Source organism: Micropterus salmoides, unplaced genomic scaffold (genome assembly GCF_014851395.1).
Source record: "Micropterus salmoides isolate LMB-PRFRI ecotype aquatic unplaced genomic scaffold, ASM1485139v1 Ms_hic_scaffold_3, whole genome shotgun sequence".
NCBI classification, from domain to species: domain Eukaryota; kingdom Metazoa; phylum Chordata; class Actinopteri; order Centrarchiformes; family Centrarchidae; genus Micropterus; species Micropterus salmoides.
The window spans coordinates 7,633,755-7,701,394 of NW_024042261.1; the positions used below are offsets into that span (position 1 = coordinate 7,633,755).

Consider the following 67,640-nt stretch of genomic DNA (forward strand, 5'->3'; position numbering starts at 1 on the left):
CCCCCAAGAGTGTAACCAAAAGCCGAATGTCAAAGCTGTGATGCCCTTCAAGGCACAGATTAAGCTGTGTGTTAGGGCACTCAGGCATTAAAGTGAAAGGGCTGGGGAATGTGGGGCTGACTGACATAAGCAGACTTTGAACAGATCAAGATGAGATCCAAGCTGACCTGATCTGTCGGCTGCTCATCACTCCGATCTCTTACTGTAAACAAGCCGGCATTCTGTTGACGCCCCCCCATCTACCTCCAGGGTCATTGTTAAGACTAGAAAGGCTACATGAGAGGGGTGGTCCGTGTGTGTATGTATGTTGACACCCTCCAGGTGGTATAAGGCTCTAATGATTAAGCAGAGAGCTAGTGGTTCACACATGTCTAGCCTGTGAAGTTTCAAACCACTTATCATAACACCAAACGTCTCCAGCTCAGTTATCTCTTAGAGCTGGGGGCTATTGAACAAAGGATTAGTAAATTAAACCAATCTGCTCAAAACAAATTCAGCAACCCTTGATTTGGAGGGAGGGGTGAAAAAGTTTTGCGGAAAAGTCCCTGGTCCAGAAAACAGAGCTGTGTTGTACCAGAATAGTGACCCGAGCTTGTTCACTACTTTTTGCTGAAAATCCCAAAATGAATTGTTTCACCTTTGAAAGTGTCTGAAATCTTAATTTACTGCTCACTACAGAATGAACTATTGAGTGTTACAATGTTATGCAGAGAACAGTAATTGAGTCATTTTAGACTCGGTGCAGGTTTACCGAAAGTCTCAATCCACAGCTGTTGAGAATGTGAATATTAGGAATTAAGGGCATTCTTATTAACAGTTGGTGGCGCTAAATCTCCAGTCAAGTGCCATTAAAGAAGATGTAATTAAAAGATGGGAAAGCATGCAGAAAATGTGACGAAATAACACATTTTATTTCAGGTATTCTTGTGAGGAAGGTTTCCTCATCGCTCCACAACAATCTGATGTTTTCATCTGCCACTATTCTTCATCTCTCAAACTTCAGTGACAGTTTTACAGACACTTAATGTATGTCAATATTTATATACCATCTTTTCCACCTTCCTGTGTTTTATACACAAATTGAAAATGTGCATAAAACAGGCGGATGGAAAACACTTTGTGGCAGCTGAGCAACACATGTCCTGAAACCAACCTGCTATATGGCAGCCTAAATTAAACCCTTAACATGTATTTTGTAGCTGCAGTGCACTGTGGTCTACTGATGAAGTTAATACTGTCCCCTCTAATGCATTTAAGCCCATGTGATATGTGAAGGTTGATGAAAACCCCCTGCTATTTGATTCTGAGGGACTGTATGAAAACAGTTAGAGATGGTGCACCTTGGTAGCTGAGTGGTTCCAGTGCATGCCATTTAACTGCAACATCAATTCTGGCTGGGGACCTTTGTTGCATGACATATACGGGAAGCTTCCGGTCTGAAACATGAATCCAATGCCGAAGTCCGATAAACCTGCATGAACGGCCAGCAGGGGGCGACTCTTCGGGTTGCAAAAAGAACTCTCCATGAGAAACAATAGTAAAATGATCTGATGAAGGTCTATGTCTGAGTCGCGTCTTTCCCTGTTTAGTCTTTGCGTGTTGTCCCTGCCTCGTCTTGTCTCCTTATTAAAGTCTTGTCTTGTTATTAAAGAAAATAAAGAAAAAGAGGGGGAAAGCAGTCCAGTAAGAGAGGCACAAATATTCTACTCCTTTTTTTCCCTTCTATGTATGTGAAGGTAGCCTTATGCCTCTCTCCTTTGTTTCGTGCTTGGATTTTTGTGTTGATGTTAAGAGGACTGAAACAAAAAAAAACAAATAGATAAATAATGGGGCTACTTTTCAGCTGAATAATTACCTCAGTAAACACTTTCCTAGTGAGTTTATAGTCTCAATCACTAGTTTCAATTCTTCTTCAACACAGCATGATGTTCATTTGGTAAATTATGGTCCCATTTAGAGGAAAATAGATCATAAAGCAGTGTGCTTCCGGGGGGCGGAATTATTTATGATTACCAAGTCATTACCATGGCGACCTGTCAATCAGGCTAGAGTGACTCATACCCACAGCACTGTGTAAACTTAATCAGCGCCATTGAAAAAGCTTATTAGGAGTTGGCTGTTCACTTTCTCTGGTGAGTCTATTTACTTTTAAGCCTGTTGTTCGCTAGACAAAGTTATAAGCCCTGTTAAAATGAGTAGTTAATGTGAATTACAGATGTACCTAGTTAAGCAACATAGCTAGCTTCACACACCGCCGTTAGCTCCACCGTCTCGTCCAACTATGGTCACGTCCGCGAACTTCCTGGTTGCAAAATCTTGACATCGGCCAGACTCGAGGCTTCAAAACGGCAGTCCACAAACCAACGGGTGAGGTCACGATGACTACGTCCACTTCTTGTTTACAGTCTATGGTCATACTCCACCCTCTCTCCTCCTGTTTCATAAAGGTGAAATTGCCAAAAAATAAACAAACAAATTATTAAGGAAGTCTATTCTTTCTAAATTCCATGTTCTATACCCCAGAAATATATTTTCTGCCTTCCCTTGCAGGATAGTAAAAAAGATCAACCTGGCTTGTAAATATACCTTAAGTGTGTGCAATGAGCCATAAAAGTGTAATTTCTATGCATGCAGGAGTCCTGTGCCTGTTTGACTGCCAGTTTTGAGAAACACAGAATGCATTGAATTTCCATAGATGTGGAGGTGGAGGAAAAAGTGTCTGAAGTTAGCCAATAAAATAACTCAAGTTCAGCATTTGCTTAGCAGCTATTCAACAACAAAAATAATGACAAGAACATTCAGCACTATATACCACACATTTGACAATTGCTAATTCAGTTTGCAGAGAGGAGTTTGTAACTTCTAGGCGGGATTACTGCAATTCCTCATTACCAGGCTGCTTGAATAAGTCCCTTAAGATTCTCCAGGTGATCCAGAATGCTGCGGCACGTGTTCTGACAAGAATCAGTAAAGAGATCACATTTCTCCTCTTTTGCTTCTCTGCATTGGCTTCCTGTAAAATCCAGAAGAGAATTTAAAATCATTCTTCTTACCTACAAAGCTCTTAATGGTCAGGCACCATCTTATCTTAAAGAGCTCATAGTACCTTACTACCCCACCAGAGCACTGCGCTCCCAGAATGCAGGGTTACTTGTGGTTCCTAGAGTCTCCAAAAGTAGAATGGGAGCCAGAGCGTTCAGCTATCAAGCTCCTCTCCTGTGGAACCAGGTTCCAGTTTGGGTTCAGGAGGCAGACACCATCTCCACATTTAAGAGTTGGCGTAAGACTTTCCTCTTTGATAAAGCTTATAGTTAGGGCTGGCTCAGGTGAGTCCTGAACCATCCCTTAGTTATGCTGCTATAGGCCTAGATTGCCAGGGGACTTCCCATGATGCACTGAGGTCCTCTCTCCTCTAATTCCTCTCCCTCTCTACGCAACCTCGTCCCATTAGCGCATGTTACTAACTCAACTACTCCCCTTTCCGGTAGTCTAGTGCTTTCTTGTCCCTCTCCTCTCTCCTCCTATCACTTCCTGCAGGTTTTCTGGCTCTGGAGCTGTGGAGTCTGGATCTGTGGTTGCGAGTCACCTGCTGCCCCCGTGTTCCTGCTCGACACCCTCTGCTACAATTATTGTTACTAGTCTTATTGTTATTATTGTTATTATAATCATTAACATTACGATTATTATCATTAACACTACTATAAATATCAGTACCACTTTTCATTTAGTCTATAGTATGTATCCCAAGCAAGCCACACACATATAGTAACATTACCTTTACTGTCTGTACCTCTGTGTGTATATTGTGTAGGCTGCCTCCCTCCCCCCTCTCTCTCTCTCTCTTCCTCGCTGTCCCTCCAATCCCTTTTCCTCTCTCTCTTTCTATCTCTCGCCTTCACCCCCAACCGGTCGAGGCAGATGGCCGCCCACCCTGAGCCATGGTTCTGCTGGAGGTTTCTGCCTCTTAAAAGGAAGCTTTTCCTTGCCTCTGTCGCCTAGTGCTTGCTCTTGGTGGGAACTGTTGGGCTTCTGTAAATATCATCACAGAGTACGGTCTAGACCTGCTCTTTTATGAAAAGCGCTGTGAGATAACTGTTGCTGTGATTTGGCGCTATATAAATAAAATTGAATCGAATTGAATAGTGTGGATAAAAATGTTTATAAATATTTTGTATATAAAATAAGCTTACGTAGTGGTGTGTCTAAAGATGGACAATTCATTGCTTATTGTCATTACAAACAGTAATGGGAAGGTGGAAATTAGTTTGTTTGCATATTCACTGGGTTACTTCAGAAAGTACATATGACCATTTTAAACAGGCATCTGTGATGTTCTCACAGGTAGGGGGCACCCAGATTTGAACTGGGGACCTCATGAAGTGCAGTCAAATGCTCTACCACTGAGCTATACCCCCTCTGACAAGTTTATCCTTTGCTCATTGATAGTCTGGACAAAAATGTTTTGTATATAAAGCAAGAGAGCACATGCGTGTGTTTAAACACGTACAATTTACTGCTTAGCATCACCACTGATACAAATGTGAAAACTGGCCAGTGTGTTTGCATGTTCAATGGGTTACTTCAGCAAGTACATATGACCATTTTAGACAGGCATCTGCGATGTTAGCACAGGTAGGGGGCACCCAGAATTGAACTGGGGACCTCTTGATCTGCAGTCAAATGCTCTACCACTGAGCTATACCCCCTCTGACAACAACATATCCATTTCTCATTAATACTGGCATGACAACCCAGAGTTGAGAGCAGGAGGCAGAGTCACAGTCTAACACACTTCTCTGCTCCTCCATTAATTTGTGAAAATCCTATAGTGACGGTGTCTGTCCCCCGACCATCGAAATGATTTAAATCAAAGGTAAACAGAAGAGGAGCTGTGCATAAAAACCTCATAAAAATTAAAACCACAAGAGCAATAGTGCAAACGAATAGGAGAGTTAAATGTGGAAACTTAAACATCAGATCTCTCTCTTCTAAAGGTGTACTAGTAAATGAACTAATATCAGATTATGATATCGATTTATTTTGTCTTACTGAAACCTGGCTGGGTGATGGAGAATATGTTAGCCTAAATGAATCCACCCCTCCCAGTCATATTAATGCTCACATTCCTCGAGGCACAGGCCGAGGAGGTGGAGTTGCAGCCATCTTCGACTCTAGCCTACTAATCAGCTCTAAACCTAAATTAAATTATAACTCATTTGAAAGCCTTGTTCTTAGTCTTTCACACCCAAGTTGGAAATCACTGAAACCAATTCTTTTTGTTATAGTGTACCGAGCACCTGGTCCGTACTCTGAATTCTTATCTGAATTTGCAGAGTTTTTGTCAACTTTAGTCCTTAAAACGGACAAAGTTATTATTGTAGGGGATTTTAATATTCATGTGGACGTTGAGAATGACAGCTTCAGTACTGAGTTTATCTCTCTGTTAGATTCCATTGGCTTCTCTCAGAGTGTTCATGAACCGACTCACTGTTTTAACCACACCCTCGACCTTGTTTTGGTATACGGTGTTGAAATTGAACATTTAATAGTGTTCCCACAGAATCCCTCTTTGTCTGACCACTGTTTGATAACTTTTGAGTTTGTATTGCTGAACTACAAGCCATTGGGCAAAAATTTCTATACAAGATGTCTGTCTGATAGTGCTGTAGCTAAATTTAAGGATGCGATTCCATCAGCTCTAAATTCATTATCAAGTCACAACGTAACGGAGGACTCCTATGCTAATTTTAGTCCCTCCCAAATCGATCATCTTGTTGATAGTGCTGCAGGCTCGTTGCGAATGACACTCGACTCTGTAGCCCCTCTAAAAAAGAAAATAATAAAACAAAGACAGTTAGCTCCATGGTATAATACTGAAACTCGCTAATTAAAGCAAATATCGCGGAAACTTGAGAGGAATTGACGTTCCACCAAAGTGGAAAATTCTTGTTTAATTTGGCAAGATAGTCTTAAAACTTATAGGAAGGCCCTCCGTAATGCTAGAGCAGCGTACTACTCGTCATTAATAGAGGAAAATAGGCAGGACTGTAGCCAGGCTGACAGAGAGTCACAGCTCTATTGAGCCAAGTATTCCCATAGCTCTCAGTAGTTACGACTTCATGAGCTTCTTTAATGATAAACTATTAGAAACAAAATTCACCAAGACCTGCCCTCAACTGGCACCGACTTATCTCTAAACTCAGGAGCCTTAGAAACAGCTGTAAAACCAGATATATGTTTACACTGCTTTGCTTCCCTCAATCTTTACCAACTAACTTCAATAATTTCTTCATCTAAACTATCAACCTGCCTCTTAGACCCCATCCCGACTAGGCTGCTTAAACAAGATTTACCCTTAGTAAGCACTTCTATACTAGATATGATCAATCTATCTTTATCAACAGGCTATGTACCACAGTACTTTAAAGTAGCTGTAATTAAACCTCTTCTGAAAAAGCCCAAACTTGATCCAGATGTTTTAGCCAACTATAGACCTATATCTAACCTTCCATTTCTCTCTAAGATCCTGGAGAAAGCAGTTGCTAAACAGCTGTGTGACTTTCTACAGAGCAATAGTTTATTTGAGGATTTTCAGTCAGGATTTAGAGTTCATCATAGCACAGAGACAGCACTGCTGAAAATTACTAACGACCTCCTCATTGCATCAGACAAAGGACTTGTCTCTGTACTGGTTTTATTAGATCTTAGTGCTGCATTTGATACCATTGACCATCAGATCCTATTGCAGAGACTAGAACATTTCATTGGCATTAAAGGAACCGCTCTAAGCTGGTTTAAGTCCTATTTATCAGATCGATTTCAGTTTGTACATGTTAACAATGAGTCCTCCATGCACACCAAAGTTAGTCATGGAGTTCCTCAAGGATCTGTCCTCGGACCAATCCGGTTCACTTTATATATGCTTCCTTTAGGCAATATTATCAGGAAATATTCCATCGTTGTTATGCAGATGATACTCAGTTATATCTATCGATCAAGCCAGATGAAACTAATCAGTTAGCTATACTTCAAATGTGCCTTCAGGATATTAAAACCTGGATGACCTGTAATTTTCTAATGTTAAACTCAGATAAAACTGAAGTTATTGTTCTGGGGCCCAAGTTCCTCCGTGATGCATTATCTAAAGATATAGTTTCCATTGATGGCATTGCCCTGGCCTCCAGCACCACTGTGAGGAATCTTGGAGTTATCTTTGATCAGGACATGTCGTTTAAGTCTCACATTAAGCAAATTTCAAGGACCGCCTTTTTTCACCGACGTAATATTGCGAAAATCAGGAACATACTGTCTAAAAATGATGCAGAAAAACTAGTCCATGTATTTGTTACTTCTAGGCTGGATTACTGCAATTCCCTATTATCAGGCTGCTCGAAAAAGTCCATTAAGACTCTTCAGCTGATCCATAATGCTGCAGCATGTGTTCTGACAGGAACCAGGAAAAGAGATCACATTTCTCCTGTCTTAGCTTCTCAGCATTGGCTTCCAGTAAAATCCAGAACAGAATTTAAAATCATTCTTCTCACATACAAAGCTCTTAATGGTCAGGCACCATCTTATCTTAAAGAGCTCATAGTACCTTACTACCCCACCAGAGCACTGCGCTCCCAGAATGCAGGGTTACTTGTGGTTCCTAGAGTCTCCAAAAGTAGAATGGGAGCCAGAGCGTTCAGCCATCAAGCTCCTCTCCTGTGGAACCAGGTTCCAGTTTGGGTTCAGGAGGCAGACACCATCTCCACATTTAAGAGTAATCTTAAGACTTTCCTCTTTGATAAAGCTTATAGTTTGGTCTGGCTCAGGTGAGTCCTGAACCATCCCTTAGTTATGCTGCTATAGGCCTAGACTGCCGGGGAACTTCCCATGATGCACTGAACTCCTCTATCCTCTACTTTTTCTCCCTCTGTATGCAACCTCATCCAATTAATGCATGTTATGACTCTTGTTATACTTGTGCTTTCTCGTCCCTCTCCTCTCTCCTCCTATCACTTCCTGCAGGTGTTTCTGCCTCTGGAGCTGTGGAGTCTGGATCTGTGGTTGCGAGTCATCACTGGTCAGATTTGGCAGGGGTCCAGAGAAAACTACGGTGTCCGACATTGTTTTTGCATATGTACACACCGACTCAACATTAATCTTAGTGACCACCGATTGGCGTAACCGGGAGTCATTACCAATCTGAATAACAATCTTACTGTATTTATGTTTTTCCATATCCATTATCTTCCATATTTAGAGTAGGCTTAAGACTTTCCTCTTTGATAAAGCTTATAGTTAGAGCTGGCTCAGACCCTGACTACTATGGCCTGAACAATCTCTTTGTTATGCTACAAAAGGTCTAGACTGCCCATGATGCAGTGAGCTCCTCTCTGCTTCTCCATCTGATCTGTATGCAACCTATTATTGCATGTTACTAACTCAACTTCATCCCTCTCCTGTAGTCTTGTGCTTTCTTGTCCCTCTCCTCTCTCCTCCTATCACTTTCTGCAGGTGTTTCTGGCTTCATTCTGGCATCATTTTTGTTTTGAATTTACACTATATCAGTAACACTGAATTGAATTGAACATTGAGGGTGGGGTAGCATTTTGATTCGTTTCAGCCATCTTGGGCCAAAGTGTGCATATTAGTTTCTTCTTCTGATTACCCAGTGGCTACTGAAAATGGTGATGTATAAAACATCAGTGTATTGCAAAATTTATCAAGTCTGTGTTTAATTTTGCTTGGTGAGATACCTTAAACTCCCATCTTGGCATGTTCTACTCTGACACTTGGCATTGGGCTCTTGCTCAATATCATGACTCATTATCTGAAAGATTGTGAGGGACCAGGCAGTTAGGCATGAGGAGTTAAGAGGGAAATTCAAAGAAGGGTTTTTATTTACCAAAAAATCATTACAATAAAAGATATTTCAGGCCCATAAAAGAGGTCAAATAAACAAACGGTAACTAAAGCTCTAAACATAAGAGACTCAAAAATACAACTGACCCCCCTACACAAGAAACACAGGGGACTTATATATTGGCTGATCAGACCAGTTTTGACACACAGGGAAAGACTAACAACAACCACAAAACTACTACATAACTACAAAACACAACAAAACCTACCTAAAAACTTATTCCAAAAGAAATTAACATTTAACTCAAAATACTCAAATATAATATAAATCTAAACCCCAAAATATTTAAGGAGAGAATAAAGCCACCCCCCAGACATAGCAAGCAGTGGTAGTGTCCAATTAGGCCCCCTCTCCTATAAAGCTGCTCCTGCTCCAAGCACCAACCCTTTAAGCCAGCAGACTTCCTGGATCTCTCCTGGTGTGGCATCCAACACTGGTAAGCTCAGAAACAAAATTATAACAGAATGACAATCCAAAAGTAACTAATGGTGCTCCAAAAAGATGTATACTTCTGTATAGTCAACTAAATAAAGTATGTGAAATAAATTAAGTGTCCTGTAAGTTTATTTGTAACCAAATAAATATTTACAACAAATGTCTAATGTGTATGAAGGTATATAAACTAATCCTAAAGAACACAGCATAAACTCAGTGCATGAGGTTACTGCTCTTCATCTGGTTGTGAGGCCACGGCTGTGGCCATCACAAAGGTAAACAAGCAGCTCAACCTCATAAAATATTTTCCACTGGTGTCAGATATCCTGAAAATGCCAAGTTGAGTCAAGTTATAAAATCTGAAGCTTGATGAATTTCTCCACTTGACCCCTGGTGCCAGAACGTCTTATATCTGGGCCAAACATGTTGAGTTTTGCACAGGCTTTCCCAGTAGAGTTCTCCAATCAGTTTTTATTTGCTGGTATTGATGTTTCAACATGCCGACATGTGAAGATCTTTTTTCTTAGTGCTTTTGTAAGAACACTTTGTCTCTATAAAAGTGTTTATTCATTTACAGGCACACTCGTCGTTCACTTGGTTTTTAATCTGCAGAGATTGCCTGTGTGTGCATTAGTAATGTGCACAGCAGTGTAAGGCCAACACAGACGCTGTCCTAACTTGTCAAGAGGCAATGGGGGAAAAAAAGTCAAAAATAGAGTTCAAGAATGGACTTGAAAGTTTGAAGCTGGTGATGAAGACCATGTTACAGTGTTAAACTAAAAAACAAACATGTAAGTGGTCCTTGACCAAGCAGGATCCTCTGGGTCTGAAGTGAGGCCTTTAACCTCCACTGGTTGTGAAAAGAAGTGTGGAAAGATTGCACAGAAGTCTGAGAAAATGTCCCTACTTCTCACTTGATTTATTAACTCGGTAAAATACTTTCCTAATAAGTTTGGTCTGAATTGCTAGTTTCAAGTCTTCAACACAACATGATGTAGTAAATTATGGTCCCATTTAGAGGAAAATTGATGAAGCAGGGTATGCTTTCAGGTGTGCCTACCTTGTGATTGACAAGTTGCTGCCACGGTGATCAGGATAGAGTATAGAGGCATACAATCCCTCCCCAGCTCCGCCCTCTTGTCCAAATATAATCGCTTGCCAAAATGCCAAACTCAAGGCTTGACAAAGGTAGTTCACATCTTTTAAGTAGAAGAATGTGTGGAATAAAAGACTATATCTGGTTCTACTGCATTGATTTTGATCCCTTTTCTTTAACCGTCCAACAGTGGTGCAGGTATGTGATGCTAAATCAGTGGAGTAATCTTTTAAGGTAAAACCAAGATGTAATGGGTGCAGTAACTAAGGTTGTACCATCCTGACATTTTAAAAATGAGTTTCTGTGAAGCATGGACATGTCCGTTGAAAAATAAGACACTAAAGATGTGTGGCGGTTCTTTTTCATTATCCATATGTAAGGAAGATGACTTGTGACAAAGGTCTCAGTTTAACCAGCTCAGTCACCATAAGGCAGAGCACTAATAATACACAATGCCAGTTTGATTAGGAACAACACTCAGAGCTCCTAATCAAACACACTGTTTATGGTAAAGTTGAGCTGTTCAAAGTGTACACCTTAATGAGACTTGTTTGAAGTTTTATGATCAGATTTATTGACTCACGTACTGCTTTTGTCCTTGTTAATATTTAAGCAACAGAATCAGTGTTTTTCCATTGAATCCCCAGAATGGGTGCCAGGTAAAATAAATAGTTGGACAGGATAGATATGAAAACATTTCTCACCCTGGTGTAGCATTAAACTTTGACAGTCTCAATAAAATGTTATCAGGCCTGGAGAAAAGGTGGATAGTGAATAGTGTGAATAACATCACTCTCCATTTCGCAACAGCTGATAAGTGAGCCCTTCACCTGTGTGTTTTCACATCAGAAGGCGTTTCTTTATTGAGTAAATCAAGGGCTGCTTCAATTCATTCATGGTTTCTGCACAATACCCAAACACGCACCAGGCTTGATAACAGAAATACTGAGTTGGCAGGTCCCACACACACTGTGCAGCCGCACTGTGAAAGTGACAGGAAAGTTCTATTTACACATCAAACAGAGGGTAAGGGGAGGGTGAACACACCTGATGTGTAATAGTGCTGTGTTTATATTTGTGAAGTGGGTTCGTCAGCACCAGTGAAGTCATACTTTTCATATAAATAAATAATGTTCAGTTAATCAAAGCTCTTTTGTTTAGTTTTTATCTGTTTGGTGACCCTTTCCAACAAAGGAACAACCCTTGGCACAGCAAGGGATGGTTTTTAGGTTACTGGTTTATTTACTTACCTGGCCCAGTCAGTGATAGAAAGAAGAGCACCACCTGCATTTGTGTGGAACATCCCAGGAAAAAGCAGTCTGAACATGAAGTCCTTGACAGGTATGTACCAATATACACAGATTCATCTAAATAACACCAGTGGGAGATAATTGTTAGCCCCTTTTCTTAGTTAACCACAACATTCCTGGCATAGCACCTGCATTGCCCCGCTTATTAGATAACTGTAAAGATATCATGTGAGAACAGTTGAAAATATGTCAAAATATGAGAAAACAATAACATGCACACTCCTTTGGACCATCTCACCTATTTATTTGTGGTCTGCTATCTTGATCTGTGGTGTCTTGGACTGTTTAAGGAAACCCTTCACGTTAAGTGTTCTCTGAGAGCTGAGCAGGAAGAACAGGCCTTGGCACGACGGTACTGGCTCCAGTACCACTCCTGCTGTTTATGTTGTGCCTCCTGCAAAAGGCTGTTTTTTCTTCAAAGATGAAAATCAAAGATAAATCAAATGTGTAATAATGATAGCAGATGATCATCACGAAAACTAGAGCCAGCATTTGCACAGCAAAACTGCAAGTGAAAACAGCTAGAATGACCATGTCCATAGGTATCCCTAAATATATAGGACCCCTAAAGCTCACAGAGTAACACATCATATCAAGTTTGTTTAATCTATTCAAAAACTGAAACTGAAACTGAATTTTTTTTTTTACCTTGGTACAGAGCTCAGCGAGCTATTTCCCCGTTTCCAGTCCTTATGCTAAGTTAAGCTAACCAACTGCTGGCTGTACCTTAACATTCAACTGACAGATATGAGAGTTTTCTTCTCAGCTCATTTTAGGCAACAATGTGACAACTTTGTGAAAACAGACAGACAGATCGCTGAAACACATTTCCTGCTAAATGCCAGTTTGGCAGGTTGTTACTGCCATACTGTCTCACACACACACACACACACACACAGACACAGTTAGAGGTCTCTTGGCAAATGTTGTTGTCTGGGTTTTCCCCTCTCATCAACTACAACCAGTCAGACACTTTGTTTACATCACCAATAAATGTAAATGAAGCAAACAGTGCTTAAAGTGCAAAAGTGTTTGTCATTGATTTGATAGCACAGGAGTTAAAATATTAAAAGCCACTTAAGAAGGGAAATAATATTAATATTTAACTGACAGATATGAGAGTGACATATCAATCTTCAAAGCTCACTCTCGGCAACAAAGTGAATTAGTGTATTTCCCAAAAGGTTAAAAAAAAAAACAGATAGACAGATAGATCGACGCAAACACATTTCCTGCTAACAGCAGCACAGTTTGGTTGTTACTGACCTTCTCTCTCTCACACACACTGTATGAACCCAAAGTAAACATTTTGCTGTGATAAAATAGCAATAAACTAATCAAACTGATGCCGAAATAGCTACAACATGATGCAGAATTGTTAAATATATGAATTCATGCTTTGTCAGCGAGACAGCAGGACAACAACTTCTAAAATGTTTGTTTTCGATCAGGGCTATGCTACGCTATGCTAACTTGTTCACAGTAAAGTACAACGAACAGCTGGAATAAAGTTACAGACACATGTTTTCTGAACTCACCAGGCAGTTCAACCTCCTCGCTTTCTTTTCTCCAAGCAATGTCCTGTTTTTTCCTTTTTTATATAAATATGAAGTAGTGCCAAACGACGCTAACAACACTGGAAACTGATGTGCATGGAACCTAGCTGCTGAGAAGCTCGAGTGAAGATAAATCAACGTTGTAATCCCAAAAAAAACTAAAGCAAAAAGCTAATTTAATGACAGCAGTTTACTCCGAGCTCGAGCAAACGGCGTAGTTGTCAGAGCATAATCCAGTCCGACCACGGGTTTATTTGTCCGAAGCTGGAGCACTGCTCCCTGCTCCTCTAGCCCAAGTTTAGCAGCTCTCAGCCGGCCTGCAGATTTTCAATCGCCCGCTCTGCCTTGCCCTCTCACACAACGCTCTGAAGCTGTCAGTGACGTACAGACAATCCCGACGTTGATAGGCTATCGCAACTCAGCGTCACGCGAATTCCTTCGCGTTGCCTTCGCGCTGCGTTCGCGCTGCGTTCGCGTCGCCCGACTTTGTATATAGATTCACCGCCCCGAACGCTCGCTTCGCTTTTAGTTTGAAAGCACCATTAGAGCTCTCTTGGCAAATGTTGTTTGCTGCTGTGTTTGTCCCTCAGATCAACTACAACCAGTCAGACACTTTGTTTACATCACCCATAAATGTAAATGAAGCACACAGTGCTTAAAGTGCAAAAGTGTTTGACATTGATTTGATGGCACAGGAGTTAAAATATGAAAAGCCACTTAAGAAGGGAAATTTTTGAAACTTTGCCAATTAAGCGGAGAAAGTAAAGTGTTGGCTTAGTGAGTCACACTGTTTTTCTCCTGAGTAACTGCTATAAATTTGATCTCTATGCCAACCTGACACAGTTTTTTAATGTGTGATTCATAAGACCCAAGGGCCCTTGACTCAGAAACGCCCTATGTTCACTGCTTGGCAGTTGGTCATCATTTTGATAAATGTAACTTTGTTTGGGATGGGAATGTGTCCAACTAAAACAAAATATTAACCATCATGATGAGGCCTTCACATGGATCCTGTTTTGTCCAAAACCCCTTCATAAATGACTTATTAACACATAAACTGTAACTGAAGACTTGATGATTTATTAAAAAGTGAATTGCTGGTGTACTGCATTCTAGTGTATAGGATAGGCAAATCTAAGCCTTGGGCTTCAGCCTATTCCTTTTTCGGTTCTTCATGTTGTGAGTTATTTTGTGTGAATGGACTGGTGTAAGCATGTAAATTACATATTCACACAAATTGTTATTCTTGAACATTATAATGTAAACCAAAATAAACCATTCATTCATTTATTCTTTCCAGCGTTATCAAAAGGATAAACACAACCCAAAAATTGTTCTTATTACTAAAACTTGATCTAGAAAACACTAGTAAATACTGTATTAATGGTTAATAAAGACATTAGTTACAGCTTACACATAAATTCTGTACAAAGACTGCATTCCTAGAAAATGGTACTAAGATGCAATTCAAGTACTCTAATTGGGACAGAGTGTAAAATGTGTATTCTCAGCCTTCATAGGTGCCAGCTTTATGTGTCCCACTTCTGGTGCAATCAAAGGTGCTGCCCAGGCATGTTTCTGCAACTCCTCTGGTCCCAAAGATGGAGTACTTTAAAGGGACTCAACACGTGAAGTCTCCTAAAATCATTCTGAGGTTTGATTTAAAGATACCTCACATGCCCCCATAACACTTTCATGTTTCCTGCAACTTTGAGCAGCTAGACTGAAGGTATGATCTTATCAACCAAATCCTCCTTAAACCTCCATGTTTAGTTCCTCAATGATCTTGAGTTTCGGTTACTATCAGCCTGGAACAAGAAACCTGTTACAAACCCTGGTATGCTATCATTTGGACTGTTGTTTAAACAATTTTGAATTCCACACGAGAAAACAGAGCCAAAGCTGACTTCTCTTCCCATGTTCCCATCACATGAGCAGGTTTGGCACTTTTTCTCCCCGCTGATATGATCTGACGGATTAGTTGCAGCTCCTCTCACGATGTCAGTTTCCCCTGGGGGGAAAACCCCTGAGACTCAGAGCCAGCATGACTGGAGCAAAGTCCCTTATCCTGCAGTACAGTGTAAGACGGTTCAGTGCACTCTTGTGTTACTAATCAAATTGTCTTGGATTTCAGAAATGTTTAACTACCTTGCCTATCTGTCCATGTTTCTGCTTGAACAACAACCTAAAACATGACATGAGATCATTTTTTCATCCTTTGAATGAACATCCTTTGCTTTCCCTGGACGACATATCTGTATATCTACTGATTTACGATACTTTCTCCCTTCTTCCCTAAATATCCCTGGTGCTGCTTCATCCCTTTCCTTTCATCCCTATACTGCTGTATATTTCTAATGGTGTGTTGCACGTTAGTCTTATTCATGTCTTATTCATCAGGGTGGGAGAAGCTTTTCTGTTGGAAGCCCATTTGTGATTTATACTGATAAGACATGAAGTTTTGACATGAAGATCTTGCCTGATGCAGTTTCATATTAAAGTCAGTCGGGGGCGGAGCTAGACTGTCAACACAGTGGGGGCGGAGCTTCATCGTGGACCTGCTACAAACACATATTATCCAAGTTTACATGACCCCAGACTCACTCTGAAAGAAAGAGAAACATTTTTACTACGGAGCACAAAAAGCAAGCACTAATCACCAAATCAACAAAATCTAAACATGTCGGCTCTTTATAAAGTCCGGCTCTTATTCTGAAATGTTCCCCGTGGTAGTTGCTAGATGCACCCGTTAAGACGAGAAACAAGAGCTTTGAAGAATGTAGTAGAAGCACAAAAATGACGATTAAAAACAAGTCATTAATGTGGGACAGGCTACACGCTTCGTTGAAGAAAGAGGCTTCAAGTGGAAGTTGACGCTGTAAATAAACCGCTGCGCACACGCCTACGCCCCTCCCTCAGGATTCCCATGATGCATGAGGGTGAAGGGATTTTTGTTAAAATGAGCTAATAAGTTTGCCCTTTGTTTGAAATACAAATGTTACTTTATGATTTATGTTTATTAAAACATGTCTCCTTAGAATTTAGTGTGTTTGTTGGTAATTGCCGAAACCATGAGTGAAGGGACTGTTTCATTTGATAAGAACTGCTGAATTGACTCAGTCTTGCATTGTCATATACTGTTGCTGTTAGCTTGTGTCCACTATACACAGTTGAAGTAACTTTGCAGTCCGAGTAGTAGGTCCTGTACCAGTGGGGGGTCCTGGGTCAGCCGCCCCATGCATCCACCCAAAGCCCCGCATATGTATTCAGTTTCATGACTTTACATGTGTGCACTGGCTGTTGACACCATGGTGAAGGTTGAGCTTTTCAGATTGTTATGGTTTCTTATAGAATTCAGTTGTCACTCAGTGCCTCTGACATTCTTTTTAACACATTCTTGCAGGAATCAAACAGCACTCCCAAAAATATGCTAATATTTTAGCAGCTATCAAAACTTTCTGTTGTTAGGCAGTACAATAACTTGCGTGGCACAGACAGTTACTGACAGTCATTACATAACTTAATACTTTTTACTCTTAGATCAACTTGCTCCCACAGCTATTCGTCTGGTTTCATACAAGCATCAGCTAGTAAAAAAAGAAAAACAGTGGTGCAGGAAACATGATAATTCTCAAAGTGTTAGTTAACTGACAGCACCAATGACAGATTCTTTGAGGCAAACACCTCAAGAATATGAGGAGATGGATAGCACTTATGATAAATGTGTTCCAGGAAATATGTCTCTGATACAGTGGGTACGGAAAGTATTCAGACCCCTTTAAATTTTTCACTCTTTGTTTCATTGCTGCCATTTTCCAAAAATCAAAAAAGTTCATTTTATTTCTCAGTAATGTACACTCAGCACCCCATCTTGACAGAAAAAAACAGAAATGTAGAAATTTTTGCAAATTTATTAAAAAAGAAAAACTGAAATAGCACATGGTCATAAGTATTCAGACCCTTTGCCGTGACACTCATATTTAACTCAGGTGCTGTCTATTTCTTCTGATCATCCTTGAGATGGTTCTACACCTTCATTTGAGTCCAGCTGTGTTTGATTATACTGATTGGACTTGATTAGGAAAGCCACACACCTGTCTATATAAGACCTTACAGCTCACAGTGCATGTCAGAGCAAATGAGAATCATGAGGTCAAAGGAACTGCCTGAAGAGCTCAGAGACAGAATTGTGGCAAGGCACAGATCTGGCCAAGGTTACAAAAAAATTTCTGCTGCACTTAAGGTTTCTAAGAGCACAGTGGCCTCCATAATCCTCAAATGGAAGACGTTTGGGACGACCAGAACCCTTCCTAGAGCTGGCCGTCCGGCCAAACTGAGCTATCGGGGGAGAAGAGCCTTGGTGAGAGAGGTAAAGAAGAACCCAAAGGTCACTGTGGCTGAGCTCCAGAGATGCAGTCGGGAGATGGGAGAAAGTTGTAGTAAGTCAACCATCACTGCAGCAATCCACCAGTCGGGGCTTTATGGCAGAGTGGCCCGACGGAAGCCTCTCCTCAGTGCAAGACACATGAAAGCCCGCATGGAGTTTGCTAAAAAACACCTGAAGGACTCCAAGATGGTGATAAATAAGATCCTCTGGTCTGATGAGACCAAGATAGAACTTTTTGGCCTTAATTCTAAGCGGTATGTGTGGAGAAAACCAGGCACTGCTCATCACCTGTCCAATACAGTCTCAACAGTGAAGCATGGTGGTGGCAGCATCATGCTGTGGGGGGGTTTTTCAGCTGCAGGGACAGGACGACCGGTTGCAATCGAAGGAAAGATGAATGCGGCCAAGTACAGGGATATCCTGGACGAAAACCTTTTCCAGAGTGCTCTGGACCTCAGACTGGGCCGAAGGTTTACCTTCCAACAAGACAATGACCCTAAGCACACCGCTAAAATAACGAAGGAGTGGCTTCACAACAACTCCGTGGCTGTTCTTGAATGGTCCAGCCAGAGCCCTGACTTAAACCCAATTGAGCATCTCTGGAGAGACCTGAAAATGGCTGTCCACCAACGTTTACCATCCAACCTGACAGAACTGGAGAGGATCTGCAAGGAGGAATGGCAGAGGATACCCAAATCCAGATGTGAAAAACTTGTTGCATCTTTCCCAAAACGACTCATGGCTGTATTAGATCAAAAGGGTGCTTCTACTAAATACTGAGCAAAGGGTCTGAATACTTATGACCATGTGATATTTCAGTTTTTCTTTTTAATAAATTTGCAAAAATTTCTACATTTCTGTTTTTTTCTGTCAAGATGGGGTGCTGAGTGTACATTACTGAGAAATAAAATGAACTTTTTTGATTTTTGGAAAATGGCTGCAATGAAAAAAAGAGTGAAAAATTTAAAGGGGTCTGAATACTTTCCGTACCCACTGTATATCTCCTACAGACTGGGACAGTAACGTCTTTTTCCTGTTTTTCAGTGACAAATGTTTTTGCTGCAAAAAGGAAGCATCTGCTGACACGAGTGTATCGAGAAACACATTAATATCTTACACATTCATTTATAAACAATTTTAAAAAAGGTTCAAGGTTCAAAAAAGGTTACTTTTCCCTTTGCTACATCTCACATGCATATTTAAAAAAAACAACCACAAAACAATAATAGTAGAAGGTAAAATAACAGGTTAACTAATAACAAAGTTCATTTTAGGTCTTATTTTTCTAGTTTTGGTTATCATTCTTATTGGTTATAATAACTGTGCATTCAGACCAAACACTTGTTAGACATCTGAATTCATGCTTCTGGTCTGTCAGCAAGTCAGCAGGACAACAACTTTTAAAATGTTAGTTTTCTGAATGGAGTTCGAATCTATGCTAACTTGTTCACAGTAAGTACAACGAAAGCTGGAATAAAGTTAGACATATTTTCTGAACTCACATGCTAGTTCAACTTCCTCACTTTCTTTTCTCCAACCAACGTCCTGAGGCTGCCCACTGACGCTAACCTCAACAGTGGAAAAGTGGAACTGAAAAGCGCGAGTGAAGAGAGATCTACGTTTAATCCCAAAAATGAAAGTAAAAAGTTAATTTAGTAAAAGCAGTTAACTCTGAGCTCCTCCCGCGGGTAAACGGCGTAGTTGTCAAAGCATTTTCCATTCTGCCTGCGCTCTAAAGCCGATAGGCTGAAAATTTTCAACTCACAGGAATGCCTCCTCACCACCAACAGGAAATCGCGTCTCTCCGCTTCTTTGCATTGACTTTGTATGTAATCGCGGGGCCTCAAACTCTCGCTTCACTTTTGGTCTGAATGCACTGTACCAGTGTACTAATTATTAAATACCTGGGAACATGGCAATGAAACAAGACAAAGACAATTAGACAGGTTCTCGTAGCACTTCACTTTAACTCCCCCATTTAGCATTTAGAAGAAGCATATAAACTTTTAATAAATGTAATACACTATAATGCAGTTGTGAGTAGATAGCAGTATTACTGCTCCATAATAACCTACCCTGCTGTATATCAGTTTACAGTTTGATTTGATTAGAAACAATCTTGTTGAACATATATGAACAACGCAATCTTGAAGCAATATCAACTGAAATATTAAAGGCATCAAAACTAGATTTTGAAACATGTTCCTTATGCAAGACCAGCTCTCAGGATTCAGTTTGCTGTTGTTTATTGTGATTAAGCGTTGCATATTACTAAACATATTTGTAATTAATAAAAGTTGTTAATCTGGTATCAATCTCAGCAATTCTTTTGGTCAGAACAGTGCTATCATAATCAATAGAAATTATGGCTACAAAGAATACAGAGCTACAAAATTAAGACCCAAGTTGTTATAAACACAAATAATTCTGTAATGATGGCCCCTGAGAAACAACTACAAAACACACTGCTCTCTACGGACAGAGGAACACTCATATTTTCAGACATTAGGAAGGAATAGGGAGCTGCTGTATGAGTCTTTGTCCTCCTCTTGGTCATCATCCTTTTGATCCTCCAGAAGCTTATCCAGTAGGCTCTGAGATTCCGACTCCACCCCTGGATCTTCATCCAAAGGCTCACCTTGTGGTTCAGGGTCAAGCTGGTGGTCTGAGCTCTGCGGGTGGTCCAGTATCTGCGGCTGAGAATCGACACCCTGAGCTTCCAGCTGAGGGATCATGGTGGTCAAAGACATAGACAAGGGCATGTGGACCAGAGGTGACCCGGGCAGGGCTGCAGAGCTGGGGGCAAACTGGACCCCCGGGTTGGGCATGGTAGATATGGTAGTGAGGGGCTGGGCCCAGGGAAGGTAGGTCAACCCTGAGTCTGGGATCTCCATCTGAGGGAGGGAGCCTGGTGCTGGGGCTACAGGTATGCTCTGAAACAATAGATGTTTTTGTTACAAACTGCTTGTAGTGCTGACTCCAGTGACATCACTTGAAGCAATTAATCAGACGTCACACAGCTCTCTCTGGAGACAAAACGCTTTATACAACTTTTTTCTTCCCCAAGACTTTGATGTGTAAAATCGGTTTTTAAGTTCCTTTTAACCCTTTCATGCATGGTGTTCACATTTGTGGACAGTTATTATAACTTCATTTTGGGTTACTATATCATGTTTATGTTCTCCAAGTCATTTGAGGACAGTGTCAGTTGATTGAAAGCAACATTGTAACAGTGGTTACTCTCTTGTTTTCTAAATATTTATTGCTTGATGACCACAGCAATCCAAGATGGCCAACTGTGATGGCCATGTGCTAAATGCTTCAGACATATCTGTGAAAACGTTTATTCTAGGAGGTCAGTCAAGATAAAAAAAATAATAGTTTGTACAGTAAAGTATTATTAACAGGTGTATGTTTTATTAATTAAAATTCTGATTAAAATGTAGGTTTTATTTCTGTAACAAGCTAGCTTATCTATTCAAATTTTTCAAAGCTGAGATGAATAGTTTTATATTATAATAAAACAGACATTTAACAAATATATGAACATTAATAGCAATGCAAACGTGCATATTACAACATTAAATTGCAACTTTTGACTGCTTTACATGAAATAATAAGTATTATACTCAAATACTGTAAAGAAATCAGTTTGAACTACAACTATGTAATCTGTTACATGTTGGATGTTGACATGTTAAAACTGAGATGATCCAACATGAGGTTAGATGAGGATAACAATATGCTACTGGGTTTCCGCATACATGTAACTACAGTTATCAATGACACTGTGAGTGTTTTTCCTCTATTTGTTTCTAAAATATGTTTTTTATTGTTAATTTTCAACTATTGAGCTTAAATACATAGCATAACATGACATAAAAAACATAAAAATCCATATTTTCAGGTGTGTAATTTTACTCTACATACGAGGAATTTTTTTTAAATGGATTTGTATATTATTCCAATTTTGAGTAATAAAAAGAATATTAAGAATATCTAGATAATGTTTTTAATAATTAATAATAATTAATCACAAAATGAGCTGCAGGTGCACGTGGACCAACACACTGCAGGGTGTACATGGTTAAACTAAACAGTCTTTCTGCTCACTATTTTTGCCAAAAATATGGCCATATGTACTACCTCTTATTGTGATAAGCTAGATTTGTTGGTTGGCCACCACTGAGCAAGCTACAAATATAAGCGTCATATTTTGGTGGTAATAACCTTTTTCAGATAACTGGGGGTGATACTAAACAGGAGTATGACTTTAAGGTTAGGTTGGGATCTGCCAAGGTGGAAATTGTATGCAAACTGGCATAAAGGTCTATCTGGGAGACTTAACTCAGGGCAAGTTGCCCTGTGTGGTAAAACATTAAGCATATTTTTGTTCACACACAGAGTTGTCTCATACTCACCCCAAAGTTAGTGAGCAGCGGCGTGTGTGTATAGGTCAGCATGGTGTAGCTGGGACACAGAGTCTGCATGTACACATCAGCAGTGAGGGTGGGGGTCGCTGAGTAGGCCAGAGTCTGAGCCGAACCGCCCTGCAGGTTGTAGTCAGACGAAGGCCAGGGCGTTACAGCAGGCTGCAGGCTGCCAGCGCTGGTGGCAAGGGGTGCAGCTTTCCACCCTGCACTCTGCAGCCCTCCATCACTGACTATAGTCGACGGCTCAGCAGCATCAGAGCCAAAGATGCCTGAATTCCAAAGAGAAGGTTGAGCGTGAGACTTCAAAGACAGGCAGAGACATATGCTTTACTTACAGGAATCAATTTGGTAAATGGGTCTGGTAACGCTCAACACAGCTGTAAGGAGTGATAATGTACCTTGTGTGAATGATGACTGGTTGTTGTGTGCGACCACATCCTTAAAAAAAAAAAATTACAACAATTAAAAAAGTGGGTTGAGCAGGTCAATAATTTGTAGTGGAACCACAAACACATGTTGCTGCTGCAGAACTTGTCACACTGTGATGTTTACATATAAATATTAAGTATTTACACTTGTACTCATCGAGACCAGGTAGGAGCAGCAGCAGAGTTGAGATTATAATCTGTGTGTGTGTGTGTGTGTGTGTGTGTGTTAGGGATACAACTCAAAATGTGTTAGTGTATTCACACACAGGTATGGTGCTGAGGAGTTTGTCTTTAGAATTAGCTTCCCTAATTGGTTCATGTGTAACAAAAGTTGAATTTTGTGAGGAGGGCAAAACATTTTACACATATGAAATTTGAGATGAATGTATCTGTTTCATAATTCAAGTAGATGAAAACTTGGGCACTTTGTAAAAGCCAGGCTAAATACACAAACACAAGTTAAAGCTTGTCACTCTGTCTTCTGTTGGAACGGAGCTGGTTAGAACTGTCTAAAAGGTTGGTTATTCACTGCTATACTGCATACATTTGTGTTTCCCATTGAAAAGAACTATTCTTGAAAACATATCTGTAAGTAGACGTCGCATCTCAACAAGGAAATGCAAATGCAAATGTCATCCATACACCGAACTGCGCTGGAATGTTGCGACTAAACGGATATCGTATTCCCTGGAGGCACAACGGACACACTTGTCTTACACCAGCAGAGGTTGTTCAGAGACAGAGGGTGGAGCCCACAGAGGGTGGATTAGATTAGGAAGACTATTAACAATTCTCAGAACATTGTTTTAAGTCAATCATAATACAGAACTCAAACCACATTTACAGTGAAAGTGGAATCGGTCACTGTAATTTTGTTTCTCTTTCTTCAGTGCCGGCAGCGAAGAGATTAGTTCTTAAGGTAATTTCAGTGTAATGGATGGGGATAAAAGCTTGTTCCAAGGTTAATGTACTCTCAGATGAAACTAATACAATACTTCAGCAGTCATGAGTTATTCATATAAAGAGGGAAAGTTACAGAGTTTGTAGTGCAAACATCCCTCTTTGTGTTTGAACTGAAAACACTGTAACTTTGGTTTGCTTTGACTGAATCAGTCTAAATCTGACTCATAGGAGGTTTTGCTAAACAAATGACTGTGGATTAAGTTACCCATCATTTACACTGGAACTGCTATGGGGGACAAGGGATTACGACCATACACTCTTTTAACATACATATGGGCATGTGAGTCTTGTTGTTGAGTATTGATATCACATATCCATATTTGTTATGTCCAGTATAATGTAATCCAGGTGTTGGGAGTGACCTTTAATTGAGTCCAGCGGCTGCTTAAGATGCATTAAAATGGCTGAGCATCTTCCAGGCATATATCGGGTGAGGAAGACTGTATGATACAATCAACATTTTCAGAACAGCTTCTAATGGTGAGATTATTTTACCAATAGCTGTCTCCAAAGTAACAATAAAAACATTAACATTTTAATCTATCTTCTAATTTACATATTCTGTCCAAGGTCGCTTGTCATCCACTTGTGTTCCTTTGGAGCCATCATTCATTGGACTAAATGTAGAAAATAATTTGATTTGTTTAAATTCAGAGTAAAGAAAGATTCTCACAGTATCTGCTAAAATTCTTACTTAAGTAAAAGTACAGACGTAATATCAGCTAAATGTACTTAAAGTATCAAAAGTAAAAATACCTATTATGGTAAATTCTATTTTCAGATTTATCACTAACAAATGCGTGCAGGAGCATTTAATGCCGTAGTTTGTCAATGTAGAGCCAATTTGAGATACTTTATATACTACTTAGTAGTTGATAGTACTGCATCATGTCACACATTTGTATGTTATATGTTATGTTTGTTGTATTTTATGCATTTTTGTTGTATGTGGACCCCAGGAAGAGTTGCTCCCACTCATGTGGCAGCTGATGGCGATCCAAATAAACAAATAAACGAATAAATGAATAAAGTATGAGTACCTCAAATTTGTACTTGAGTACATTAAATGTACTTTGTTACATTCCACCACTGTTCATCGTGCACAACCACATGCATATATCTTCAAAGACATCTGTATGCACGTATGAAGAAATGAATTTGTTCCTATAAGGGTGCATTTATATAAGCAGCAGAGTCTGTAGTGAGAAAGAAGGAATGAGAAAGGCGGCAGCGCAGTGACAGTCTTGACAGCTGGTGTCAGTTTTAGGGCACTGCGTGACACGAGCAACAGTGAAGATGGCATCCTGCTCCCTGCAGTCAGCCAGCAGGGCATGTTCAGAGGCAGCAGGGCATGTGCTGTCAGTTGATTAAGAAGGCCACAGAGGTACCGAGGAGCTGGTTAGTGTTACAGCTTTGACAGCAGGTGGAGAGTTACAGCTCTGTCATTTTGACCAAAGACATTAACAAGTTTGGAAGGTTAAAGAACTCTGGGGCGGGGAGGGGGGGTTGTTATTGTTGCTGCTGGGTACATGTTCAGAAGCTGTTCCTTGAAAATAAGTTAGTGAATGAGCTATTTTTCCTGCCGCTATGCTCAGATTTAATAACATCAATAAACATAATACCAACTGTGTTATAGTAGGTGCTGACTGGGAGTGTTGCACTAACAAGGCACTGTGTCAGATACAAGACTCTCAAACCAAAGTGCTCTGTTTCAACCCAAATCCCTGGTACATCATGTCAGCATGCTGCCTCTCATGTCAGGCTCAGCGTAAGGTAGATTAGCAGCAGGGCTAATAAACCAAGGCCAATAAAATCTAAACTACCTACATGGTACCACTAGAGGTTGGTAGGAAATGTGTTTTTTAATAATTTGTCTGAACTGACCCTTTAACAGCTATACATAATAGTATTATACTTACAGTAATAGCAGTGCAATGTATTGACTGTTTTTCTAATTGTTTTCTAAATGTCAAGCTATTCCTTGTGTTGACATGGCAGAATGAAAGTGAACACAGTATTATAGTGATTAACTACCTTGGCTTGATTTAAAAACCTGGGGATTTACACCTAGAGAGGCCCCCGAGGACCCTCAGTGGTCAAAAGTACACAAAAAAAAATACATTCTTAAAGGGTTAAACCCTTTAATGATATCTGATGTGAGGGAGTTTTTTTCATGTTCTGCAGAGATGCTCTAACAATGAAAGATGAGTATTATATTATATTTTGTAACCTACTAGAAGATAACAGAACACTACAGTTAGTATCAAGTGATGCTTGATGTTTTTCTCTCTCTTTTATGGGGGCGTGTGTGTGAGTGTTTGTGTGGGCCTGTATGAATGCGTTGTGTCTATCTTTTCCTGGTCTGCTGGTGTAATAAATAGCAAGTGGGAGGGCTCTTTGGCAAGGCTGCAAGTTATTTTGCATAGGGCTGTGTGCCCAGCCCTGGAGCCATTAAGGGAATGGCTGTAACTGTCATGGAAAAACACCTGGATTATATAAGGACAAAATCCCCCTTCACTCTGGGATAGGCCCTGGGTCTTGACTGCTTACATCCTGATGGCCCCACAGGGGCCCTTTCTTTGAGCTCTTTAAAACGCTGTCTACAATGTGTTGAAAAATGTCCCCACAGAACCATTTCTTGTCTGCTGTGGTCTCCCTGCTGCAGAAAGCAGCATTGACTTCATCTACATGACAGTTCTGATGAGTGAAGAACGTCAACCTGGAGATTAATAGTGATAAATCATCAGAATGCAATAAAGAAATTGTTATTTAGAAATGCAATTTGTTATTCAGACATTGTTCGGCAGTACATCAAAGAGAGAACTGGCTATATGTGTGTGCGATGGAAACTACTCCAGGACAACACCGCTAAAAAAGTTCCTGAACTTAAGTTCATTTAAAAGCTTAGCTGTCAATGTCAGAGCCCTGACAAGAAAGGCTTGTGGTTTTGTTTTTCAGACCAACACATTTAAAAGTAACTCTGCTCCTTTGCTGTACTTTAAATTATTCTTTCATTTCACAGACTCAAACCTTGTGCATGTTTTCAGTATTTGAAAATCTCATGAAGCACACATTTGAAATGTTAGCCCGACTGCACATAATCCTGAGCAATCACTGCTCCATAGTGTAACTGCTGCTACAGTAAATCCAGGGCTTCTTATTTGTTTAATGACTAATGATTATGTGATCGGCTGGAGGAACAATAGAGGGCAGAATGTTGTTTCAGTGTTTGCAAGGCCATTATAAAGTCATATTCTTTGGAAAGGGTGGAGGGCTAACGTATGTATTCCCAGAATTAATTGCAACAACTTGTTTTGTATAAAATATGCATTATGTTGTGTCATGTGTCATGTTGTCATCACCACAGTAGAGGGCGTTGTCTTGGCACTGTGCGGCTCCAGACTTCTTTTTCTCCTTAGCAGCTCTTTGACTGGATCTCTGACTCGAACACCTTGGTACGGTCTGGACCTGGCCAGTGCTGACGGTGGCGCTAGAAAGGCCGGAAACCGAGAGACAGAGAGAGACAGAGAGAGATGGATACACATGACCTCATTTCCCTAGGCTGTCTTGAGGTCTAAGGTATAAAGTTTTATGTAGATATGTATGTGTTAGTTGGTTACAATTTAATGTCCATGGTGGTGCCCACTGTGGCTGCTGTTGAATTGTGAACCAGGGCATGCATCAGAAGTAAGAGTTTATTGTCTTTTCCAGACAATAACACCATCATCAAGATTTTCTGTACTTTCACTGACAAATAGGTGCAATGGCGGCTGAAAGGTTAGAGAAGCGAGCTTGTGACTGGAACCTGACCGGCAGAATAAAACTGTGTGGTTCCCCTCTCTACCACCTCTGAGGTGCTCTTAACCCCAGCAGCTCCAGTGGAGCTCAGGTGGAGCTGCCCAGCTTGAATGTGGTCAGGGCGTTCCTGAAAAAGAGTGTCCCATTGACATTCCCTCTTTAATAAATAAAGGTGAAAGTTTCAGTGCAATGCTGACAGAGACTGCAGCCCAAACAGTCCAAATGTGCACAATGCAAGTATAAGCATGAGGAGAAATCTGAACTGCCTGAGAGGGCCTCTTTTGAATGTACTCAGAGCAACAGTACTGTCCATGTGCAACTGCAGACAGGGCATTCAGTCACGAGGTTACAAAGTCAGAGTAATTCTTTTTTTCCTCACAGCAATTCACCAACTTCAGATCTCTGCACAACAACATTGCCTTTCTCCCGGGTGGACAGAGATGGCCACTTGGTCAGTGGCTGTACGCTTCAAACTATGGTGCTGCAGAGGATCTCACCTTCTAGACGTCCTGGTTGAATCCTTTAATTTCAGAAGACTCACTGATATGATAAATTCAATCAACAATCTTTTTCATAAGTGAACCCATGTCTTCTTAGACCCCAGCCCAAAGTTAGACTACCAGTTTGTCATTCTGGCAAATCTAAATGTGCCCTGGTGTTTGGTGAGATCCCTGGTGGGAAATACCTATTCATGTGTTTATTTCGAATATTATATTATTTCAAATCAAAATGATTAAATGACACAATAATAAATAAATTATCACAATTAACATCTTTTTTAAACTCTTGTCAATTTCCTTACATATTCACCAACAGGAACTGACAAGCATCAATCCTGGAGATTTCTCTTTTGGTGGAAGAGCTTCCCTTGATGCAAAGTGTGACTGCTGGAGAAGGATTTCGGGGGTGGTGGTAGCATACAGTTAAGCTAGCAGTAAGCCTGTCCTGGTACAGTTAAGCTGGAACAAATTTAAAAAAGGCCTGTTCACACAGGCTATATGGTGGTTTTATGACACATGACATTGTGCCACATTGTGTTTCAGCTATTGCAACGTTTGCAGGACTCAAGTTCAACAGTCTCGTCCACCACCCCGCAATTTAGCTTTGGTTGGCATTTGGCTAGCAGGGCTTGGTTTCGCTAACTGACAAATGGAGCGACAGCTTAACAAGCAGCCATTGAGTAGTACACGATAACTACCTGACTGCTTGAGAAAGCCCAAATAAATGCTAAATGCATAGTCAGCGCGGCTGGCTCTTTCCCTGAACCTCAACATATTTGTAGAAAATATTGGTAGTAGTGTATGGCCAAGATCCAAAAACAGTTTTGGTTTGATTTCAGTATAAAACTGTTTGGCTGAGAACATGCAAAGTTTACCTCAACACAAAACAGGCAGTGTCAAGTTTTATCTTTTTTTTAAGATTTGTTTTTGCCAGTTGGGAAGGCACAACATTCCTGAAAGGAGTTTGGACTGAAAACATGCAACTTGCATCTTAGAACTGAAAAGTGCCACATATCTTTTTAGCAATGTCTCATTTTTTTCCATTAGCAAACATTTCCTGAATAAATTACAGAAATACATTCTGCATTAAAATGTATTCTCTCACTTAAACCTCTTTCCTGCTCAGAATTTCCTTCCAGTTACCAGCCTGCAACTTTCTCCTCTTATCCCAGGACCGTTGTTCCTAACACTCTAAGTAACATGGGAGGGAGATCTGTGGTCTAGACTGCTGTTACTGCCCTCTACTTAACCTATCTTGTTAGGCTGAGGGTGTCCTGACAGCATCTGCTCTAGATTCGTATCAGCAGCTGATTGATCTGCTCTGTGAGTTAGACAATATAAAAAGCCCTCTCCAGACAAACAACAGTATGACAATGTGCCATGCACTAGTGTTGTAGTACTCAAAACTGGTCTTAAGACCAGTTTTTGATGGTCTTGGTCTCGTCTCGAATTCGACTGCATTTGTACTCGGTCTTGGACATTGAGGACTCAGGATTTTATTTCAAGACCAGTCAAGACCATAACTTTGGGAATATCAATAAATAGCTTTTGCATTGTCTGATTTGTTAACATCCTAACTTTGATTGGAACATATTCAAATGCAACCAATAACCCTAATTAATGACTGTCACCCCTTCCTACAATGCTTACGTTGATTTCAGCTCTTAGTGTTTGTATGTTGGTGTTTTAATGGGAATGTGGATCTTTCAGATCAATTTGAGAAGTACCTATGATCTTGTTCCACATTTTATTGCGTACCATGCAATGGTCTTGGTCTTGTCTCGGTCTCGATAAACTCTGGTCATGGTCTTGACTTGGTCTTGGTTTGGGCGTTCTTGACAAACACTAGCTACCAGCTAAAACACTGACATGCACAGACAGATCCATGATGCTTAACAGAAACAGGGACTGGAAACACAATTGACAGTTTGCTAAGCCCTGCCCCCCTTTGTTAATGTTTCTGCGCCTCTTTTCTTGTACCACATATGCATTATGGTGGCAGATTTACTGCTCAAAATTCCACGCACCTTAAAATACAATGGGTCAGATTGAGGTAGACAAAAGCAGGCATGAGTGGCCAGAATGATGCCTATGACTAGAGGATTTTATCTATGTTGCTATAATTAAGTTAACGGTAGTCCCATTACTTGACTGAAACTTTCTCCAGCTGACTTTTTCCCTGAAGGCCACGTGCATGTTTTTTTGTTAAAAGACTGAGGCTAAAGCTAAAGCTAACAGGTGCCAGGGAAAAAGTCAGCATCCTCACCAGGTGATCATCCGTGTAGAAGACAGGGAATTAGGAAACAACATTTTTCTTCTATCGCAGCGCAGAGCAAGTTAATCATAGGATTAAAAGTATGATAGAAAACATCCCTAAATTCTATGAGCTCACAGTTAGCCTAACCCCTGATATCGTAGCATCCCTCTTCTCACTCAGTGGGGGAATAAAATATAACGCTCAAACATATAAACACACTTCGATCTATTCATTGTAAGCTTTTGTACATGTTTTTGGTCATGGAAAGGCTAAAGGCTAGTAACAGTTGCTAAGCCATTATTGCACAATCGCAAAAATCTACTCAAAATCTGTCTGGTAAATAAAACATTTCTAAGTTTACAAGAAAATCCTCCTACTCAGTTTAATGGAATTGGACAGTGTGCAGAAAGGATTTCACATCATGGTTCAGATCAAATAGTGACTAACTGTAGAACTGCTATACTATTGTTCAACTCTAGCGTTGCAGGAGAGGTCACACAGCCAACAAAATATTTGAAAATATTCCCTGAAAAAGACACGATCAGTATGCTGCAAACAGGGGTGGGGTGCCTATCACAGCAAGTGATTTACAACAGCAATAGCACAGAGTACTCATGTTGCCTTTGAATGAGTTCAGTTACATACTTTGTAATTCATCATTTAAATTGAATAGTTAAGTGAAGCTGTTGACAAGAAACTCTAAATTTTGTTCATCCTGGTACCACATTTGTATAGAGCCTGGGGTCAAGAAAAACGCAAAAGATTTTTTTGTTTTATTGGAGATGTAAGATAAGTTTGGATTTTTTCCTCTTGTCTAAATAAGTTGGTTTGCAAAGATTTACTGCCACTACTGAAAAAATTTGGATTAAAAAAACATATTATAATCTAATATAAACTTAAAATAAATGCTACAGTAGGGGCATGTGAACTGAAACTTAAATAAACAGAAGATGTTGTTGTCCTTCATCTGTTTCTGCTTTAAACAATCACACATGAACACACACAGACAGACAAACAATCCATGGCAAATGCACACGGACTCAACCAACAAAAAAGAGGAAGCTCCACAGCTGTGCTGTATTTACTGCGGCGGAGGCATGCAACCATTTTGCATATCAAGATTACAACCCAATAGCAACACACAGCCAACTTCCAAATGACCAACATCCTCTTTCCAAAAGAGTCCAACACAACAGCTTCAACACTCGTCCTGACACAGTTCACAACGGGACAAGCTGTCATGAACTGTTCTTTCCTTCTATTCAAAGTTTCTCAAAAATGTCCAAACTCCTGACTTTACCCTCTATGTCAGTTTTCTAAATGACATGTTGTACGTTATGGAGGGGAGTTAGCACAACTACAGCCCATTAACTTGGGCTTTACATTTGTGATTAGCAAACAGTCAAATTAATTATGACAGTTAATTACGATTGGCCCCAAAATGCAACCGTGGAAATTCAAACAAGTTCAGCCAAATCAAATTGTCTCTGTCACAATATTCATCGAATTATTATTCTGAAAGGACATGCCAAAAAAAGGAACATTTACGCTTCAAAAAGGTTGTGTGTCATTCTGGGGTGCACTATATTGAACATGATATTATGTTCATATTATTGTGTTTGCTTCCTCTAAGAAATATAATGTGCAAAACGGTGAAACCCCTACTAACTATTTTAAAAACCTTCTGCTGCTTTTTTACAGTCGTCAAAAAAATAGAAGCAGATTCAAAATTATTTTTCAAGTCATTAGTTATACAATAGTATAGGACAATCTGCGAAATGAGGAGTTTACAGTTACAGTGAATCATGTAAATGAAAGAGCAAAAGTGTGTTGTACTTACATTTCTCCCAGTGCATACTGCTTATCTGGATTATATCATATAACTAAACAGAAGAAAATCAAAGTGGCGGGGTGACTGACGCTCTTTATAACAGCCTGAAGATGGCTAACAATCCCCCTTGGGATGTCACAGCTTCACTAACCACAAATCTCCCTCATGCATGTAGTTTCAGTGTTGATACTATTTAAGTTGAATCATAACTATGAGAAATAAAACTTATTTAAAAGGGAAACAAAAAGGCCTCTAAAATGAAACAGAATTGAAGATGACAAGTACATTAAGGAGAATGGGCTGAATGCATTCAAATGCATAACAGACAAATCTATCACATAGACAATCTATAAACTCAATTAAAATACCACCATATAAATCATGTTTTTGTATGTTTATCATAGACTTCCTTCCCAGCCTTCCTTCTCAAACCAAGTCACCTACCAATTTGTATGAGAGAAGACATAAGACTTTGTGTCTAAGTTTTCTTCAGCGCTTTCAACTACAGAATAAAAGCTGGTACAATTAAACATACTTCAATCTTCATTTACTTTAAAACATAATTAATAATGATTTTGTTTCAAATTTAAAGGAATCCATTTTGGGAAATACTGCTTGCTTTCTAGTGTGAGTGGTTGTTTGTGTCTGTGTCCACTGCGATGAACTGGCGACGTCTCCGGGGTGTACCCAGCCTCTCACCCGATGCCAGCTGGGATTGGCTGCAGTCCCCGCGTTACCCTGGATGGATGGATGGATGGATGGATGGATGAGAAGATCACTATCAATTAGCTCCCATTTGGAAATGTAAAACAACATTTTAGAGGGAGTTACATGCAAGAACAATTTCCTAAACAACAGCCATGTGCAGTGACTTCCTGAAGTCTTGTCACAGCAAAGATGCCAGGTTTGGTATCAGGACCTTAGCTGGCAACCTACGACATAGTCAGACATGCTGCACAGAAGTGCTGAGTGGATGGATAAACTCTTGTTTGTCAAGAAACAGTTTTCGCTTTTGGCGGAGCTAGGCCAGCTGTTTCCCCCTTTTTCCAGTCTTCATGTTAGGGCTAACTGTCTCCCGAAATTTCTAAATTCTAAAGATCTTTTTTAACCTAAGCTAGTAATATGTTCCTCTTGAAAAGTGTCTGCTTGTGAAAGGTGCAGCATCAATATATTATCACCAAATTCAATACGATCTCAAGTCACAGCTGTCATGATGCCATAAATGTCACAAGGTAGCCTATTAGTACAATAAATGCTCAGACTCACAACAGAAAATCTAAGACACAAATGAATAAAAGTCGGCTTCAGAGCCATTTAAAGTAGTTCAAAAGGTTGCTAATGTGTAGCCACATGTAATGTCAAAGACTCCAATCAGATGACCTGATACTCCTGTGAGGAATGAAAATGTAAGTTGGGGCTTGTTCAGATGAAATGAATCCTAAATTTTTAGGAGCCAATATGGAAGTGATACAGCTGGATCTGTCTGGCTGCCATAAACAAGAGGGTTTGCCAACACTGACCTGTTTAGACATGTGAGTAGAGAATTAATCCAGCATGCAGTGCTGCATTATCAGAAAATGTTGATAAGAAACAACAGGCTTTAATTAAGCAAAATATCTCAGCTGGAAAAATAGAAGCAAGTCAACATGTTGATATGGTGTTCACCTTAACTACCCGCTAAGCCCGTTCTGGGCTTGGCGCTGAAGTTTGGTTACGTCTAGGCATAGCAGAGATAACTGTTCAGGGTGAGTTTCAGGTAAGGGGAAACACATGTACGTAGACACACTGGCTCCATTACAGTGGTTACCAAGCTGGAGCTCATACACAGCGTCACAGTCTGTGCTGAAATTGTACCCATTGCAGGTATTTTGTCAGTGGTCCTTGTGCATTAAACCACAGTTGGTTTCACTCTCGATCACGGCTAAAATACTCTGTAAAACAAGATACATGCTTTTTACTTGCCCTGTTGAAACTTTTGCACCACCAATGACAAAGTTGTGTTTACAAAATGAGGCTTCACTGATTGTACTTTAGAAAAGGACAGGGGAGTCAACTAGCATTCACATGGCCACTGCGACCAAACCAGAGTAATATGAAATGAAAAAGGTGACAGGATTTTTTTTTAGGACAAAATACAGTAGTATGAAATGAGAAAAGTTCATAGTAAAGTGAAGTTCACGTGAAGTTGGGATACGAGTTTGCTGACCGTTTGCTGTAAATTTTAGATTGGATGGCTGAAAGGAGATAAAATAAACTCACATTTAATGAAAACAAATGTGGGGTAGTGTTTTATTCAAGCGCTTCAGGTTCATTGTAATTGCATTTAAACCTACATACAGTCTGTGCATTTAAACAATAGAAAAAAATCTCCTCCAGGCCACAGCACATGAAAGGTAAAGAGGTAAAAACAACTATGTGTGTTCATGTGGACACACATAAAACCACATGGATAAAACAAGTGCATTTTGTCACAACCTGCCCCCCTGACATTTTTTTACCACACCCCCAGGACAGACGGGCTAAATCCAGTTTTTACTACCTTTCCCCAATGAAAGCTTTAACTTTGTTTGTGCAGCAAAAACATCATCAAGTTTCTGTTGTAGTTGATGTATGATCCCTGTTGATGTGTGACCCTCAAACATCCGTGCAGTCGATCCTCCTCCATCCCTCCCCCCACGCAGCAGATGATAATTCCTTTCCCAGGAAAAACAGTGAGTCAAAAAGCAATCTGAGATGTTTCTGCACAAATGCAACCTGGTGGTGCCATCCTGTAAAATGCAGAGCACAGGCTAATACATTTGCTGCAGTTGTGTTAATGTCTCAGAACAACTGTGGTAACAAATCTACACACACAGCAACGGCATGCAAAGCACTTTCAATCTAGAATCCTTAAATAGAACATTATACTATATATTATATTATATATTATATAATCTTTTCTGATGCAGGAAGGTGAAGTAAAAATTAAAATCAAAAGATATTATCTATAAATGTATTCTGGTTGTTTTAATAGAATAACATCACAATCGGACTTGTCATTTGAGTACGTCCTCAGTTTGAAGATTCATGTTAAAATTATCATAAAGAGTTTTCCGAGACACTCCAGGGCAGTCAGTACAACTGTTTAAGTTTGATGGCTTGCAGAGGCCAGCAGTTTTTACAAGTTTAACTTAAGCGTAAGATTCTTTCTCAACATGTCTATGTGAAAGGGACAGTTTGCCTAAATCTCTCACACTGTTTTGAATGCTGTTTGAGGCCGGTGCCAATTAAAAGTAAAAAAAAATCCTACAGAGTGTGTTTAGCTCGAGTATGGTTCTGATACAGCAGGCCATTGTTGTGCTCTCAGTCATCTCATTGTGGTTAACTTCCTCATTTCGAGACTTGAAAGACAACTAGCAGATGAAAGTTTTTACAGCAGCATAAAAAATGTATTGACAAGATTGATATCACGTGTTTATTACTCAGTACAAAATTCAATATTAGGGGTAAACCAGAATGGGATATGGAAGTGTAACAGCTGACACCTTTAAATTTGACTAACTGTGGGTCAAGAAAACATTTCATTGTGCTTTTTATGAGGGAGGAAACAAAGCCTCTTAAATACACTTAGACCATCACCAACATGTTATATTCTGATTAAACTATGTAACCTGCAGATTGTTATGAGCAGCCAGTAAGCTTTAAGTGACAGATAATGGGGGGGGGGGGGGGGGTACAGTTCAAACAGTGACATGTAACTGCTTTAGGTTGAATATGTCTTACTGGGATCAAAGTCAGTCAAACAAAACAAAAACAGCAGTTTGAAGTTTAGTTCAACCTCTGTGACAGGTTGCAACTGCAGCAATTTCCCTCTCTTTGAGCACATACAGAAGCTCTGCAGGATGTTTACGCCTCATTTAAGAGTGTCAAGTAAGTTGATTATAAAATTGTTGTCAGCGCATCTCTCCACTTCATCCATCATTCAAGAAAAAAAAACATCTTCAAATTAGCATAGCAAACAGCTGCAAAAATCTGCAGACTAAATTCAATCTTGGGCGAATGTTGAGCCGAAACTGGCCTGGGTTGGTCTACGTAGTGGTGCAGAAGGGAAACACCTGCATGTACTTCAGGGTTCACTGACCAGCAACGCGCAAAAACCACAAGCAGAAACTCAGACACGTCTGCATGTTTCATTGCCGAAATGAATGCTTTCCTTACTTTTCCCTGCTTATTTAGATGTCTTGTTTTGTGGGAATAAAAAATAAAGCTCCTTCTTTGTCAGTGACAAACAGTTTCAACAAGCCTTGGTGGAATGAGGCCCGCTTTTCTATCTTTAAATTGCCATCCACAGTCAATGACGATAAAATAGCAAACAGCTACCAGTAGAGGTGCAAAAAAATTGTTTGATGATATTTGCTACACATTTAAATCGTGGAGGCTTGTATAAGCACTAAATACATTTTTACCTTTTGACTACAAATGAAAGGGGGCTTACCTGGGGTAACTCCCTTCACTACATCCCTAACGCCGCATGCCGCATGCTGTCCTAAGCATCTTGCTAAGTCTCTAAGCAATGAAAGATGCAGAGCAGAGAAAACTTACATCTTAATTCTTCATACCAGGCTTCATGGCAGCTCCAACTTGTACATAACTCCACAATGTGACTAGACTTTTGTGTGCTGCTGGATTTTGAATGTGCGCAGTGAGTGATGCAAAGTGTGGCTTCTAGATAGCTGATGCAAAGAGGTTTTCAAAAGAGGGGAGAACTCAATGCTTGTGATTGTTCCTGATGAGGCATTCGCTCAGGCACATTGGCGTTCAAATAACCAAAGTGTGGATGTGCTTCAGCACTATGTGTAACTAGCCTTAGAGAGGGTGTGAAGAGACAGAGAGAGAGAGAGAGGGAGGAATAAGAAAGAGAGAAAGCTGAAAAAAGTGAGTGAAAGATGGAGCCATCTGTCCATGAAGGCAACAGTTATTTCTCATTGTCAGTCTGATTAGTCAGTTTAGCCTGTGGGCTGGGTTTCAGCCCTGATCATATCTTAGCCGCCACCTTCAGTACACTTTAAGGACATGGGCTGCTGTCTCCATCAGTCACTTCACTACTGACTCACTCCTATCAGAGCCTCATGCTGCAGGTGCCCACAAGACACTGAGGATCCTTAACACAGGTTATACTAACTACCTGACTATAAAAAGTGGGTGACTCATCCCTTTGGGTGTGTGAATTCATGTTCAACACATCTGCTATTCACAACAGTGTTTATGCTTCAGCTTTTTTATAAAAGACTAAATCAACATATCTGTGAACACAAGTTTAAAAACAAAGACAAATCTCCAAAAATGAAAGCTAAATACACACAAGCATGCAAATCTGCTCCCCGTTGTCTCAAAGCACACACTCACAGTCTAGATTTTACAGTAAGCTGTACATACATTTTGATTAACTATTATAATAATAACCTTCTAGCTGTTGTGTCACAATTTTTCCCCCTTAGGCTCACATTCCATTGCTAATTATATAATGACTTGTTTTAAAAATGACCACTCAGAGAAGACAAAAGGCAGAGCTTAATACAGTCAATAAACATGTCAAGTCAGATGTCATCGTATGTGTATGCACAAGAAGAGAAACTGCCTGAGGCCTGTTGTAGAGTACACCACAGTGCACATACATTCCTCTAGAGGTCCCTAAGTCCTGCTGACATGTCATTAGTGTTAAAGAAAGGTCTCATACATTGGCAGCAGTAGCTATGATGATTCAGGTGCAAATCCATCGACTTACGTATAAATGTGGAGGGTAGGTTGTACTTGAAATGAGAAAAGAATCATAAATGAGGCAGGAGGAGACGATGCAGACACAGCTGGTAGACAAACAGGCGATTAACACAGCACAGACAGGTGATATGGAAAGGTGGAATTTTCTTTTAAGCTATTGGCGTCATCATTCAGGGCTTGCCACTTTTGGCAAGAACCAAATTCAAAATCATGCCGACAAAGATAATTACACAGAATAATAGAATAATATAGCTACAGCAGTGTTGTACCTCTCTAAACTTAATGAGGTCAAATACCAGTAAACTAAGTCAAACTACAAACACGACAGCAAATAAAGGATAATGTTGCTTCGTGGCCGCTGGATGTGGAAATGTGCAGAAAATGTTAATAATAAAGTGATCACATGTCATAGTGTTTACACCCTGATCCATTGGCCCTAAGTGGCCAAAAAACTATTGCTGCTGAGAGAAGGGAGATGGCAGATGTCAAAGGTCAAGTCTGTACCACAGTGAGGTATGTGTGGAATGCACAGTGGTTTTTGTCTGAATGCCCATGCCATGAACTTTGACCAATACACTGAGCAAAAACCAGCAGCTGTCAAAAAGAGGGGCCTTAAGGATGAGTTAAGGGTGCAGATTTGTTCATTTCCATTTTTAATTATACATTTTTGGATTCACCACATAAAACCGAGGCAGCAATTACAGTAACTCCAATTCCACATGTCTGTTTTCAAACACACTGAAATAGGCAATAAAACTATAAACATATATACATATATATATACACACACATACATACACACGCACACACACACACACACATACATACATATATATGTTACAATTTCAAATACCTTCAATACCCCTGGCACCATACAACAGGGTAGCTTACGAAAAAAAAGAAACATGAGACACTGAAAAATACTGAAAGTTTCATAGAAAATAGTGGTTGCCATCAAAATCAAAAGCTCTATAAAGGGGTGCCCCAGTTTAAAGAAGTTTGGAAACCAATGCAAAATGATTGAGCTATTGTGGAGGACTGTGAGGTCAAGTCCTCTCTATTTTTTATGAGAATGTGTGAGTCAGCTGGACATGGACTCGTGACCTCAGAAGATCTTCCTGGCTACGGACCTGATGATCTCCAGAGCTGCAAACTGCTTTAACCTGAAGACCTGAAGTAACCTCACTGTCCTGCTGCCAACTGATTGACCTCACCTGACGTGACCTTACTGTCTGACCTCTCACAGTCCTGACAGGCCATGCTGGGCATACCACACACTGGTATGTGTGTGTGTGTGTGTGTGTGTGTGTGTGTGTGTGTGTGTGTGTGTGTGTGTGTGTGTGTGATGGCATTTACATGCAAATTTGCTATTAAAGCCCTGTCCCAACACTAAAGTCAAATGAAGGAATGTGATGGTAGATAGTAGTAATAGCAGATACAGTGGGTGTGTGTGTGTATGCGTGCCAGGCTCCAGCACTGCTTGATCTTGACCTGTGTGTACATGCCAAGCCTTAAAAAGGTCTGAAACACGTCTCGACCTGCAAAGCAAATAAATCTGCTCTGGGGGCTTTGGCTTCACGTTCACCGTTCACCTCTCTCTCTCTCTCTCTCTCTCTCTCTCCACCATGAACACACAGTACACACATGTGTATGTTGCATGTCTGTTCATAAGGTGGGAGGACAGTGCTGGATGGCTTCACCTGTGCAGAGGACTTGAGCTCAGAGGGCCCGAAACAAACACTTTAAGGGAAAAGCTGTAAGTGCTTACACAGCTGCTCCCATTGAATGAATGGTCAAACAGTGGGGGGGGTGAAAGTATGTGCAGCAGCCAGTGTTAGTACTCTGTCATCACACTCTCGGTCTAAGGGTGCAGGTTCGTAAGTTCACTTGACTACATAACATTTTAAGACGGAAACAGCACTTACTGTGATGTAAAGACTATTATCTGCTCAAAGAAAAATATGAAACACATCTGGAAAGTTTAATTTAATTTACCTCATGCCCAGAGAAATAACTTACATATAGTAATTCAATCATTGATGGTTTGGTTCCCTGTCGTAAGTTAATATGCATTATGACAATAATAACAGAAGAACAATAAGCAAAACATGATTCACTAAAGTGTAGATTCTGCGAGGAGCAGATGCAGTTACAGAGGATCAAATCAAATATAGGAAAGTTATCTCATCTGGAATAAAAACCCTCTTAACAAATAAACACATGGAATCCATTCACTGTAGTGACAAACTAGTGATTTTTTTTCATAAGCTAAACAAGAACAAAAAGAATACAAATGCACTCCATGTGCTAATAATTCTCCCTAATAAATACATTTACTCACGTACTGTCCTCAAGTACAATTTTGCGGTACTTGAACTTTTCCATTTGATGTTATTTTATACTATTAATTTACCATATTTCAGGGGGAGGGTGTTAAGATTTTACTTTATGCGGTGTAAGATATATAGTATAGTTATAATTTATACTATACTACACTAAAATGCTAATTACACATTCATTCATCAGTAATAATCATATTATATAAAACAACCAGCAGTATAGCAGTATATTTTACTGAAAATACCTACAGTACATACTTTGACTTGAGTAAATCTTGATTTCAGGGTTTGTACTCGTACTGGAGCATATTTACTCTGTAGTGTCTTTACCAGGCGTCCAAACCACCTGAACAGGCTGGTGTCAGTGTGGGGGTGCAGCAGCAGGATCACCAAGTTCTGTCAAACTGCCTGTCGTGCAGAGTCAGGACAGCCATCCTGCAGTGTCAGCCAAAAAATACCGCTCAAACATTTAATACAAAGAAAAGCGAGGGCTCCCTGCATGTAGATTTTGTAAATTAAATGAAATACAAATGTTGCATCTTGGACCATTTGATGAGCTCTTGAAGCCACCAAGACATCCCTCAGTATGGCAGCCATATTCAGGAAGTAATGGAACTTCCCTTTTCAGTTTCAAAGCAAGGACATAGTTAACTGTGCCAGGTGCTTTTTCAGTTTATCTTAGTTAAACATCAGCTTCCCTCCGAACTGCCTGTCCAAGTAACCACACACATGCATGGAGACAAGTTTTCCTCAAACAGCACTGACTTGTCCTGCTATTTTATTACTAAAGAGGAAAACTAGCTGGGGGAAAACTACCACACACAAAGTAGGTGACTTGCAGGTCAGATCAGGCAGGGTGAGTAGTGGATCAAAAAGGAATCTATCCGGTTGTAACTATTAAATCAGTTAAAATATGAAGAATGATTTATTTTAAGCACAACTTTTTGTAAGTGTATCTGTCAAATCAGCATGCATGCGTGCCAAAGAATACTTACACCCGTTAAAATAATGTTACACCACCACCGTTTAACTATGAGTCACTCTTACCAAAAGACTCAAATGATATTGTGCTTAACACCATAAACACTGACTAACATAAAAGGAGTTGGCCATTTCCCCAAAAGTTCCATTCCACATGTGCTGAAACTACAAATGTTACTTGCTTGCGTGGAGTTCTTTTTTAGAGAATGTATCCAGGTTAGATATTCAAAGAGTAGAAATTGTGTAACGGCATTAGTAACAAATATCTCAGAACTAAAGAAAGAGAACATTTTGTTTTTGTACTATTATTTTGTGATAACAGTGAGAACAATCCTATTAACAATGAATCCACTAACACAACACTGTGTGGGTTCTCCTCAGTCACAGAATAGGAATCTACTTTATGACCGCATGTGACTCTAAAGCACTGCTGTGAGCTTCAGTGAAAGTCTTCACCGACTACACAGAAACTCATGTAATGAACACTACCTGCACCTCTACACAAGTGAGGGCTTGTACAGTTTCTACAGTAGGAAGTGAATTAACACTCCACACACACACTCAGTGTATCCTGCACTTCATAGTACTGAAAGGCACAATGGGGCACACAACGTTCCCAGTGAGACATGATCAAATGTCTTTGGCTAAATAGTCATAACTTGTGTAATTCATTGTGTAGCGGGAATTTTTGCAGAAGCAAACCCATTTAATAATAAGCTGGTTAACAGTTTCTATCTTGAACACCAAAAGAAGGATAGACAGCAACAGCTCGTTGTTGTCCTGCAAAAGTTACTACAGAGAAATTAAAGCAAGCCGATACAGAAAAAGAATAAATGAAAGAATATCAACAATTATAACAATTCACCCTAACAACTCAGGGAAAAACTCAGTGACCCGCCCCAGCTTTAGGTGTTTCATTCTTGTACAATGCTGCCACCTGGTGGTACCAGCTGTGGCTGTGGCTCAGGAGGTAGAGCGGGTTGGCCGTTAATCGGAAGGTCGGCGGTTCAATCCCTGACTCTCCCTGGTTGCGTGTCGAAGTGTCCTTGGGCAAGATACTGAACCCCGATTTGCCCCTGGCCGCCAGTGTATGAGTGAGTGTGAATGTTAGTTTCCGTTTGAGCACTTAGGCTCAGTGTATGAATGTGTGTGACTGGTGAATGCAGATGTAGTGTAAAAGCGCTTTGAGTGGTCGAGAAGACTAGAAAGGCGCTATACAAGTACGGAGCATTTACATTTACACTTTTATAACTACATATCAAGCAGACAAAGACCTTGTAAAAGAACATGCAACACTAGGTGGTGCCAGAGAGCTGGACACAACCCGTGTGCTCCTAAACACCACACATCACTTAAATCGAGCTTGATGAGAAGATGATGCAAGAGAAGCTGAAAGTTTGGTTGTAGCAGCCAGTGGAGACATCATTTCATGGCGGTTGATGGGCCTCACGTGATCAAACAGTCCATACTCCACTGCGACCGTCCAACCAAAAGAAGTTTGGAGATGGATTAAAAACCAAAGTTTATACCCAAATGAAATAAATACTTTAAAACTGCAGGATTTCTTTTATCCCAGATTTTATTGTTAGATGCTAAAACTTCCATCCTCCTGTCTGCTTCGCAGTTCAGCTCCACTGGATCAAGGCTTTATGTTATGGACAGTGCTTCTTCAGGCAGAGCTCTATTAATGTAATACCTCTCATACCCATGGAACACCTCAGAGTGCTTTACATGAAGATTAAGAAGATAATAAATGAATAATGAACAGAGGCCCATTACAATAGTCAATGTCACATGTTATAAATGAATGTAAAAGGCTTTACAGGTCAGGCTTTGATAAGCAGTCTGATTTTTGTGGCTTTTATCTAATCTAGAACACTTTCTCATTCTCGACAATGGTTCTGTTCTATTCAACACTTTAGTCCATTCATTTATTTATTCGAACACAATTTCAAATGCATCAAATGGTAACAATATGTATCATACTTTTATGCTTCTACTCCACTGCCTTTCAGAGGGAACTTTTTACTACATTAATTCAATATTATTTATATAGCGTCAAATAAATTCATGACAAAAGTTATCTTATTGCACTTTTCATATAGATACAATATAAGATTAGAATAATCCAAAAGTCAGTGACTTTGTCTTGTAATGGAGTATTTTTACATGAATACTACTTTCAACCTCAATTTCCTCCAGATTCAGTTAAAAAAAGATGTATTACTCCAGGCTGGAACAAAGAGTTTCAGGATTTGCAAACATTTCAACTTAATTAGCTTTCTTTTTCAGTCATTTCTGGGGCTGATTGCCATGGTGACAAAACAACTGTTCCTTTTGGTGGCTTTGGCCATTAAACTGACACAGTAACTAGGTTTTGAAACATGAATGAAATGTTTTGGGTGAGTTACTACCTTTTGCAGACAGGCAGTAGAGTTGTGATGTCTCATGAAACAGTTGTGACAATTGGACTTGTTAATGGCTGTTTAAAAAAAATGAGCCTAAGCGATTGTGAAAAACTGTAAAATCAAAAATAGGTTTTAGCTTTGGTAATGAATTGCTTGTTGAATGCACAAATGATGCAACCCTACCCCCCATCACAGCAAGACCGCCCCGAATAGCGCAGCAAACGGTGGCATCCACTATCTCACTTCTCTCAGATGGTTGGAAAGAGTATAGGGTTGACAGTTACACTGCAGTTCCAGCATAGCTCAGTGCCTCCAAGCCAGTCATTCCATATACACATCACTCTTTGAGGCCTCCATTTTCTCTTGAGTAGACACTGAAGATACACTGAAGACACTGCTCATCTCAGGTCTTGCTATATTTGGAGCTTCGATTAAGTACCAAGTACAAATTTTATGCAAATGTAAATACCAGTCAACCTGTTCTCAAACCCATTTTTTCTTCAGTTTTACAATCATGTTTCTAACCATGACAGTACTGTGGATGGTGATGTCAGTCTGTATGCCATTTGGTCGGGCAGTCCACCACTTTGGACAGATACATCTCAGGACCCTATTGGATGGATTGCTATGAGATCGTGTACAAACAGTCATGGTCCCTAGAGAATGAATCCTGCAGACTTGAGTATACAGTCAGATACGGGTCATTCTACACATTTTAACATGCTCCAGCTACTCCACATTCACTCTGCCTTACAGTTTCCTACAAGTATCTTGTCTTGTTTAATGTGATGTTGGTTTTAGCACTGATAACCATTAGAAATGACATTTCCTTCATTGTCATTGTCAATAAAACAAACTTGAACTTACATATCCCAGGCCCTGTTACCCTCCAGAAAACACCACTGCAGATCCATCTCACCCCAGACACAACCTGTTCCAGCTTCTCCCCCTTCTACTGTACGCCAAAACCAGCAGACTCAGGAACAGTTTCTTCCCACAAGCCATCACTCTGATGAACAGCTGATTGCTGCCTCATAGTGTCAGGAACAACTCCTGTGCAATAACCCATTAACTCTGTCTCTAATCAGCCACCTGGGTTCAAACCCCGGTTACCCCGGCCTTTCTGTGTGGAGTTTGCATGTTGTCTGCGTGGGTTTTTTCCGGATGCTCCGACTTCCTCCCACCATCCAAAGACATGCAGACTAGGTTAATTGGAGCCTCTGAAATTGTCCTTAGGTGTGGATGTGAGTGCAAGTGGTTGTGTGTCTATGTGTGGCCCTGCGATGGACTGGCGACCTGTCCAGGGTGTAACCCGCCTTTCACCCAAAGTCAGCTGGGATTGGCTCCAGCCCCCCTGCAACCCTGTACGCAGGATAAGCGGTTGACGATGGATGGATCCTCACTCATTGCATTATTGTCTCAATCTGTCTATATTGTTTTTTGTTTATAGTGTGTATATATGTGTTCTCTATACTGTAGCCTGTGTGTGATTTTATTATTTGATTATTATTGTATTGTAAGTAAGCACATCGTGAACATTGTGCAATCCAGAGTCAAATTCCTTGCATATCATTGGAAAGCAAAAATACACAGCATCTTGCACTGGCCCAGTCGAAATCTAAATCATAGCCTTGTAGTTAGCCAAACACTGCAAATATAGAAAAAGTTTAAACACCACTACGGACTTCAAGCTGTTCCAATACACTCTCCCTCTAACAACACACTTTTTCCTCCATCCCTGAATGACAGTGCCTTCCGGCTGTGGCATAAGAGAGCTTTCACCCTATGAAGATCTACAGAGAGATAATTTTATAATTCAAACTCACCTTTTCAGATATTTTCAGATTAAAGGTTTTGCAAGGAAAAACCCTCTGCGATATTCCATCGCTTCCACCTAAAATTCTGCCAACGTCAAACGTCACACCATCTTAAGATCTGGAAGTAAGTAAGTCAACTTTTTTTGTATCGCACATTTTTTTAACACAGGTTACAAAGTGATTCACATTGCTATCAAGCATAAACAAAAACATCTAAAAAGTCATACACATACACCAACATGTGGCCTGTTCTTGCATCCTTCATTTTCTGATTGAGCAAAGTCAAAAGCTCTTTCATGTGAAGGAAATGGGCATTAAGGTTTTGTCTTTTTCTATCTGCACTCAGCCCGACAGCCGTCCTGCTTGTAGCTATGAATAGTAACAAAAATCCACAGGGATAATTTGATGGCATCTCTAGCCTAGGAACACAGGTTATTACTGACCAGATCATTAATGCTAGATGGTTGAATTGGGTTATTGTGAAAATCAGAGACATCTGCATAACACAAATATCTGCTGGATTGTTCTTTCTCTGCAAATAGTTGTATTATTTTTCTCTTATTCTATTATTCTTATACAACTTGTTTGTTTATTCCATATTTATATATTTCTAGATTTATTCATGTTAACTGCATGTTTGCCTACTTGTAGCACCTTATCACCAAAGCAAATTCCTCGTATGTGCAAAACAGTACTTGGTAATAAAGCTCCTTCTGAATCTGAGATAGATGGGATCCCTAGAGCAAGTTGACTATTAAAATACTGTACATACTGTTCACTTCAGAATGGGAGAACCTGCCAGGGTGGAGGAGTCAAATATAATACATTTGTGATCTGATTTGTTTTCTACCTTTTGGGATGGTTGCTGTGTGTTGTTTGTCTGGGTTGCACTCCTTCTCTCCTACTTAGCCTGCAGATGGTGGCCTTGTCCTCTGGCTTTCCTGGGTTGGCACTTCTGCTCACCTGACTGCACTGATCACCACTCAAGCACCAGTTCCTCATCACTCCAATCACCTCTGCCTATAAGGTCATTGTTGTATCATTGATAGTACCTGCCAGTTTGTCAGTTATTAGAAGCTCTCTTTGATCTTGTACTCTGCCTGTTTACGTGTCTGCATCCCTAACTAGACTTTCCCTGTTTTCAGAAACTAACCACCAGACCTCTCGCACCAAAACCAGGAAACCCCCAGCTCACTCTGCCTGCCTGACATCCACCGGATCATTTCCTGGAACACCAGCCTTGCCTACACTGTTTGGACCTAGGACTCAAATCAAACCCCAGCCCCACACACCTGCTGTTACAAATAAATAACCTTCATTCTTTTACTCTATCTCCTGTCTGCTTTTGGTTTCTGAGTCTGAAGCCTGACATAATGTTTGAATTCAGTGGCATGAGGGTTAGATGTGTCATCAATGTGGTTATTAGAATCTCCTACAAACATAATCCCGTCATGTTTGAGGGTAATGGAGGAGAGACATTCAGAGAATTCTGCTAAAAAGCTATTATTTGGTTTTGAGGGTGGTAAGTTGAATTACAGCAGATGGGGTTATGAGAGTTGACTTTAAACATAAGTATCTCTAAACTCTAAAGGATGTCTGTCGATGTGTTTACAGTTAAAGTGGTGTTTGTAAGCAATAGCAGGGCCTCCACCACAGCACCCCAGGGGAGTTCAGGTTACTGTAGTGTGGAGAGTTTCACTAAATGGCAGCAGTCCCCAGTCTTTAGCCAGTCCTCAGTGAAAATCCAAATTATGGGATGTGCTCAAATCATTCAGGATAAAGATTTTGTTTTTCAAGAGACATTGCATTGAACAGAGCAAATCTTGCTGGAGTGGTGGCTGCAGGAGGGAAAGTTTATATAGCAACGTCTTTATTAACCAGACAGTTGTGCAAAGTAGACAAGTGACCCTTTAGGTTAGAGCTAGGCCTGGAATTACAGCATTTTAGGGGCAAGGCCACTTGGCCTTTGGTGATGTCAAGTTTTTTAAGGGCACACAGGCCAAATGTATCGGCAGCAAGGGCATCAAATAAAACAATGATTTTAAATTCATCAAATTATGGGGTTAAGGATGATTCAAATGTTTTCTAATGTGTTAATACTAAGTACTACCCTGTCAATAATTATAACCATTTATGCATAACAAAGAGTTCAACATTTTGAAAGTTTACTATAGCACGGAAACCTTTTTATAATGTCCCGCCCTATCCAGGCTGTGATTGGTCAGTTCACGAAGTGCGACATTGGCGAGTGCATCCACTTCAAATTAGCTTCATTGGCATGAATGTAAAGCAACAATATTGCCAAAGCAATATATAAAGTACATAAGGACAATTCATTTCATACATTTCATTAGATAAGGAAATAAAACAGCAACAATTGTGTATGTGTATGTTAATACAAAATAAAATAATAATAAAACTATAAAATATAAAAATTAAATGTAAAAAAATAAGTAAATAAGTAACACAATGGTCCGTGTACTTTTGCGTTCATTCATTATTCTATTTTTGGAAGTGAAATCAAATTCTGGAAAAGGTGTCAGTTTGGTTTTCTGATTTATATGAAAAAGAAAAAAAACAGAAATGGCTTTATTTTGCTTTCATAATACATTGTAGTTATATAATGTTTAAAAATACAATACAAAATAATTAATAATAATAAAACATTTTTTTTGTATTTCTTACTTTTAAATTTTCTGACATCTGTTTTGACCCAGAAGTGGCTGAACTTGCGCGTACAATAACGGCCTAGAGCATAGACAAACTGCTTGAAGTGTTGTGAGCTTGCTACCATGGACCATTATATCCTCTTTAAAGAAAACAAAAGGGTCAATATGAGAGAGGATGATATGACACATGACAAAATTTGAAGAATTTTCCAGGTAATTTTAGATGTAAGATTGTTTAACATTGCTTTTTGCTAACATGCTCCAGCTACTGGTAGACACTTCACTAGCCGAGCTAGCTTAGGTAACGTTAACTTAACGTTATGCTAGCTCCTGAAAATCCTGCTTACATCTTATATACCGTAGCTAGGTTAATAGTTTTAAAATGAATTTTTCACACTGAAACATTTACAATGGCTATTATGCACAACTACTTTACTAGCTAGCAAAACACAACTGATTTTTTTTTTATTAACAACGTAGGTATCAGCACAAAGCCTTTATTTAATGGATGAGTCGAATTCCCATCATCGAGCTTCAACACCTTTGAGCTAACACCACGTGCTCATTACGAAGTTAACGGAGCACCCCACCACCGCCAGCGCCTCCACCACCCCCGTTTGCAGGCACCACCCAGCGCTTCTCTTTTTCACGCCCAAGTGTTGCTGCTGGTTCACCTGCTGCCTCTGCACCTCCAAGAGCCGTGATGACTCGCTCTTTTCAGAGGTATGTTGAGTTTCATTTGTTATGAATTTGTTCATGTTATGAAGTTGTGCACAGAATAATTGAAGACTATAGTTTGTCATATTGTATTTTTTCACTTTTTTGGATAAATTCTAGATCTGTATTCATTGCAGACTTGGTGAATGCCAAACTAAAACCAAGCAGAATGGTGCTTTGGTCGGCAGTGGCTCAGGAGGTAGAGCAGGTTGGCCGTTAATCGGAAGGTCAGCGGTTCAGTCCTGGCTCCCCCAAGCTGCAGGCCGAATTCTGGCTGTTCTGCCAGTGTGTGAATGTTAGTTTCTGTTTGAGCACTTCAGCAAATGGTAAATGCAGATGTAGTGTAAAAGCGCTTTGAGTGGTCGAGAAGACTAGAAAGGTGCTATGCAAGTACGGAGCATTTACATGATCTGTTTCATGGAGAGGGAGGTGACTGTGCAGGGCATACTCAGCAAAGTCCAAGATGCCCTTGGCAGCTATGACCCATTAATCCTCAGACGCACAGGGGAACAAAATTCTTGATTCTGAGGGAACAAGAGGTGCAGTAATTTTTTTTTATTGGTTTTGAATTGCAATGTGTAGAGAACTAAACATTTATGCTCATGTTTTCTGTTCTTATCTACAGTGCAATCTGTTTAAATAACCCTTACATGTACATAGAACAAACTCAACACGCTAAACAGGTTGCCACATGAGCGCATTAAAGATCTCATCAAAATGATATGAATGTTGGGGGGGGGTTTTGTTTTTGCTGAATCCTCTTGCATAACTGAAGCTATAATTGGCTGGAACCCAATTCCTTAAAGTGGAGATCCAGGCCAGAGAGTTACTTCATTTGTTCAAATCTAATTAAAATTCAAGAAAGAAAAAAAAACACAAAATGCTACAAATAATGAAAACACCTCCACAGAGCCAGTGGAATCACGTCTTGCCATGCTTTAACCTTTTAAAAGTATTTTAATTAAACAAAAAGTCATAATATTTCCACTTCCCCATGTTTTCTGTTATCTACAGTTCGATCTATTTAACTAACCCTATACACAGAATAAACTCAACATTGTGCACATTAAAGATCCAACTATAATTTGTATCAAATCAAAAGTTAACAAAATGGTATTATGGTGTTTTTTTCTGCTGAATCCTCAGATTATTATGTGTAGCCTATATGCAAAGTCATTTTGGTGCTTAAAATACATTGAGTGTAAAATCACCTATTTGAAAACAGGCTAATTCTGCCAACATTGTGTGAAAATGCCATAACAAAGTCTAATTTTTTAAATGAAGGTAGAAACACTGGACATCAAGAATACTTGAAAGAAAAGAGAATGTAACAGACATATTCATGAATGATAGTCTGCTATTCAGATTTTATAAAGCATTTAACTAGTAACTGTTTCCTCAGGCCTCCAAAGACACACCCATGTTACCCAGCGCCTCAAGAGGAAACATGCTTTGTCTGAAGTGTAAACACCGCGGAAATCATTCCAAACACACTATTAGGTCATTTCTATTTTGTAGAAGGTACAGCATTAAAGGTCAACACCTTATTTCTATATTATGAATGTCCTATGCATTTCCTATTATTATTGAAAATTAATGATTGTGCCCACCCCACAGGTTCCATCTATTGGAAGCAGAATGCCCGCAAAGTCCTTGCTGTAGCAGAGAACGAATTTGTAGAATTGCAGAGTGGCAAACAAAGAAGATCAAGGTAGCTACCCTTAAATATTAAACAGAGTGCTTCATTTAAATTACATTAAAAAAAGAATCTGACTATGTTACGTATTTTAAGTCGAAAAGAGGATGAAACTGCAGGCCTGCAGGACATCTATGAAAAGATAAAAGAGGTGATACTCGCTGCCCAGAGTCTTCCGGACGTGACCTTGACAATTAAAAGGCTTTCTGAGCTGGCCATCAGTGAAAGAGTGACATACATCTTGACAGAAGCACAGGCAGAGCAGGTGCGAGCTGCTTTAAACTGTACTGTGTGCAAGGGTATGCAGATATTTTACACTTTTACTTAAACTGCTGTATAAAACTGTCAACAAATCCTATAGTGGAGTTTCAGTTCTTTCCGCCTGCTGTAAAACCCTCCTAGGATGCAAGGTCTGCATTGCAGTGGCTTCAAAATGCATCGCAGTGTGTGAAGTGTAGAGAGTAAAACTTCAGTGCCAATGTGATTGTAGTCACTGGTCTGTCTGAGGCGTTGTTAGCCTTAAAGGATATCATAAAAGTGGGTCAAGTGCTGCATCAATGGATCTAAGTTTGAGTTACAGTTAAATGTTTTGTTATAGTTTTGTTATAGTGCTACTTAAATGTTTACAGTAACACAACCCTAGGACTGGGATAGTTACACACATGCATAACCTTACTATGCTTGTCTTTTAGTTAAGTTAATAAGATAGATCACTGCATCTTTAAAAGGTGCAAGATTTGTTAACTGCACTGTTGAACAGATCTGCCATGTCAGGGTAAGTTTCAGCAAAAAGACGTTCAACCGTAGCCTTCTCTTCTTCCATTGAAAAGGGGTCTGTTCCAAATGACGACTCTCTTGTTAAGGTGCCTCTCAGTTCCTCAGCGTAAAGGTTGGCTGCTTGCCTGAGGCAATAACACCTGTGAGACCTTTTTTGGGCACCCACCCTCTGCAAGTTGATTGGGGACACCTTTTCCTGTAATTGAATTGTTCAAATGAGTACAATGTTCTTCTTTAATGGTTTTTAACATACCAGGGATTCTGTGTTCATTCCAGGCATCCACAAGTCTGTTCATGCCACGACGACAAAGTTGACCAGTCAGGTTAGACATTACAGTATCTGCTGATGTTACAGTCCATGTCAAGAAGTTCTTGGTCAGTCAGATGGATCAGAGCCTCCTTCAGTGGGTAATTGACCCTGTTGTTTACTTCAGGCCACATCCGCTCAACTTTATGATTCTAGTAAACAACAGACAACCACAGATTTGAATGTGTGTAAGTGAACCATAGCTTCAGGGGGAAGCTGTTTTGAAATGGTCAATATCAGAGATCTATTGGAGTCAGTAAGAAGATAAAGGGGGTCATGAAACTGCCAAAATCCAATCCACAAAAAGTGACATGGCTGAATGACTTAATATTGCTAAACGTGACATATTTTAAGGTCTACTTACAAATCCCAATTTCTTAACTTGGTTGATGTGGTTTGGCAGTATGGTGGTTTGTCCTGATTGTGCCTATGGGGAGCAAGGATTTCCTGAATAAAAAGAGACAAGTAGAATTCCTTGCCGTGGTCGACTCTCACCTGGTCCCGCATCCCGTGGTTGACAACAGCCGCCCTGGATTGCAGACACAAATGGAAGAGATTATTATTTATCAGAATTGAGGACTGTGTCACAAAATGACACTTAAAGCTAACAACAATACTATTTATGCTTTTAAATGACCAAACTGAATAAATTACTAATACATGCGTAGCGTAATAGAACCAAAACAAACCTGTAGACTTCCTCATAAATGTTGAGGTTATTCTTCCCTGGCATTGTTGCATGAGCCACGATTTTGCTACTGTACCCATCTACTGCAATAACATGGGTCACCCCAAACATTGCTAACTTATCGTTTTGATCTAAATGGAGTTTATGACCCAGGTATGTCACGCTCTGCCGGTTGGCCATCCTTTGTGTTGCACTTTTGAGTTTAGCATCTGCCTTATAGTATGTTGAGTTTTGGGTTCTGTCCTGTCTAGTGTCCAGTATCTGCTATATAGTCTGTTGTGTTTTGAGTTTCTCTGAGTTATTGTTTGGTCAGTTCATTATCTGTTAATTAATTGGTCTTTGATTCCATGTCATGTTCTTAGTCTCATGTCTTTAGTGTTTACTCCTGGTCTTGTGTTCTCTGTTAAGCTCTGTACTGTGTTCGAGTTCTGTGTTCTGATATTTTGTAACATGTGTGTGTTTCTGTGTTGTCGCTAATTCACTCTGCTCCAGGTCTGCTTGTCATGTTTAGTCTTGTTAGTCTCATGTCTGTCACCTGTGTTGCTCCCGCCCTGCTCGTTAGTCCCTGTGTGTATATATACCTGGTGTTTCTGTCTTGTCTTTGTCCCCCCCCCGACCCCCCCGTCTGTCGTGCGTGTACTCGCTTGTCTTGTTTCGTCTCCCTGTACCTTTGGATTTCTGTTAACCAGCCACTCTGTCAGTAAGTGTGCTCGCCTTTAGTTTAGTCCTCCAACCTGCCTCCACACCACTAATCGTGACAATGTAGGCAGCATGGTAGGGCACTGGGTTAAAGTTCCGCAGACCCTGTAATGTGAAATGAATGAGAGAATGAGATTACTTATTTGACAATTTCATATCTGCCACCCACTGTCATTTCACATGGCTAAAACATTTAGTTATGCATGTTCAGTGGTTCTCAACCGGGGAGAAAGGCCCCCCTGTGGGGTTTTAAAGCCACTCCAGGGGTCATGGATGTTGGGCATCTGAGATTTTGCCTTTAATATTCAAAAGGCAAGGTAATTCTGTTAAGTGACACTTGTGTTATGTTCTGCATAGGTCACCTAATAAGGAGCACTGATACTCTGAATAGGCCTACACAAGAACAGAAACACCCATTGGCAAATCAGTGTCACAATTATGCTGCTGACTAACTCCTTTTACTAATTAACTGTTCTTACTATAAACAGTTGATCTGAAAGCTGTAGCAGACCTAAATTTATAGTTATGCATTTCAATAAATTTATGAGAATTGATACCCAATTATGAATTTTTAAGATTCATAAAATCAATGTTATAATCCTAGAGTCTCCGGACCTCTAGGTAGTTTTAATGATTATACAATTATTACTAGTGATCAGTTAGTTAATAATCGCTCAATTATCTTAAAATCAGTCAGTCTCATATCTAAAGGGTCAATTCTCTTGGCAGGAACTAGAAATAGGCAACACACACAGCTCTTGATTATATTACAGTGAATTTATTCTCTAACTAATGTGATAAAAAGATGGTTGGATACAGGGAAATAAACATTTGCTGAACAATGAGCCTGGAGGTTCGATTGTGGGAAGCATTTGACTCATATGGCATAGAAGAGCTAATGAAAGTAAACTAATGCTATAATTTTAGGAGTTAAAACGGACATCTGATCACAGAACGTGTGTTAAGTCTTACTGCTTGTCGACAGCCTGCTTTTGGCCTGTTGCTGGTCCCACTCTAGCTGCCGATCCTGGCTTTTTGCTAGGGATTCTCCGGGGTTCTCCGTGTCTGATTGAAAACGACTCCTCCGTCTGGCAATTCGGCTGTTTTCAGGTTTCCTTCGTTGTAGCTGGCGAGACCACGTGGCTTGGTCTGACCTCGGTGAAGTTGGCTCGACGAAAAAGGCTTAAAATGGAACTTGGTCGTTCCTGAATTAGTCCAGTGTAACTTAACGGACTGATAACTTTAACAAAACAAAAGAAATAAAGAAAATAAAACAAACTGAAGGCAGATCGATGTCGCGGCACTTCACGTGTGTAGCTTCAGGCGAAACAAAAGGCCGGTCTCACTGGTCTACTCTGAGGGCGCTGCCTGGCGAGGCACGCTGAACGCGTGCTGAAGCGTCCAGGGAGCCGAGCAGAGTGGAAGAGAGCCAACAGCGAAGAGAAGAGAGCGAAGCGATGTCGCGTGTCGTTCTTTTGTTGTCTGGGGCGTGGTTCCCCAGGGGGCATCTCAGGTTTCCCAAGGGACTGCCTTTCTAAACTTAATGTCTAAAAAGAAATCTATTTGCGCGTATTATAATCAAATATTTTCCACAATCGAACCTCAATGGTCAGATGGTTGTACTGTTCTAGGCATTTGGTAACAGGAAACAATTGTCACATTATTGGTCAGGATATTTATACATTTAACGGCATTTCCAACGAGGGCATGTAATACTTATTTCGTCCACTTGGGGAGCTCAGGTTACATTAGATGAAGGAGTGTCTTGCTGAAAATAAAAACACTGCACAAGTAACTTTCTTTTCAGCACTAATATCAACAACAGATAGCAACGACAGTTAACATAACTACTCAAATAGAGGCAAACATAATCAGGTAACTAAAGATTTAATTAAACTTAATTAAATTCTTTGAGTCTTTGGAGACTGCAGTCTTTAGCCTTTCAAAGTTCGGCTGTCCTGGATTGTGTCACACCTAGGTGAGACAAGGAGTATCCCTTTGATGTGGTAATAAAACAAAGAATAAGGTCAGTTGCCACGGAAACATGTGTGGGGGGCCAGTTTTGATAGGCTGTTCAGGGAAATGCCAATGGCTGGTTCGTGTCCCTTTGTCAGTTTAACAGTCAGGCCCCGCGTTATCAGCTTCAGAATCAAAAAGGTGCCAGTTTTATGGTCGGGATAGCACTTACAGAAAGCAACTTTGACCCCCCTTCTCTGGGGAGGAGAAAGGAATTTAGGGTAGCTCCAAATATATTCAATATAAAATGCACAAATCCACACCGTTGTTCACTACAAAGCTCTGCCTCCATATAGGTGAAACTTTACAGCAGCCTCTTTGCGTTCCCATTATGGCAGTGAACTGGTTTAACGGAGGACAACTTGATGAAGTTTGTTAGCCTCGGTTTGATGCTTCATTGTTTCTTATTTATTTCAGACAATATTCAAATTAGAGTTGGGTATAGCCTACCCTGCATCTCGCTTCATGGTAGGGTCTTTCAATTCCACATAGAATTTATCCAACACGATTCTCCGCAGCAAAAACTCCTTTAGCAGCCAGGTAGCCAGTCATCAATTTTCTGCCGTAGGTCGGTCCAGTCTACAGAAGATGAACGAAGTTAAGAAGCCCGTCAACATAAAAGGCAGCTTGGTTTTTCTGTGACAATTGCTTACCTCGGCAACTGCTGTCGACACATCTACTTCCAACTGCGCATCAGAATTTCCCCGCTTGAGTTTGTGACCATCACAAAATCTTTGTACATTCATCACAGAGAATCCACGTCCCACGCCAATGTCTGTAAGGTGCTGTGAAATGTCAGCATGAGTCGCATGCCTTCTCAACATATCACTAATTATATCAGCCATGCCTCAAGAGAAGCCATGCTAGTCATTCAAATCACCCCATCAGATTATTCAAAGATATTAACCCCGCCAGGTCATAGCCTAGTTCTTCCAGGCCACAGCATCACCAGGGGGCCCATCCTTAGGAAATAATTTGAATGATGTTCTGTCTTTATTGCATTTTCCGTTTTTATATGAATCCAAATTAATATTCATTTGATACATAGAAACAAGAAAGGGGTCAATATTTATGTTTTAAATCCTAAATTATAAAAAAAAAAACTACTTTTCATTCAATTAGTGACTACAGATTTTAGGAAATTCAAATACCACTTGTTTTTGGTTTTTCATTTCACTTCCAAAAATAGAATAATGAATGAACGCATAAGTACACTGACCAACAATATGCGTGTGTGTCAGTATGTTAGAAAATGAAAATATATTAAATTAAATAAATAAAACAGAATGGCTAAATCACAATTGTCTCCAACTGAATGTATCCAAAACTGTATGTTTTTCAGTAAATCTAAAAGTCGCTGTGTGGAACCGGATGTAGTTGTAGCAGGGGAGAGACAACAAGTCGTCTCAGATTTTAAATACCTTGGAGTATACATTGATAACAATCTTATTTTTAAATCGCACATCAAGAAGGTTTGTAATCACATTAAGTTCAGCCTGGCAAATTTTAGACATGTCCGCAGCTCTGATGTTCATGCACTCAATGATTTTATCCCATATCACCTACTGTTTGACAACCTGGTCACAAGCTAGCGACACTACTCTCAAACAACTACTCTCCCTATATAAAAAAACTCTTAAAGTACTTGATAGGAAATCCATATACTATCATCATTGTCATGTTTTTAAAAAATATAATCACAAGTTTCAAAAACTTGATTACATATACAGATCTCTGTCTTATGTACAAAATTTTACATGGATTGGCTCCTGTATTGAGCCATGTTACGTCCCAAGGTCTAGGGGTGTCCTGGATGTAACGTAAATGTGTGGCCTCCCACTCTTCCCATTCCCAAACAAGGCCAGCACACAACAAATACAATTTAGCAGTTTTTATTATACATCGGAGATGAGCAGTGCCCAAAACAACAACCAAAACACTAAGAAAACCTAAATCTTTCCTAAACCCAAAAGGTAAAGAAAAGACAAAGCTCTAAAACGAGGCTTCTAAGTCCAAAAACAGGAGAAAACGGTGCAAACAAAAGAAAGGGCTTCTCATTCCTACTCACTGCTAGTAGCTGACACAATATAGCTACGACAAAGGAAATTGCTTCATAGCAACAAAAATGGCAAAGCCAACAAAACCAGGTTGTCATAAGACAATCAGAAGGACTACGATAAACTACTTACAATCTAAGTTGAATATAGTCACAACCGTTCACTATGTACAATAAACACAGACATAACACACAGTCCTCAGGCAGGTTGGGGGATTGCAGAGAGAGGGGGAGAGTTCCTGTCAGTAGGGCTTAAGATGGCTGCTGTCATCCAGATGCCCAATCAGGAGGCTCCAATCAGCTCAACCAGACCAATCCAGTGTGTCCACCTGTTCTCCAGTACCTGCATACACTCACACACACACTCTAATGGAGGAGAACAGCTGACAGTGCCAGGAGAGATAAACAACAAAATATGACCCCAGGGTCATAACACCTCCCCACCCAAGATCAAACATTTTCCTCTTAAGAAAAAGGTTTGATTCAATGAGACCTAGAGAGAGCATCAGCCATAACATTTTCTAAACCCTTTTTGTAACGAACCTCAATATTAAAGTCCTGCAGTAATAGGGACCAGCGCATGAGACGCTGGTTGCCATTTTGCATTCGAGTCAAGAACACCAGGGGGTTGTGGTCAGAGAAGATGATGGTTGGCACATGGCTAGACCCAAGGTACACTTCAAAGTGTTGTAATGCTAACAGTAATGATAAGGCCTCCTTCTCAATGGTGCTGTAATGCAGCTGGTGTCTTTTGAACTTTTTGGAAAAGTACCAAATGGGGTGATCAATGCCTCGCACATCCTCCTGCAGGAGCACTGCACCCGCACCAAGCGCACTGGCATCTACTTCCAGCTTAAATGGACGAGTGAAGTTTGGGGCGGCGAGCACAGGCTCACTGCAGAGGAGAACTTTGGCAGCCTCGAAAGCCATCCGACATTCTTCTGACCACTGGAAAAGAGTTTTGGGACTTGCCAAACTGGTTAAAGGAGCTACCACATCAGCAAAGTTTTTGCAGAACGCACGGTAGTACCCAGCCATCCCCAGAAAACGACGGAGCTCACGACGTGTCTGAGGAGCTGGGAAATCTAAGATTACCTGTACTTTGGCAGTAACTGGGCAGACTCGACCTTGACCTACTTGTTTACCTAAGTAGGTAACAACAGCCTTCCCGAACTCACATTTAGCCAGATTGAGTGCAAGGGAAGCAGCGCACAAGTGTTCAAAAATCACACTGAGGGTCCTCATGTGATCAGACCAGAATAGGCCACGATGTCATCCAAATAAACTTCACAATTTGCAACCCCACATAGGACTGTATTCATCAACCGCTGGAAAGTTGCAGGGGCATTTCTCAGACCGAATGGCATGACTGTATACTGGAGGAAATGATCCGGAGTGACGAAGGCACTTATGTCAGAGGCGCGCTGAGTAAGTGGGACCTGCCAGTAGCTTTTTAGTAGGTCCAATTTGGTGACATATTTTGCTGACCCTACTCGATCCACACAGTCATCCATGCGTGGAAGTGGAAAATAATCTGGTTTGGTAACAGCATTGACTTTTCGATAATCATTACAAAAACGTGGGGTCTGGTCAGGTTTGGGGACCAGCAGTGAAGGGGAACTCCAGGAACTACTACTGGGGACAGCAAAACCGTGGTCAAGGAGGTACTTTACCTCCTGCTGCATTAATGCACGTTTTGTTGGATTGACGCGATATGCATGCTGTTTTATGGGTTGATGATCGCCCACATCAACATCATGACTTAGCACATTGGTCTGCATGGGAATGTCCCCGAAAAGAGTTGGATGAGCCTTAATGAGCTCACTAACATCAGTCCTAGCAGAATCAGACCGATGCACCAAATGTGTGTCTAAGTCTGTCAATATTTCAGAGTTTCTAAGGCGCACACAGGAAACAGAACTACGCCGGTCATCCAGCCCATCATCACTGGGACTGTATGTAACGACTGACACTAAGGCCATAGGTGCAACTACGAGGGGTGAACTAACTTTTTAATTATTACGGTCAACATAGGTTTTAAGCATGTTGACATGACACACACGAGTTTTCCTTCTACGATCAGGGGTCCGGATTACATAATCGGTGTCACTAAGTTTACGATCGACCACATAAGGACCAGAAAACTTTGCTTGCAAACCAGAACCAACGACAGGTAACAGAACTAGTACGCGCTCACCGGACTGAAAGGTACGCACCACAGACTTTTTGTCATAAGTAACTTTCATTTTTGTCTGTGCACTTGAGAGAGTGTCACGGGCAACATCACACGCATGATGTAGCCTCTCCCTGAACGAACTAACGTAGTCCAGAATATTGTCACTAGGACTAGTGGTACCTGAGAGCCACTTCTATCTCAGTAGGCGTAATGGGCCTCGCACAGTGTGACCAAAAACTAGATCAGCCGGGCTAAAACCTAAGGATTCCTGTGACGTTTCCCTCACAGCAAACAACAACAGCGGCAACCCCTCATCCCACTCACTGTTTGACTCAGTGCAAAACTTGCGCAGCATGCCTTTTAGAGTTTGGTGAAATCTCTTTAATGCGCCCTGGCTTTCTGGATGGTAAGCGCTGGAGGTATTGTGTGCCACATGTAACTCTGCCATAACCTGGGCGAAGATTTTGGACATAAAGTTTGATCCCTGGTCACTTTGGATGCGTTTAGGAAGACCAAAAGTGGAGAAAAACTTAAGTGCTTTCACAATGACACGGGCCTTCAATGAGCGCAACGGAATGGCTTCAGGGTAACGAGTGGCAGAACACATAATGGTGAGGACATACTGGTTACCGGACTTTGTTTTAGGTAAAGGACCAACACAGTCAACAATAACATGCTCAAAAGGTTCTCCGATGACAGGAATGGGCCTTAATGGAGCAGGAGGAATCACCTGATTCGGTTTACCTGAGACCTGACAGGTGTGGCACGATCGACAGAATTTTACATCTGATTTAAGTCCAGGCCAGAAGAAATAACGAAGCACACGATTGTACGTTTTCCTTATGCCTAAGTGGCCGGACATGCAATGATCATGGGCCAAACTTAAGACCTGAGATCGGAATGCCTGTGGCACTACAATTTGGGACACTGACTCGTGCGTACTACCAGAGCTTGGAGACCAGTGCCGCAGAAGAACACCGTCCTCAACTAGGTAGGACAAATGCTTTTCACATGATTGGTTTTCTGCAAGAGAAAAGCAAGAGGTTAAGCAAGAGTCAGCTTTCTGTGCTCTGATCAGCTGCTCTTTATCTACAGCAAGGGTTAGGTTTTGATAATCAGGCTGAAGCTCTACACAGATAGGTGCATTTTCTCTACAATCGTGATGGGAGCTTGTTGGATCAGAGCCGCTCATGAAAGAGTCGCTAAGATCCACCAAGTCGCCAAGCTTTTGTGCTTGAGCACGGGTTACAACACAAACAGGAAACAACGGGGTCGAGTCAGGCACCCCAGTGTCGGGAACGCATTCATCCGCAATCGGATGTTCGATCACCTTGGGAGACGGGAAAACTTTACCGCCAGCCAAATAGTTACCGAGGATTAAGTCTATACCGGCTATCGGCAACTGAGGGCGCGCATAGCAATTCTAAATTTCCCGGACACAAATCTGGAGAATAACTGAATGAAGTGCAACGGCGCCCGCACTGCACACATTTTAACTCCCCATGCCAACACGTCTGCACCACAATAGGTCTCAGCTGAGAGGTAAAACACCATCACGGATCAGTGATTGTTTGGCTCCAGTATCCCGCAGGATAGTGATAGGGATTTGTTTTTCCTCACCCACCAGAGAAACAAAACCCTGTGACACAAATGGCCTAAAAGCCTCGTCAATGTGGTCTTTTTGAGCATTAACCAGATTCAACTTTTTGTGGGGTGAAGTGTGGATGAGCCCTATTGGTGAGGGTGTTTTGGCATTCATACTGTGCTCCTTCCTTTTAAGAGAAGGGCAGGCAGCGATGAGATGTCCTTGCTCATGACAGTAAAAACACTCCCAACTTTCTGTGGTGGCAGTGGGGTTACGACGATAACTCATAGGAGAGTTACCCTTACGGTCAACTGAGGTTGGCTCCCGACGAACAAATTTATGAGTTAGGGTAAACTCATCCACCAGTACAGCGGCAGCAGCAAGGGAAGTGACTTTTTGTTCATTTAAATACATGACAATTTTCTCTGGGAGCAGATTCTTAAATTCCTCCAACACCACAAGTTCCCGCAGATCCAATAACGTTGCCATCTTACTGGCCTGAAACCATTTATCAAAAAGAGTACCTTTCTCTCTTGCAAACTCTACATACGTCTGGGTGGCAGTTTTTTCACAAGCTCTAAATTTTTGCCTATATGCTTCTGGCACTAACTCATAGGCACGAAGGACAGTGGTTTTAACAACATCATAATTCAAACGGTCTTCAATGGACAGAGAGGTACAGACTTCCTGAGCTTTGCCTACTAACTTACATTGGAGTAACAGAGGCCACACTCTCTTTGGCCAATCCAGTGTAGCAGCAATACGTTCAAAAGCATTGAAAAAGCAGTCTACCTCAGACTCTCTAAATGGTGGAACTAATGCAATGTGCCTACTCACGTCAAAGCTGTCTAGGGGTCTTGGAGTGGGTGATGGTGAGGTAGGAGAACTGGCAGACGTAGCGGCTCCCCGCTCTATCTCCAGAACTCTTATCTTTAAATGCATGGCTTGCACCTCCAACTCCCGATTTCTCACCTCTGCCTCTTTTATCTGCAGCGTTAGCCTCAGCTCTTCTGCAGTCGGGCTCGTCTGAGCTGCAAGGCCTTGAGGTGGTATTATTTGGAGTGGGGTAACAATACCAGCACGATCACCCGGATCCCCCTCTGTAGGAGTTAACTCCCCAAACAAACCCCTTTCAGTCAGCTTTAAGCATAGGAGCGCCTTTAACTCCTGCTTCTTAAGACTGAGTGGAAACTGCACGTCAAAAAAGTTCCACACTAAAATCAGGTCAGTCTTCTTACATTTATCCAACTTATCAATCGACAGACTAGTAGCAAAATCCTCTAATTTAAACTCCATTTTGCCACCACTACAAAAGAAAACTGCCAACCACACGAATAGAGACACAAGAAACAACTTACCTAACCTACCTAACTCGATGACAAAGAACACGAGCAAGAACGGACGAGCCCCCAATTTATGTTATGTCCCAAGGTCTAGGGGTGTCCTGGATGTAATATAAATGTGTGGCCTCCCACTCTTCCCATTCCCAAACAAGGCCAGCACACAACAAATACAATTTAGCAGTTTTTATTATACATCGGAGATGAGCAGTGCCCAAAACAACAACCAAAACACTAAGAAAACCTAAATCTTTCCTAAACCCAAAAGGTAAAGAAAAGACAAAGCTCTAAAACGAGGCTTCTAAGTCCAAAAACAGGAGAAAACGGTGCAAACAAAAGAAAGGGCTTCTCATTCCTACTCACTGCTAGTAGCTGACACAATATAGCTACGACAAAGGAAATTGCTTCATAGCAACAAAAATGGCAAAGCCAACAAAACCAGGTTGTCATAAGACAATCAGAAGGACTACGATAAACTACTTACAATCTAAGTTGAATATAGTCACAACCGTTCACTATGTACAATAAACACAGACATAACACACAGTCCTCAGGCAGGTTGGGGGATTGCAGAGAGAGGGGGAGAGTTCCTGTCAGTAGGGCTTAAGATGGCTGCTGTCATCCAGATGCCCAATCAGGAGGCTCCAATCAGCTCAACCAGACCAATCCAGTGTGTCCACCTGTTCTCCAGTACCTGCATACACTCACACACACACTCTAATGGAGGAGAACAGCTGACAGTGCCAGGAGAGATAAACAAACAACAAAATATGACCCCAGGGTCATAACAGCCAGTTTGCAAGCACAGCACCAAATGCTTACAGATCTAGAGTGCAGCAAGAGGTGACTGGAATGTCCCGTTGAGGAAAAGTGCACTTGGTCAAACAGCTTTTTCAGTCAGGGGTGCTCGTGAATGGAACCTCATCCCAATTCACATTAGGAATTTTAAAACTTATGCTTCTTTGAAATTTAACAGGCTAACAGGTAGTCAGGACTGTCAACATTACACATAGACACAAAATTTTGCTGCTACCTTGTCTTCTCTGTCCTGCCTGTTTGTGTTTCTTGTCCTATGCCTATGAGGTTGTCTGGCTTATTTGTGTTTAGATAACTTAAACCTCTGTTGTTCGTCATTGTCCCAGCTATATTGTTTGTTTTGTGCATGTCGAAAATTTAATGCCGTTGCTATTACACAATGTTTGTTATATGGACAGTTTGTCTTGTGTGTGCATGTGTGTGTTCTTGTTTATATGTTGGTTTAGTAATTCTTTTTATATAGTCATGGAAATTTTATTCTTGTATTAACCTGTATGTACTATTTTAATCCTTTTATTTTTTTTAGGTGTGACATATTAAGATCTGTCCAGGGACAGCAGATGTAAAATAGCCTTTTGGCTAATTCTGGCACACTGTACATTTATTTATGTATTATTAGTGTGCATTGTCCCTGTTAAATAAACCTGAAATAAATATATAAATAAACTATGGTTGTCAACTCAAACACCTTCTCATAAACACTATATGAGAAAGTTAATGGGTTGCTTGCATCTTGAAAAGATTAAACATACACAACATAGCAAGGCAGAGAAATTTCTTTATTTGGGACCCGATTATTTCTGCCTTCGCCTCTCAGCACCAGCTAAATCCTAAAGTCTAACTCACTCGCCTCTCCCTATTAACCTGAACCAACCTCATACCAACACACTCCTTTTTTTGACAGCGACAGCACACAATTAAAATAACTGCACCAGAGTTAGCTAGCAGCTAATTTAGATCTGGGCATGTAGACAAAAATAAAGAGAAGACACAGAATAACGACTAAACAACTAATACACTACATAAAATAACAAAATACATTATATCAGAATCCAGAAAATTCAATGTAATCCTTAATGGTGACACTCTTGTGCTGATTTTAGCCATTAACCAAGTTTGAGACTGACTTTAAATACTGCAAAACTTCCTGAGTTTCTCATGTTTATGGGTATGGAATTTCACTTCCCCATTACTTTAAGGCGGACTGACCAAAGGTTGTCTTTCTAAATTGCGGTACCAAATCACCCCTAGCAGATGCTGTAGTTCCACTGGCACTGCCCCTGGCTGAATAAGCTATGCATCTCTAAGAGGAGGGTTCGAGATTATGAATAACATTTGAAATTGAGAAAATTGTATTTTTTTATTGATGTGTTGTTGGGGAGTTGGGGAGATTGTTTTGCTTGTGTGGATTTTTTCTGATGTAAAAGTGAGAGGGGATTGTTATATGTCAAAGCTTTGTCCATTTGGAAGAAAAATGGGCAAGTAGCAGCAGATAAGTCTAATTCTAATTCTAATACATAATACAAGAGAGCAAACCTTGTAAGATAACAGATGTTCTCTGATGCAGTCCTTCGGTGTTCAATGCCTATATGGCATAAGGAATAAAAGCTTTCTTGTACATGTTTCGGCTGGACCTAGATTCCCAGGTGGGAGAAGCTCAAACTGAGTGCAGTGGCAGTGAGGTAGCCTATCAGCAGTTATGTTTTGCCATTCTGTGTACCACACTGTCAAATGTAATTTGGAGTTCTTTTTGTGATTTGCCAATTACCTTTCCTGCAATACAAAAGTTTTTTTCACATTCATCTGAAATAAAAAGGCTGTTTGGAAAGTTGGGCAAACATGAAAAGAAATCAAACGTTTTAAGTGCTTTGGCACATTGTCAACGGTAACCTGTATGCAATTAGACACAAATTGTCAAACAATGGTATGGCCTAAAGGTAGTTAGGCTATACGAGACAGCTGGGTCTTCATCAAAGCTTAAAAAAATATATTTTGTGTCCATGATGTGTTATAATTGAGCCAACAAAAGACTGTCTGCTCAACATTATTTCACCCAATTCTGTGCGAGATAGTTTCAACTGTGTTGCACTCCCGAGCGCACCTGTCTGTCATAAATCAAAAGTGAATATTTTAACTAGATGGCAACGAAGGCCACAGTTTAAGGAAAGCCACTTTGAAGGGCAGTGGGAGAAAGACAGACAGTGAAAATTTTGCTTGGTTCTTCATTGTCAACATGTACCCAAAAATGTTGTTATGGCCCAGGATCATAACAGGTCTGACTAGAGGTTGTTTAAGCAACACTAGCTTTTCTCTTATGCTGCCAGTTAGCTCTGTATGTAAATATGCAACCAGCCAACGCTTATTTCCTGCCACACGTATCTCCTGACCACGTATTTAGATCATTTACTTAAAGGGGCTGTATACAGTTTTTTTTAATGAAATCACTCATCAATTAATCACTTTTTTTATTGCCTGTTTGTGAACGGGTTGTAACCTCACATTAAAATGAATCACACACCTGCTATCTCATCCCTTGGAACTGCCCCCGAGCTTCTTGCCTTCTTTTTTACACAGCGTTAACACCACAGCTAACAAAATGGAGTCCGCTAACACCAAAAAAACAACCCACTCCCCGCACAACACAAAGTCCACCTAAGGATAAAAAACAACTAAAAAAATTATGTGCTAAAGCTGAGAACGTGGTCAACATCAGAAAGGTTGGATACATGTAGGAGCACACACTTGGAAACATAGTTGTTACAATCTGTAACCTTAACTCTAGAGGCCACTGAAAACTATATATTCCCACTTTAAGTAAAAAATACCACAATATAGAAAGTACTCTCTATGCAGCAGAATGGCCCTTGTCGGTGTTATTATATTATTGGAATATTATTACTGAATCATTAACAGATAGACAGCATTGTTGCTGCTAGTTGAGGTAGATTTAATTTGAACTTTTATATCCTGTTAGGTAGTTTAATCACTAACAATGATTCAGATAATTTAAGATAATCAAATGTTTTGTGTGAAATTCAATCCACTCGGGATCTTGTAGCTATAACTGTCAAATAAATGTAGTAAGTAGGAGTAAAAATATAATATACCGTAGTACTTGAGTAAGTGACGGCTATCAGTGCTCTTAACATTGTAATTGAATGAGCAGATGGAGTGTGAACAGAGCCAGTCTTAACCTCCCTGGGGCCCTAGGCAAAATTCTGTTATGGGGCCCTCCTACTTCACTCATGAGCCCTGTAAACAATTTGCCATTGCTGCACCCACCTGACACTGCAGTGCCCTCACTACATTCCTCCCTTCAGTCCCTTGTGAAGTCTGTTTTCACTGGGGGCCAATCTGCTGGGTCATTTGGTGGAGCAGCAACTGTTCCATTAGGGTCTGAGTTGCTTGTATCTGATGGTGGCTGTACATCTCTGGCTGTGCTCGTACTGGTTGTGGTAACGTGTTGTGTGATGGAACTGCACATTTTCGCCTGAGGCACACATGTGCAATCCCCATCCTGTCTGATCAGCTTCTTGATGTGGCACACCTGTGAGGTGGATGGATTATCTCGGCAAAGGAGAAGGAGAAGTGCTCATTAACACAGATTTTGACAGATTTGTGAATAATATTTGAGAGAAATAGGCCTTTTGTGTACAGAGAGAAAGTCTTAGATCTTTGAGTTCAGCTCATGATGAATGTACAAAATGAATGGGGGCAAAAACAAAAGTGTTGCGTTTATAATTTAGGCTATATAAGTATAGGCTATATTACAGTTTGCAATGTGTTATCACACAAAGACAACATTGTTCTATAAGTGAGGAATCTCTGTATGTTTGTAAGTATATTAGCTGTAAGGTCACTGGAGGTGATGCAGAGAGATAGGGTGATAATGACCAGTCATGTTGATGAGGAGGGAGAGGAGGAACAGGACGAGCAGGAGGAGCAGCAGCAGCAGGAGGAGAAGGTCTATGGAACCAGACAAAACAGTGACAGGTACAGCGGAGTGTGCAGGCCTGGGTAGGCAATTGATAGAATTAGAAAATGGATTATTGTTAGTCATATTTATTACTGATGTTCTTCTCGTGCATACGTAGCTGTACAATCAGTACAAGCAGAGTGGGGGCCAGCACACGGGAAGCTGAGCCAGGGAGAGGCCAACTCAGAGCTGAAGATGAGGGATTGGATTTTTGTGCACTGCATTGTAGTTTTTGATGATATTTAAGTATTTTAGCGCTCTGACTGACTCAGGCTTGCCTGACCTGGTCTTGTTCAGTGCAGAGCTGCCTTGCTTATACAAACTGTGGAGGTGGGGGTCAGCTCTTACCATTTAGGTTTCTGTGCAGCTAGAGTATCATCACATGAACGGTTGACACCTCCCTAGTGGCCAGATTACACAGCATGCATCTTTGGCAAGATTTCTGGACATTTTTAATATAAACACCATTTAATAGTTTAAAATATGAAATGAAAAGTTAACATCAACCAGTGTTAGGGAGTTACTAGTTACATGTAATTTAGTAATGGAATTTAATTACTGACTATACTATAGCCTAATTGTTATACTTAGGTACAATGGGGGAAGAAATGTGTAATTAAATTACAGTTAGGGTAACATAGGGCATAAGGACTGCTTCTAGAGGCACATTTTTTTTGCTTCCTTGGATTTCTGAAAACATGATAGAGATTGATCAAGTGAATTTGCATATTAAACTTTGTCAACTGAAGTAAACCATGTAGGCCTTCAGTTTTTAAGAACTTATTTTTCTTTTCTTTTTTACATCGGCCACAAGCACACGCACAGCCGTTTAGTGAAGTTTGAGCAGTGCCACCCGTCTGCCACATACAGTTGAAAAGAAATTTAGACAAAAAATCAAAAACTAAAAGTAATAGG

At 40.5% G+C, this 67,640-nt stretch overlaps 1 protein-coding gene, 1 long non-coding RNA gene and 2 other non-coding genes across 4 annotated transcripts; all 4 read right to left on the minus strand.

Annotated features, from left to right (window-relative positions):
- Positions 1-4,343: 4,343 nt before the first annotated feature.
- On the minus strand, positions 4,344-4,415 carry trnac-gca. Its single transcript has one exon. It is a non-coding gene; the product is annotated as a tRNA-Cys (tRNA).
- A 219-nt stretch (positions 4,416-4,634) lies between these two features.
- On the minus strand, positions 4,635-4,706 carry trnac-gca. Its single transcript has one exon. It is a non-coding gene; the product is annotated as a tRNA-Cys (tRNA).
- A 14,100-nt stretch (positions 4,707-18,806) lies between these two features.
- On the minus strand, positions 18,807-32,022 carry LOC119882634 (POU domain class 2-associating factor 1). Its single transcript, XM_038692762.1, has 5 exons — positions 31,915-32,022; positions 26,882-27,009; positions 22,527-22,566; positions 22,117-22,397; positions 18,807-20,628 (listed from the first exon to the last, which is right to left on the minus strand). Exons 1-5 carry the CDS (start codon positions 31,928-31,930, stop codon positions 20,194-20,196), a joined length of 900 nt encoding a protein of 299 aa, XP_038548690.1. The 5' UTR covers positions 31,931-32,022; the 3' UTR covers positions 18,807-20,193.
- Positions 32,023-34,180: 2,158 nt separating this feature from the next.
- LOC119882635 lies at positions 34,181-36,559 on the minus strand. The gene is made up of 2 exons (XR_005440526.1): positions 36,487-36,559; positions 34,181-34,673 (listed from the first exon to the last, which is right to left on the minus strand). It is a non-coding gene; the product is annotated as an uncharacterized LOC119882635 (long non-coding RNA).
- Between the last annotated feature and the right edge of the window lie 31,081 nt (positions 36,560-67,640).

Coding starts and splice junctions, on each gene's coding strand:
- LOC119882634 (XM_038692762.1), bottom strand. Junction 22,567..26,881: donor AGACAACGCCCTCTACTGTG/GTGATGACAACA, acceptor TTTTTTTTTAAG/GATGTGGTCGCACACAACAA. Junction 22,398..22,526: donor CCAGTCATCATTCACACAAG/GTACATTATCAC, acceptor TTTGGAATTCAG/GCATCTTTGGCTCTGATGCT.